The sequence below is a fragment of the Neolamprologus brichardi genome, chromosome 13 (genome assembly GCF_056152115.1).
Source record: "Neolamprologus brichardi isolate AB-2024 chromosome 13, ASM5615211v1, whole genome shotgun sequence".
In the NCBI taxonomy this organism is placed as follows: Eukaryota; Metazoa; Chordata; class Actinopteri; order Cichliformes; family Cichlidae; genus Neolamprologus; species Neolamprologus brichardi.
Window position 1 is genome coordinate 16,859,788 of NC_142116.1, and position 54,668 is coordinate 16,914,455.

The 54,668-nt window shown below is 41.0% G+C and overlaps 3 protein-coding genes across 7 annotated transcripts; 1 reads left to right on the forward strand and 2 right to left on the reverse strand.

The window, feature by feature from the left end:
• Window positions 1-6,031: 6,031 nt before the first annotated feature.
• Window positions 6,032-31,237, reverse strand: ptpn20 (protein tyrosine phosphatase non-receptor type 20). Its single transcript, XM_006807983.2, has 47 exons — window positions 31,173-31,237; window positions 28,913-29,060; window positions 28,536-28,699; window positions 27,740-27,805; window positions 27,469-27,648; window positions 27,235-27,310; window positions 26,760-26,840; window positions 26,458-26,533; window positions 26,068-26,221; window positions 25,730-25,801; window positions 25,368-25,542; window positions 25,028-25,163; window positions 24,774-24,912; window positions 24,525-24,677; window positions 24,076-24,261; window positions 23,799-23,961; window positions 23,185-23,452; window positions 23,015-23,094; window positions 22,497-22,574; window positions 22,275-22,382; window positions 22,019-22,135; window positions 21,687-21,895; window positions 21,028-21,129; window positions 20,684-20,777; window positions 20,079-20,164; window positions 19,417-19,588; window positions 18,800-19,011; window positions 18,231-18,329; window positions 17,656-18,140; window positions 16,909-17,485; window positions 15,493-15,663; window positions 15,224-15,398; window positions 14,925-15,135; window positions 14,808-14,845; window positions 14,467-14,553; window positions 13,715-13,776; window positions 13,258-13,419; window positions 12,921-13,170; window positions 12,030-12,136; window positions 10,854-10,936; window positions 10,308-10,444; window positions 10,045-10,193; window positions 9,740-9,830; window positions 8,785-9,119; window positions 8,479-8,694; window positions 8,095-8,157; window positions 6,032-8,008 (listed from the first exon to the last, which is right to left on the reverse strand). The coding sequence occupies exons 2-47, from the start codon at window positions 29,034-29,036 to the stop codon at window positions 7,898-7,900; spliced, it is 7,080 nt and encodes a 2,359-aa protein (XP_006808046.1). The 5' UTR covers window positions 29,037-29,060; window positions 31,173-31,237; the 3' UTR covers window positions 6,032-7,897.
• Window positions 31,238-33,072: 1,835 nt separating this feature from the next.
• On the forward strand, window positions 33,073-40,356 carry mapk8a (mitogen-activated protein kinase 8a). Of its 4 annotated transcripts, none has more exons than XM_087850246.1 (12): window positions 33,073-33,260; window positions 35,309-35,475; window positions 35,729-35,858; window positions 36,007-36,065; window positions 36,177-36,315; window positions 36,984-37,149; window positions 37,391-37,462; window positions 38,224-38,406; window positions 38,523-38,647; window positions 38,779-38,842; window positions 39,502-39,579; window positions 40,003-40,356. In XM_087850246.1, the coding sequence occupies exons 1-12, from the start codon at window positions 33,252-33,254 to the stop codon at window positions 40,089-40,091; spliced, it is 1,281 nt and encodes a 426-aa protein (XP_087706372.1). In that variant the 5' UTR covers window positions 33,073-33,251; the 3' UTR covers window positions 40,092-40,356. The 4 variants fall into 4 exon arrangements, with proteins under 4 accessions (XP_087706372.1, XP_006808049.1, XP_006808050.1 ...); XM_006807986.3 differs by having other exon boundaries at window positions 40,031-40,356; XM_006807987.3 differs by lacking the exon at window positions 37,391-37,462 and adding an exon at window positions 37,773-37,844 and having other exon boundaries at window positions 40,031-40,356.
• Window positions 40,357-41,253: 897 nt separating this feature from the next.
• arhgap22a (Rho GTPase activating protein 22a) lies at window positions 41,254-52,456 on the reverse strand. Of its 2 annotated transcripts, none has more exons than XM_006807985.2 (10): window positions 52,113-52,456; window positions 48,845-49,041; window positions 48,080-48,167; window positions 44,967-45,092; window positions 44,617-44,827; window positions 44,386-44,518; window positions 44,233-44,306; window positions 43,778-43,899; window positions 42,659-43,646; window positions 41,254-42,535 (listed from the first exon to the last, which is right to left on the reverse strand). In XM_006807985.2, exons 1-10 carry the CDS (start codon window positions 52,144-52,146, stop codon window positions 42,316-42,318), a joined length of 2,193 nt encoding a protein of 730 aa, XP_006808048.2. In that variant the 5' UTR covers window positions 52,147-52,456; the 3' UTR covers window positions 41,254-42,315. The 2 variants fall into 2 exon arrangements, with proteins under 2 accessions (XP_006808048.2, XP_006808047.2); XM_006807984.2 differs by having other exon boundaries at window positions 44,967-45,095.
• Between the last annotated feature and the right edge of the window lie 2,212 nt (window positions 52,457-54,668).

Genomic DNA, 54,668 nt, shown 5'->3' on the forward strand with positions numbered 1-54,668 from the left:
GTCAGAAAATGGGTTTTTCTAGTGACAGGAATTCCTGTGTAAAGACAGGAAAGTTGCAGCCAGCTGTTTAAGTAAACAGTGAAATGTGGACTTTGATTGTAATCACTCCTACTTACACCTTCACATCTGCTCATGTGATAAAAATGTCTATGAAAAGCAAATATGCATATGTGTACATATTATATATTTGAATTGCTTCTTGGAAGTCTCATTCCAGCCACTTGCACTTGACCACTATGGATCTCGAAATTCTGTAAGTACCAAGAATCACTAAATGAGTTAAATGGACCCAACCTTCATGTAGTGGTTCATTTAGGGCCCCCTGTTACATCCCAGAGACCAAACAGCAGTCCACAATTTCAGAGCTAATGACAGAACATCAGCTCTTTGCTCAGCAGCATGCCTGTCCATTATTTTTTTTTTTACATTCCCTGGGATTTTGTGCTGTGAATTCATCCCAAATTTTTATAGCAATTTGGGGAAACAACCCTTTGCTGTGGGCAGTGGCTCATCCACAGAAAATTGAAAAGGCTGGAATTTTCCCTCTTGCACTGTTGTCTCCCGCCTAAAGTGAAATTCAAGTTAAAGGGCTGCCTTTTCTGCAAAGTGTCAGGAATCCAGTACACATCGTGTATGCTAAAGTGCAAGCAGTCAGTGCAAAAATAGCAGTGATTCCAACGGCTGAGGGGCAAAAGGAGATGGACCAACATGTTCAGTAGTTCACCTTATAATAATTGTCAACAAAAAATACCTCTGGCCCCATGTCAGATTTTTTTTTTCTTTGAATTGCATTCATTTTTAAGAAACACTCTAATGCAATGAATTAGACACACTAGAAAGAAAAAATGGACCATAAATGCTGATTATGAAATGGAGTTTACCTTTGCTAACACAGGATTTTTGAGGAGCTTGAGTATATCAAAAAGCAGAAACGGAAAAAAAGCTCAGAAAGACCTTATTGGTTTCCTTCTCTCAAACGGCCATGTTTGACATTTTCATGTCAAACACAAACAGCCTTTGCTCCAACACTGCAACCCACACAGAAGACCCACAAACGCAAACTCACCAGAGACCTGTCAGGTCACTAAAATATGACCTTTGGCATGATACATCGGATAAAGTTCCCCACTTTACATGCTGACAGCCTTTGCTGAAGTAATTTACTGGGCTTCAATAAAGGAGCACTCAGCTCTTTTGCCTCTATTGGCTCAGTGGTTTGTGACAGGCGGGCAAGTGGAAGAGCAGCCCATTCAGTGACCCGCCATGGTTGATGTTCATCACAGTGACACTGACCTACTTAACTGCCATCTCCTCTTGAATGTCAAAGAAATCACTGCTTGACATTTGGAGGAAAGCTTGGTCAGTATTAGCCAGGAAGGACAAATAATAGCCTGCACAACCTCTGATAACGACTACTGGCAGAAAGGAGAAAAGAATGACTTTTTAGTGGGTAGCTGCATTGTTTGCGTGTGATTGGTGTTATATTTCAGAAGCTAGGTTAATTTGCCTGGAAAGTGCGCTCAGAGCATAAACACAGGCTTAGGCAGAGGCCATCACCGCTAACGTCTCAACTCGAATCAGACACAGATTGATGGTGGTGAGGCAAAAAAGGCTCCTCTGCTGCGTATTTAGCAAGCGGCGAATGTGAGAAGCAGTGACCCGAAGCAGAGGTCTCATCAGTGCCTGTCCCTGTCTGAGCTCCCTCTGCCTGTCAAAGTCACATTTTAATCGCAAACATAATTTGAATTTACACTAATGAATACAAATGACTCCCAGGACTCCACAAGCTGAAAGTAATAAATTATTATCGATGCTAACAATCGCATTTCTGAAGCCCTTTTTCAATTAGCCGCCCCTGTGGAGACGATCGTGGAGGGCCCACTCAAATGAAGATAAACGATGCCCCTCGTATCGCCGTGCGCCTGCTTCCCTGATTTAATAGCTTTCTAATTCAGTAACATCTTCGACGTGACGAGGCATGAGGCTCTTTCCCAACCAAAGCTTGATGAGAAAGTCACTTAATTGAAAGCAGGTGTTAATCAACCTTGCTCTGATGTGGCGTGTGATTAAGGAGGGAGTTTGACAAAGAGAACATCGTCCTTGCCACTCATTGACACAGACCATCCAGTTCACAAAGGGCCCTTTTTGCTAGACTTAACAGCTTTTGGAGTATATGCTGCACCATTTAACCAAATATCCCATTATCACTGACTAAGACCTTTAAATGTGACCATTCAAATATTTGCAAACTTTATTTAGTAGATTATAAATTCATTTATTTTTGGCTACACAAGGCCCCTAAAATTGCACTAAATTGTAATGTAATTTTAATTTCTTGTGGCACATATGTACCGTTGTTCCTTCTGGTAAAGCTCATCAACAAAACCAAAGTTTATGTCCACTGACAGGTGCTCGTTTACTCTGGCTGCTTGGAGAGGGCGCATGATAATTAAGGCAAATTATGGTTGTGGAAAAAGGTCTTTGCTGAGCTCTGTTGATGGACTCGGGACTTGCTGCTCCAGAGCATACAAACCAACATCAAGAATGCAAAATTATTCACCTCCTTTAGCCTATAAGGACTGCTATGGCTATGTTGTGGTTTGCTTCTAATGTAGCCGTGTGGCTAAAAGAAAGACACTGGCAGGCGTTCATGCCCATTTCCTAAAATTCAAATCACCTGGACCTTATTCCAGAATTATCCAGCAATTTTACATGGATCAGTGGCCCTTGTGATATTGGAGACTAACTTTCCTTTCTTCACTACATAAAAGAACTGTACATTGTACAATAAGTCTTATAACAGTGTCTTACAGCTTCAAGCCTTTTATAACTATGCTTTTGTGTTGTCTTCTTAACTAGATGTGTCATTTTTCTCAAAAGAAATACATTCTGTAAAGCTGTTAGGAAATTCCCTGCTCATTTTATTAACTGGGCACATGAACCACAAGAAAACGGAGACCAAGCTGTAATTGTATTTAGTTTGTCTTTTGTTGTATGTTTGTTGTTTTCACATTTAACAGGCACAATAGAATGGAGCAGGAAATGAAACAAATTTACTGGATTCCTCAGTGAATTAGATCATTTGCACAAAGCACCATAGGGTGTAATTATAGACCCCACTTGCAAGTCAAAACAGAAAACCTAATTACGAGCCCAGCTTACCCATTACCTAACCAACTTAAAAGGGGTCCCTTAATCATAATCATCTTCCTTTGACAAGTCTGTGGTTTTAGAAAATCTTGAAAGCCACAAAAGTGACAATCTGCTCTGAGAGCGGATGAATGGTTCTCTGTGTCTCTGTCAGTGGGCTGTCATCACAGTGGAGCCTACGGGGTCGACTCGCAAAAGGCATGGTCAACAACAAATCAGAAAATCACATTAGTGCGCATGTATTTAGCCTGAAAATGAATTAAATGCCAGGTTTTGAAGTCCAGAAAGAGCTCAGATTTCTTCTGTGATGGTAGCGTGTGACAGCTGATATCTGTAATGTAGGAAAGCATATTAGGTTGTTTCACTGCATTGATGACATGAGTCATCTGCTGTAGCACACACATAGATAAACATTCGTTATCTGATTCGTTTTCTTTTCAATGCTTTCACTCAGCACGTGGCTATTCAACAGAAACAAGTAAAAGTGACAGTCAGAGAGGAAGTGTCAGGGATGGCCGCAGATGTAACCTAAATTTTTAATATCATCATAGTAACGACTTCCCGGTCCTTTCAACTCGGTAACTCTTTGTGGCATCTTTTTGATGACAAGTGCCGGTGTTAGGTCACTTATCACTTGCAGAGCATTCTTCTTGGGTTCAAAGGGAAGCTGTTTTCAACCAGTTAGATTCAGTATGTTTTCATTATTCAGAGCAGAGGCAGTACAATGAAATTTGCTGCATCAATCAGGGCAGCACAGCACAACAACTAGCATTCAGAAGACAGTCAGACGGCTAACTGCACTACAGTAAAATACCATACAACATGAACAGTTTAAAGATAATATGTCAAATAGGTTTATTATTCGTCTGTTATCATCATTGATAAATTGGTGGTGCGTGTCAGTCATCATATTACTCCATAACATCAAAGACAATACAATATTTTTTTTCCTCCCATTTTCGCTCAGTGCTTGTTTGTTATCAGTTATTCTTCCTTCCAGCATACACAAGGATGTCATTAAGTCTTCCAGAACCACATTCAACCATTGCGTCTCGACTCAAGCTACTCAGGAAAAAAGATAAGGTGAATATGCAAAACCATGCCAATTTTTTTTTTCCATATCATGCAAAAATATCCATCTAGTGTTCTTGAATTTCAGGACAGGACACGGTGAGTGTTATTCCTGTTTTAGGGACACTGTGAAAGCTGAAACTTTCATATCATTTGTTCTGGTCTAGCAGTCAGGGATAGTTACACTCTGATGATTTTCTTCTGCAGTACTGTAACACACCTCATTTCTTCACCTCAGTGTTTACAACAAGTTCCCTGATTTGTGGCTGTGGCTCAGGTGGTGGAGTGGGCAGAGGGTCAGTGGACTGATCCCCTGGCTCCTTCTATCCTTGTGTCAAAGTATCCCTGGTCAAGATAAGAACCCCAGTTATTTCCCTGGCACAGCTATCAGAGTGTGAATATTAGGAAAATGCTCTTGGGCAGAGATAAAAGCACTGTAGGAATGACACCTGCAGTAGGAGGTGCTTTGAGTGTTCAACTTGAGTAAAAAGGTGCTATAGAAGTAATACTGCATTTTCCAAGTAAGATCTTTTGTTTTTTGTAAAAATGCATTAATTCTTTTAAGAGACCACATGTGGTGTATTTAAACGTTTCTGAACAAAAAAAGTTTGAGTTCTTTGTGAGCTGAGCTCTGAATCTAAACGAACACTTAAAAAATCCAGTGGACATCTACATCATTTATAGTAAAAATCATGACTTTACACTTCTACTTAATCTATGTTTGTGTGTAAAATGTTTATTAGATTAAAAAAAATCATGTTACTTAAAGTGATGCATCATCCATTAAATGCCTTGATTTAAGGTTTTCACCCCATGTAATGTGTGAAGAGATACACAGAGGTGAAATATGAGGCGACAGCGAAGCTTTAAAGGAGGATGGTTAAGTGTGTCTGTGTGTATATGTGCTGCAGTACATAACTTATGTTCATTTAAAAAAAAAAAAGCTACACAGGTGGAAAGTGAACCGTCTTGTTTCCGTGTTACACTGTGTGCCTTTTAAACACATTTTCTGACTCATTGCCTCTGTTAAGAATTTACTACAATTTTTGTTCCCAGTTTGAAATGTCTGTATTGTCAAACTCTTAAGAAGTGTTCCATAAAATATATTCCACTTTGATCCTTGGCCCTTTTTCTTGAACTCATCTGTTTTCACAATGACAATAGGACCCAGCAGCTTTATTTTAATGGCAGTGTTGAGTCCTTGAGCCTGTCAGTAATTCCTGCCTTGTGTTGTGGTTTGAATTTGAAACTGACTATTTAGTAAAATGACACACACTGAATTGAGTTGCTGGTGTTTTTGCTATAACTCATAGCAATAAGAAGGTCTGAGCTGGGGAGTGAAAAGAAATAGGAGGAATGGGGGTGGGTGACTGGGGGATTGTATGTGTGTGTGTGTGTGTGTGTGTGAGTGGATCTGGTATAGATATAGTACACAAGAGCAGTGGCTGAGAAAGTGGAGAGAGGGCGAGCAAGTAAATCTGCTCTGTGGCTTCCCCAGCATCAGGTTTAAACGTGCGCAGTGTGTGCAGCGTTTTCCGAGGGATTTCCATGCTGTCACAAAAGACCCCTGTGAGACCAGCTTATTTACCCTGCAGTAAAACCCGAGAGGGAGTAAACCGTGCAGTAAAAGTAGAAAAAGGGGCACAGTGGAATTAGATTTAGGGTTGCCTCCGCCTCTCTGTTCTGTGTGTGCCATCAGGGAAAACCCAATCTGCTGCCCTTGTTCCGTTATTCGAGTTGAATTATGTTGTGTTTGGAGTCAAGGGGTAAAATGTGTTGTATAACACACAAACAAGCTTCAGAATAGCTTTTAATTAAAGAGAGAGGTATTACATTGTTCTCAGTTATTGGTTACATAGTGGCTGGTACAGTGACAAGATATTAATTTAGCATAAATAAGCAGTTGTGCAATCAGAGGTTATTATATTTCACAATGCTACGCATAAGCACTTGCTTAACTGTACAAGATGCATTTTCACAGATGAATGCAAAATGTGCTTTTCTTTTGTTCTTCCAAGAATAACCATTTTCAAATATATCAACGAGTTTCAAATAGAACGTGAACTTGCACATAACAGAGGGTTAGCTATCGTTGGAAATCAACCAACCAACCAGCGTGGAGTGAAAAGATGTTTCATACACAGTACAGAGGCTGATGGCTCTGCATGGCCATCCACATGGCAAAAGTACAGTACTGCATATGTCTAACCAACATGCTCCAAACAGTTTGGAAAATTGGGTAACCGATCCAGACATTCAGTTTCCCTCCTCCTCAGGAGTATTGCTTTGTTACATTCCACATTTTGATCATGTTCAAGTCATTTTGTCAAACTCCAGGCTGTACTGTAAGAGTCTGCATGCAATAAGAGAGCTGGTGTGTGTTTGTTAGCAGCTACAGGAACAAAGCTCACAAGCAGTGACATCCAAAGGTTGAGGTTCAAACCAGCAGCTAGAAATCATTTTAGATTTGACTTTGACCGTTGCTTTGTACAATATCTAAAGTGGCAAAATGGAAAGTTTGTAAACCTGGGAATATTTTTTGCATTTTTGGCTGAGTTTGTATTAAAATAGCCAAAGAATACAGAGAAAGGATGCTATCACGTAACAACTTACATGTAATAGCCCAGCAACTAATAATTTAAATTACATCTAAATCATTTTTGTACATTTTACAAAAAAAAGGGAATATTTAGTGTTCAAATTTTAGCAAAATAGTGAATTGAAAATTTATGAATTTTCAAAAATTTGTTATGTGGGGTCATTCTTTATCTGTATTTGGGATGAGCAAGTTGTGATAATGTTTAATAAAATGTTCTTTGTGATAGATATTGTATAAAATGAGCACACAAATTAAAGAAAATAAAAGATCGGAAGGCAGTGTGTGAACACCACACTGTTTCAGAGTTACAACTTAAACAAAAGGTGAGATGTAATGTTCCTCTGGTTTGAATTAACCAAAGTCCACCTTACAAACAGACCAAAAGCTGCTTGTTCACTCCAACCACTATCAGGTGCTCTCAAATCTGTTTCTTGTCCTCCGTCCCTGACCGCTTCAGACAAGTGGGCTGGGGTCAGTATGGAGCAAGTGATGTGTATCTTTCCAAGGCACTTAATGCTTTTCATTCCCTTAGATGATTAATTAAAGACAATCAATAATGTTCTTTTACTAATACCCTTTTCTGCAGGGTACAAATGCACTTAAATGAAATGATAACACAATCTTGAATCAAATGCTAGTCATCGAGGTTTGAAACAGACACTAACTTTGGTATGATGATCTTACACTTGTGCACTTTGATGACATTACTGCCAAGATGTAAATATTACCGGATTTAAAATAACATGCAACATAAAAATGTAAAGAACATGGAGAAAAAAAATTTGATTTAAAAAAACACTATGTTTGAGACAGAAGGCAAATCACTAAACCTGAAAAGGCAAAACAACCTCAGTGATCTAAAATAACGTGAGATAATCACAGCACCAAGAACACATACACAGACAAAGTCAGTTGAAATCATTGTAGCAAAGCTAAGAAGTACAGATTGCATATTATAGCCAGCTAAACTAAAGGAAGCCAAAGAAAACTGTATCATCAACGTATCGCTCTGCTGGGCGCGACTGCACGCGGTCGAACATTCACAGCTTGTTTCTTACAGGTACGGTGGAAACATTCTCAAACTACTTTGTGGTCTCTTGGGTCTTCTGGTTGCCACTGGCTGCCGTGAAGCTGTAAAATCCCCTGTAAAACCTCCAACCAGACTTTGTAGCAGAAAAGGTATTGCTCCTGAAATAAGGGGGACAAAGGACACGTCTAATTTTGGTCACCATCTATTCCAAAGCCTGAATTTTAACCCTTCTGCTGGCACTGACCTTGGTTTGAATCATCCCGTGCCGCTGAAGTCTCATCTCTTTCACAATGTTGCTTACATTAATCTAAAGGTAAAAAAAGAAAGCTGTTAAGCACAGACAAAAATGCATGCATGTTTTATTTCAAATAACAGTGATTAATGAAGTGGCTATAACCATGTTAGAGCTGCTGGGTCGCACTTTGGCATAGTGGTGGTTTAAGAATAGCCAGTTATAGTAGGATCTGCCCCTGCCGACCTATGTGAAAAATTTCACAGCAGTCTATCCGATAATTGTTTTTTATTTTTCCGGAATGTGATAGATAAGTGGCATCTCTAGACCTGTCCCAGTCGCATGACTAAAACCACTAAATGCCAATGAAAACCCATCAAAGTGGATTCCACTCACAGGCAAATCATTCTCGATGAGGCTAAGGATGATGTCAGTACAAATAAGAACTCCTGTGCGTCCGATGCCAGCGCTGCAGTGCACAGTGACGGGCCCTTTATGGTGCACCGCCCTCAGGTAGCGGATGAAGCGAACCAGCTGCTCGGAGGAGTGCGGCACGCCGTGGTCAGGCCAGTGTGTGAACTTCAGGTGTCGAACAAAATGTGTTTCGGCAGTCTGGAATGGCAATTCATCCAAAATTTGCACAAAACTTGTATTTATTCATTTTTTTACAGTAAGTCAGAAAAGAAAGTGCCCCTCTCTCACCTCACTCTCCACCATACGGATGATCTTGATGTGGAAGTATTCCAGGTACTGTTGGTTCTCGAGGTGAAGCTGGTACCTGCCTACATCCAAAGGCACACCCAGCTTCTCTGGCCAGTATTTGTGACATTTAATCCTTCCCCGCTCTACTTCCTCGGTCATCATGGAAACGACATCGGATTTATTTTCCCAGATCATCTGCCAGAAGGTTTGCACAGTAGAAGGTAAAGGGCCCTGACAGGAGATGTAGAAGAACTCTTCATCGCCAACTTGCATGCGGATGTAGCTGGCATTGATATAGTCCTGGTTCTCTCCAACCACAACACGAGTTTTGTCGTCTAAAGGAAGAAAGAGCAAAAATAACACACAAAAATAGTCTCGGCGTGTTTTTGAGTTTGAGCCACAGCCACTCAGTGGTTAATGAAGCCTTGACTTGAGCATTTTTATCACCAGCATCTCGATGTTTTGAAACCAGACGTGATGAGCGAGCGGTGCATCTGACTTAGAAGTCAAAGACACTGTGAGTTTATGAGGTAGTGATTAATTCTATCACAAATCAGACAGCAAACCTCTGGAATTCATGGCGATAACACAGCTTGTAATATTATTTGTTCCTGATGCTCCTTCATTTATTAAAAATATAAATCCTAGATAATTACAACATCACATACTTGGCAGACTCAGAGAAAATTATAAGTGTGGTACCAGTGAGTTATTGAGAAATAATTTGTTCTGTGTAAATTAAATTGCTTAACTGTTGTACACAAACATCTTCACCCCCTTCTTTTTTAGAGTCAGCTTAAAGTGAGACAATGAAACAATGAAATGCCAAGTCCCTGAGTATTCATTTTTACGAGCTTTAAACCATCAATGAGAAAGACGGAACCCCTAAAAAAGGGAACATAAAAAGTGCAAGGTTTGAATAAATAATAACATTAAATTTTTACACTCAACTTACAGGGTAGGATGTCTCTGTAGCGGTTCTTGTCTCTGTTCTCAGGAGCTTTTCCCACTAGACAGTTGTCAGAAGGCTTCAGATGCTCCAGAGCCTTAAGTATAAACATGGACATAATAACCATAATAACTTAAGATAATGCATTTTATTTATTTTAATAAACGCTGATTTTCTACAGCATGGATGTTTGTCTGCAGCTTCACAGTGGAACCCATATTGTAGTAAGTTACATAATAACTTCCTTTTTATGAATCCAGTGTCAGTGTGGAAGACATAGTTGGCACATTTTACAACTAGTTCACACAAACCATGAACTCTTTGACCAGTTCCTGCTGGTCCAGTTGATGCTGGAGAATCTGGATGAGAGCTTTGACTCTGGAGCCTGAGTACTGGCTGGTTTTTGCAGGGGTAATAAGAGCTAGACTGGCCAGTTCCTCCTCTGATACCATGGGAGGGCCTGAGAAAAATATAGATTAAAAGAAGTGGAGAAAAGGGTCACTTTAACCCTTTAATGCAAACATTTATGTATTTTAACTCAGACTTGTCATTACAGTACTACAGAAACAGGCACCTGTTTGGGATGAGGCCATTTCCTGACCTTTGGTGCTGAATACATCGTCGTCGTCATCTTCACTGCTCCAGCCGTCTGACTTGGGTTTCCGGATGTCTTTGCAGGAGTGGTCCAAAAGTTTGCTCACAATTTGTTTCCTGGGGGAGTCAGGGGGCAGGGCAGGGGTGAGACCAGACCATTTTTAGTCTTCGGTAGGAGGGGATGAAATCATGCAAGGCTGAGCTTCCTTTCCCTGCGCCTTTTCCACCTAAAATACAGTATAAACAAAAGGCTAAAATATATTTTTACTACCGCTGTACCTTTCTTTTTTTAAGCCTGCATGGAATAGTACTATACACTTCCTAGCTGTTACACTAACTGACATTTTCTTCTAATGGGGATCACAGTTCACAAGTATCAACGTTTATCCCACAGTCATCTTTTATTTATTGCTCTTTGCTGCCTCCTTATGGATAATGCTGGTACTCCAGCATACAAAGATGCAGGAGGAGGGGGGTTGAAGAAGAGGACACGAAATATGTAGACAATACAAGAGAGTAGTACTACCTGTCAGAAGCTCCATGCAACATATCAGTGACATTGAGGGATGGGCAGCAAGCTTGATGAGAAGGGGTGCTGTTACAGCTCTCCTGTTGCACAGACAAAAAGCCAGAGGAGGCAACAGAGGGAAGGAGCAAGATGTTAGCAGCAGATGTTAGTAAAGATGTAAAGAAGGGTACGATTTAATTTTAACAGTTAATAATGTTGCAGTTAGTTTATATACAGTACTGTACAAAAGTCTTGGGCTGTCTTTTCTTTTTCTTTTACTAGGAAAATGAGAAATAGGTGTAGTCAGGTATTGAAACATGAGCAACCACACATGGAAAATGCTGCATACAAGACAAAAACAGAGTTTGTACAATTGTAATGAGCTTGAAAGTCAATATTTGGTATCACCACATTTATTCTTTAACACAGCCTGAACTCTCTGTTTTTGGGATAATGGTCATGCTGAAAAAGAAAGCCTTTCCCAATCAGATGCTTTCCAGGTAGCATTAAATGGTAATGAATTGTACGTTTCTGGAATTATAAGTCCATCAATTTTGAGAAGACCCCCCCAACACCCCCAAAGCTGAAATACAGCCACAATGACAGGACCTTTACCACGTTTTACAGTTGTCCGTAAACCTCTGCTGTGCTTCTTTTCTGACCTCCTTTGTACACACTGATAAAATTTTGAATCAAATCTTTCAAATTTGCACTCATCATGTCATAAGACCAGTTGCCACTGATTTTCAGTCCACTTCTTGTGTAATTTCTTATAGCTCTGACTCTTCTCCCTGTTCCCTTTCCTCAAGAATGGGTAAGTGACACTTATTCTTCCTTGAAGACGATTTCTAGGCAAGTTTTACCAAACAGTAGACAGATCAACTGAGATGTATCTCTCATGTTAACCTTGATTAGGTACCTTTTTAAGGTTCACAGGTCAGGGTTAAATGACTTAACATGCAAAAAACATCCTGCTGAACATGATCAGGTACAGGGACTGGAGCAAAAATGAGTAAAAAAGCAGCCAATGTCCAAAGAAATCTCTGATAGGCCTTCAGAAAGCTGGAGAACGATTGCTCAAGACCACTTTAAAAATTACAAGAAAGTCTGGCTACTTTGAAGCAAAGTTTAAAGAAATGAGAAGTTGCTCAAGACTTTTGCACACTTCTGTATGCTTGTTAGTGTCCACATTACCTGTTTACCTGTAGTCTCATCTGTTACAACTGTCAGTAGGTGAGGTGAGGGAGGGGGTGAAGTTAGAACAACATCTGCTTCATTAACCACAGGGTCTGACGTTGCCTCTAAAACAGCAAATGTAGACAAAATGTCAACAAATAACAAGATTAAAATAATCACGTTTTTTTGTTAATGAAATATTACAAATCTCTCTGAGTCTACAGCTTGTTTTAAACATCTGCTTTCTACAAATCCTAATAATAAGAAGGGGCCACACTTTATTTTAGAGTACCCTAATAAGACATAAGAGCTAGAAATAATGTTTTTATTAAGCAAATTTTACAAGCCATACCTTCATTAGGCATTATTCAAGACTTTGCATGAGCTTATTTGACACTACAGTTGTGCTGTAATGTGTTACAAATTACCCTCTAAGAAAGTGTGAGCCTCTAATAATAGGAGATAAAGAGGGATTTGACTCTATGTCTCAATATAGAGTTGTAATGACAGCATAGTAGCTATCATAGCCTGGTATTAGGGGATTGGAAAGTGGCATGATATTTTTAAAAACGTGTGAGAGTAGACTGTCAACAAAGTACCACCTACACGTTGTAAAAGTCTGGACACCATCAAGATTTTGGATGACTGAACATGTGATCCACTATGCTTTAGATTTCTTCTAATGACCAACAAATGATCCAGTAGTAAGGTGAAAGTCAGAGACAATTTGTAAGTATATCTTACGGCACTAAATCTGGTTTTCAAAGCGATCTTAATGTATATGTAAGGCACTATAAACATATTATTTCTAATTCTAGTTATGCCTAATTAGACACAAAATATGGATTTTTACATCTTTTACCATAAAATTTAGCGCAGCTTAGGAAATGTATTTGTCAGAGAGCATACCAGGGGGGCGGTCCACTGGCCTGTTCAGCATGAGGTCAGGTGAAGAGCAATTATCAAGGTTGGACACAAGAGCAGGCTGCTCAGCTAAAATAGCTTCAGTTTGAGCTGACATGTTGGGCGGTGTAGGTGACTCGGAGTAGGTCAGGGGCATGACGTCTCTGCAGATGGTGAGCTGCACAGTCCCTTCAGCTTTACGCAGGATTTCCACCACCTTACTGTGGCTCAGTCCAGACACAATCACACCATTCACCTAGCGTGGGCACAAAGAAAATCAAAGCCTCCCCCCGACTATGGAGGTAAAAAATTTTTTTTTACATTACATACGTTGTGTTGTTACCTCTAACAGAATATCTCCCACTCTCAGGCGACCGTCCTGCTCAGCTACTCCACCTGAGCAAATTTCTCTCACCCTGAGCATGCTGCCATTTGTTCCCCCGACCAATGCAAAACCGAGACCTCCTCCTTCTGGTTTAGTGAACTCCACTTGCATGATGCAATTCTAAGAAGACAAGAATTGAGAAATAAGGAAACAGATTCTCTTATCAGTTTTATAGCTGTGTATTTACAAGGCCAGATTGTATTATACATAAAAAATTGCCACTGTGTCGTGTACATAAATGAAGAGTAAAGAATGCTTGTCAAACACACAGATAGAGAATACATTAGCAGATTGACACTCAGCAGACTCATGTTACAGTGTCCCCTTAGACGGACAATTGTTTAAGCAAAGCAGAAGGTGTACAGGAGAAAAGACCAGGCTAGTGGACAGAAAATACATTTGTTAATAAACTTACATCCTGTTCTTGACCGAGAGAGAGACATCTGAATTGTCCAGCAGTCTGATACACAGCTTCAGCTGAAAAAAAGCCCATTCAGACAAAAAAAAGAGTTAACAAGTACATTATTATGCTTTTAGAAAACATCAAGCAAGTTTAACAAAGGGAACTCCTGGAGTTTGGCTCTAAACCAGCAGTGGAACTTTCCTTCTCTACCGATTTGCATCCATGCCACCTCCTGCATCAAAATAAATTTCAAAACCAGACACTTGGAGAAAAAACAGCAACACACACCAACCTCCCACCTCTTCGGACATTTTGAAAGAGAAGTGTTGAGCGGTGTATTTCTTCTATGACAGCGAAACAAAGCTGATCTTTTCAGACTGACCCTCTCCACTTCATACACCGTCACCAGGCAACTGAGATACCTGCCCTATAGACCACTGGCTGTATGGTTCTGACTCTGTGTGCATGTGTGTGCGACGCCTTTGGCCTTGCAGTCCAATACGCCAGTGGAGGGCCAGAGGCTCGCTAATTATTAATCCTGCTGTGAGAGCCCAGGATCTGTCTGTCAGCATTCAGATCACACACATGTAAACGCACACACAGCTGCAAAGAGAGCTATCTGTCAGCACCAAGCTCATGCTTCACCCTGACAATGGGACAGCCGTCAAAGGGATGAATAGTAACTAGTTACTGTGCTGATGATGAAAAGAGTTTGGAAGAAGCAAAAAGAGAAATAAATGAATGCGAGAAAGAAAAAAACTCACCATCTTCAGTAGGAGAGTCTTTCTCTGGGGATACTGGCTCTTCAAAACGAGCAAAGGACTTCCTGTCCTTTTTCCAGTCAAACAGACCTGTCGAAGAAAACAAAGAGATCAAACACTAAAAAATACCTTTGCATTACACACATGTAATTGTTTTGCTTCCCAGAATTTTAAGGTTTTCTGGTAATGATTGAACCTAAATTATCATTGTTGAGCGCAAACATATTTGGTTTCTAAGCAATGCATCATTGCATATACTGCATAGAAACCAAACTATCCTGTTTAGCTGTCCTTGGAGTCCCGATCAAGTGAAGCCATGCCATAAATTCTTTGGAAGCACTTACCGTTCCACTTACCCCTGGGGGTCACTGGCTGCTCTTCTCTGTAACAGACACAAGAACAGACTCATTCAAAGAAAGAGAGGCAAACACTAAAAACATTATCTCTCGAACCATTAATACCTGATGACTTTTAGTTTCACTTTACGTGGAGCGATCTCACAAGCTTTGACTGCATCCTCTAGTGTCATTCCCAGCGTGCACCTTCCACAGATGTACAGGATCTTGTCACTGGGTTGGACACTACCCTCCTCGCTGGCAGGGGAACCTGGCACCACCTCCAGACAGTAGATGCCCTGCCATTTACTACCAATGCCACCTGTCAGCTTTATTCCTGGAAAGGGCACGCACAGAGATTAATTCAAATAATATATGACTGATGTGCTTCTATGCCGTAAGTCGAAGTTTATATAAAGTCCCACCCAGCTGTCCTGAAGGTGTCTTGTGTAGGACAATATCAGGCAGGCTGTCACAAGAGGGTGGAGCCACCAGGTTGCTCACTGCTCTCCCTATTGTCATACTCAGTCTCCTTGGAGATGACCTGAGAATAGTCATGGCAACGTCATCTGCCACACTGGTAACATCATGGCCATTTACCTGGTAAAAGATGACAGACAAAGAACAGTTGTCATATCAACAGGACACGTTTAATGATTACTTTAAATGTGCAGGCGCAAGTTTTGGCGCATACTGTGACGAGCCTGTCTCCTGCCCTGAGTCGTCCATCTGCCTTGGCTGGATTGTCCAATATTTCCTGTATGTAGTAGCAGTTGTCTAGTTTGCTTCGAGTGATGGTGAACCCAAAGCTTCCACTTCTGGACTTAGTCAGAACCACTGACAGCTCAAATTCTTTAACCAATCCCTGTGAGAATAGAAATTAGAAGGTCATGATTTTAAGAAAAAAACAAGAAAATTTTACATTTGATGGCAGTGGCAAAAGTTTGTGTGGGGGATATAAAAAGCTTCAAAAGTCAGTGGTCCTAAAAAGAAACACCTGGAGGAACATTTGACACTAATAAGGTTCATTAGCACCAGGTCAGTAACATGACTAAGTATATAAAGATAATCTTAGAGATGCAGAGGTTCAGAGAATCTGTGGCGACGCCTTTTATATTTTAATGTTTTTTTTTTTGGAGATTTTTATCACAATTTCTTCTGATAATGAGTAGGTGGCACTCACAGGGATCTTTTTCTTTGGAAGAAGAATCATATGATCCATGCCTTTTAGGTTGGTCAGATGCTGCCAACACCAGCCCTTTGATTTTAACATAGAGGGGAAACCCTGGGTTAACTTAGTCAGTTGATAAACAGCGTGATGTAACTGCTTATCCTGATTGCCAATGTTAGTGAATCCAGAATGGAAAGATACCCGGGGTACATCAAACTGTCTTCATAGTATAGGGCAGAGTAGCACTGCATTAAAAACAGGGCTGACTGTCATTCCTGTTTTTAATGCAGCCTGCTCCATGGGCTCAGGAACGCTTCCAGAAATCATCCTCTGTGAATCCAGAATGTGAGAATGAAGTTCAAGCTTACATATATGAACATGATACAGAAACACCACCATCTCCTCTGGGTGTCCTATGGGGGACCATACAGCTTGTTATCGGCACTGAGTTCAAAAGCCTGCATCTCCGTTGGTTTGGGGTTACATTAGTGCCTATGGAACTGGCACCTTGCATATCTGGAAAGGTACCATTAATGCTGAAAGGTATATACAGATTTTAGAGCAACATACAATCCCATCCAGAACACCTCTTTATTAGGGAAGACCCTGCATACTTCAGCAAGACAATGCTAAACACCATACTGCAGCTATTATAACAGTAGAAGAACCGAGGTGCCGAACCGGCCTGACCTTTCACCAGTTGAAAAAATGAACACATCATGAAATGAAAAATACAACATAAGACATAAAAATACAAAATAAGACTCTGGACTGTTGGGCAGCTAGCTATTAGACAAGAATGAGAAAACATTAATCTCCCAAAAGTCCAGCGATTGGTCTCTTCAAAAAACTTAATGGAAAACTAGCAGGCAAACTAATATTGATGAAAACAGAGCAAAATTTAAGCAGTGGCGTAAAAATAGAACATCATCAACTTGCCTTTCTTCGACTCTCTTCCTCTTCCTCATCATATTCGTCATCATCGTAATCCTTGTATTCCTTTTCTTTCTTTTCTGGTTCTTCTCTAAATTGGACCGGAGCAGCCGGGGGCAGCAGTGTGGGGGGCAGCACTGGGGGAGGTGGACTGGGACAGGGAGCCACAGAGATAATCTGAGCTGTGATAGGGGTCAGTGGTGGAGGTTGAGGTGGGGGCACCATGGGGCGGCTGATCTTGGACATGGCTTTGTAGTGACTTGGAAGAAGCCCCTGCTGGATTGGGTGGTGCTTGGTTTTGGGGGGCTGTGTTGTGAGTGGCTGGGATGGATGTGCCAGGGAACAAGTGGTGGGGGTGTCAGATAAGAGGTTGAGGGCCAAGGTGGTGGGGTTGGGGTGTGGATACTGCAAGCTACTTGATGTTTGAGAGCTAAAGTTGGCTGTTTGAGTGCTAGCAGTGGGAAGCATGTGAGGAGGCTCCAGTGTGGAGCTGATGGTCAGGTACTCTTCATCTGCCATGATAGTGAGTCCATTTCCCATGAGGCAATAGGTGACACTTCCATCTGCCTCCTCTCTGACTCCACTGCCGATTAAAAAAAACATCTTATTTTGTGGTCTACTTAAAATGAAGCCAAATGTTCATGTTCATCCTAACAATAAAACTCTGTCCCGATAAAAGACATCTGCACGAGTTTTGAAAATAACCACACAACATGCACATCAACACATGACAGCTGGCATCTGAAACATTACCTGGTATACACAGAGTTGGAGCCAGTCTTAGGACAGACATCAATAAGCATCACAGTAGAGCTTGAGGTTGTTGCGTCCTCCTCCTCCTCCACATCTTTGCTCTTCTTCTCTGCTTCTGCTTCCTTTTGTTGCTTGAGCTTCCCAGCAGCTAGTTGTGCCTCTGTTGGAGCAGGTGGAGACCCAGAGCCAGGCGAGGTAGGTGAGGCAGGTGATGCTGGCGAGACTGGTGAAGGAGGAGATGTAGGTGATGTTGGTGAAGGAGGTGAGCGAGGGGAAGATGGGGGAGTCTGTTGTGTCTGCACTTCTGCCTTGAGATCCTCCTGGCTCTCTGGGAGTTGTGAAGCTGCAGGAAGTTCTGAGTTTTTCTCTGTTTTGCTGGTCGGCTCCTCCTCCTGGTTGGAGGGCTTTTTGAGGAGCTCGCTGTAGTCCTCCCCCAACCTGATGTCCAGAGACCGCGATCGAGCATCACGGAGGGATGTAAGAGTCTGTAGAGTCAGACAGAAAGTACAATGGTTTGTCTAAAAATGTCTGCCTTGGGACTGAATTTACAGTGATTCATGAGTATATTAGCTCACCAATGAGTTATTATCTCCATCATTCAGTGCTCCTGGTCCAGGTCGGCAGATCAGCAGATGAACCTCAGAAGGAGCACCACGTAGCAAAAGCAAAACCCTCTGAGACAAACAGAAAAGGCTGATGGGCTAAGAAACTTTGAGTTGGTTAAAAAATGAGACAGACTTAAAATGTGCACAGCTATCTGACCAACATATGTGTAAAAGCAACTCTGCTAATACCATTGTAACTTCTTGGCAGTACAGAGAAGATTAAATGACACAAGCACAATGACACAAACTGCTTTCTATTTCAAGTGGTACAAGATTAAAGGATTAGTGAAACAATGAAGTGAATGAGACTTGAGAGAGAACAAGGTCACACTCGGCAGTCCATTCATGATTATCCATTGTGCTTCCACAGGTTTACACAGTTTTAAGGCTACATTGGCTATTTTGCAAACAGGTCTATTTTGCTTTTTAGCTTCTTATGGTCCGAATGGTCCACCCACATTATTGTCCTCTTATAAATATAAGAAATAAAAAACTAACTAAACCAAAAATACACTATCTGATATAAACAGAAATTCTACCTGATAGGGAAGATTCTTGAGAGGCTCTTTGTTGACAGTCAGAATGATGTCTCCTTCCCGCAGCAGGCCACTTTCCTGCGCTGGCTGACCTGGGAACAGACGTTTGATGCGGACCACGCTGCCGCGATCTGGTCCTGAGTGCAGCTGGGAGATATAAAAGCTGAAGCCAAGGCCAGACAAGCTCTTCCTCAGCACCACCTCACGTGTGTTTTCTAGGAACGAGATGAAAGGAAACACTTGATCATGTGAATTATGATCTTTAGCAACGTGCTAAGAACATTTTTCAATTCAGTGTCACAAATGCATGTATATTTCTTTTCTGTTATTATTATTTGGTAATACATTTTTCCCCATTTATTTGACTTTTTTTCCTACTATTACCAGTAAAGAAGGGAAGGCTACGTGCCAGCGAACAGGAAGCTTTAAGGTTTCAGTGGATGCAATCCCAAGGGACTGAGGCGGCATCAGCCCTAGATGACTCTGACAGCAACCACAATGTAGCTGTCAGATGACTCACAGTCACCTCTGGGCCATGTGTGCATGAGTGTGTGTCCCTGACACTGTCTATCTTTTCTTTTTTATTACGAGGGTAAATGCCCCTTCGTCTCCCCTCTCACCATCGGTTACAAAGCTGTAGTCCTTGGCTCGACCACTCAAGGTCGTTTCCATGGAGACTTCAGTCCTGAGGGGCTGTGTGTGTGATGCACTGTGGACCAAGGTAGGGCAGGGCGAGTCAGGTCTAGGCTCCAGAATTACTGTGGGCTCCCTCTCGAGCAGCAGGCTCACCACCTATAGGGAGCAGATGACGCACATACTCCCCCTTAATATGCTTGATAAATTTAATTGAACAAATAGTGTCACAGCGGGCACAGAGAATAATGTGTAGCAGCACTGGTTCCTGCCATTTTTTCACTGCATGCATATTGTCAACTGTGAATAACGCTTCCTTAAAAAAGGTTAAGGTGGAAAGGTCTAAAGAGTCAGGTCAAGTCCTTGTAATAGTGAATTCAATAGTTTGGACTTTAGTGCTTTTGTCATTATGTTAAGTTTAATGGTTTTATATATTATAAGTTAATTTAACTAAAACAGACTCATTAGGGAAGGATCATCATCATGGATCACGAAAAGATGGATTTAAAGAGATGAAGAAAAACGTAACCTCTGTGAAGGACAATCACTTAGTACTGATATTAATGTAATCCTATCAGCAAACGAGAACATTTGTGTGTGTGATTGTGTTTCATTGCATGAGCAAGTGTTCATGCCCGCGTATGTATACCTCCCCAGTCCTCTTCAGGAACTCGACAGCTTGATGGTGAGTCACGCCCCTCAGGTTGGACCTGTCAACCTCCAGCAGTCTGTCACCTGTCATACGCACAAACACAAACCTCATCATCATTAGCAGCATCAGAACCGAAACTGTTTGTGATGTGTGTGCGTGTGTGATGACATATCACCAAACTTTAAAGTCTCTCCTGCTCACTGAGGCACGAAACAAGCCACAGCACAGAGGTTTACAAAATGTAAATAACAGCAACAGCAAATATTTTATAATATAATTTCTCAAATACATTTTTATGCCCTTTGGGGTTTAGACTTTTATCATCTTACTGTTTAATACACAATCACTTATGTAATATGCTGCATATGGAAGCTTAAGAACTTTTGTGTCAGATTCATACTTTATAATGCTGTGATGATGATGATGTTAGGGGGACTGTTATTAAGGATATACTTACAATGTAACAACTGATAAACTTAGAATTTATCCAGAATTTAGAAGTTTGATACGGATCCTGCACATTTTAATCATTTATTTTTTTTATAACCTTTTACCTTTTTCAACACCTGATCATATCTTCTACTTCCAAATTAAAAGATTACCAATTTGAATGCGACCATCCTGCTCAGCAGCACCTCCAGGCACCAGACTCTTGATGTAAATGCCTCCATCATGCACATTAGTGTTAATTCCTCCCTTTGGCAAGACAGAAAAAAAAGGAAATTCATTTGGCTGACAGCAAGTTTTTATATGATTCATATCAATTCAAATTCAATTAGTCAAGATAAAGTATTTGACATCATGTCAAGAACATATTGTATTTTTACAGCTTCCTTATCCAAAATGATTTTTTTTCAAAAATGATTCAGTAAAGAAACCAAACTCTGCTTTCTTTTACAACTAGAGAAAATGAGGAAAGCACTCTTCATTAAAACATTTCACTCACAGCAACACTGATGCCAAGGCTTCCACTGCTTTTCTTCAGCTCCACTACAAACCGCTCGCCTGTTTTAAAGCTCAAGATAGAGGGCGACCGAGAGTAAACGTCCTGAAAAAGACGCAGAACGGAAGATTAATGTCAGATTACAAGAAATGATTTCGTGAAAATTTACATACAGTAACATAAAAATGTATTGTAATGTTTAGAGGTTATTTCTGCAAGTAAAACGTGTAAATTAAAAAAAATTTGATTTAGAGTGTTCGTACTTGTTACTTGATAGTTTTGCAAAATGTGGCAGTTATTCAAAACAATTCTGTAAATGTATGCAAGTTTAAAATAAGTGTCTTTAGCCTATAATATTATAGGTAACAGTGAAAATGTTCCAGTTACAATGACTTTCAAATAATTTAACATCTGTACTGAACTGAAAATAAATAGATCGTAAAGGGTTCCTAAAAAAGAAAGGAATGAATGAGGGCATATCTTTGGGACACTTCTGAATCCTGTGAATGACGACATCTCTTAGTTTTATCCAATTAATGTGAGCACTTAATCTGTTTATCAGTTGGCATTGGACTCTATTATCAGCTTTGACAGCACTGCGTCTTTTAAAAACAGTAAAGTCAATCGTCTCTAACCGCTGTCTTCTGAGCACTGGTTCTAACCTGGGCATCGTGTATTCGCACCACAGGAATGTGAAGCTTCCTGTTGTGTTTTGGAGTTGCCATGCTGGACAATGTGATGACCTCCTCGAGTTCCTCCACTCCGGGACGGTACTCTGTGCCACTCAGGGTAGTCTGTGACCCAAAGTTCCTCTCCAACGCTAATCCAAGAGTACTCTGACTCAAAGATCTTTGTCTGTCCTTCAGTGACTCTGAGAGAAAAACAACCAGGTGGCATTAAAACCATAAAATAACTACTACTCTGAACAGTATGATCTGATAATAATTTATAAATATTTGAAGGATGGACGGAGAAAGCAGTGGGCCAATCTTACGCTTAGGCTGGGACACAATGAGCTCCACCTCATCGGGGCTGCTCTGTAAGATGGCAGCAGCATCGCTGAATGTCACTCCTTCCAAACTAGTCTTATTTAGTGAGATGAGACGTCCACCTGGAAAAATCAGCAAATCACCTTCAAGTCCTTATGACAGGTCACGTCCAGTCTAATTGCATATCTTGCTCTAGATATTTTATTATACATTTTCATCCCGTATCTATATTTTTTAATCTGTATCGTTTGAGCTTCGCACCTGGTTTAATTCGTCCATCTTTCTCTGCAGGACCATCAGGCACAATGGAAGCAATGAAGATCCCAAGGTCAAGTTTGCCTGTATTGTCCTCTCCCACTATCACAAAGCCTGAAACAGGAGCAGAGAATATGAAGACTTTTACTAAAGAATCACTTGTTGTTGCTGTTGTTGTTATGCCAGGAATTTTATCTCTCTCAGCTAAATCTGTGCTAATAAACTCACCAAAGCCCAGTTTGGGATCTTTCTTCAGGGTCACGCAGACGATCTCTCTCTCTGGTGGGGTCCGGGTTGGTGTATCAACTGCAAAACGCATGTTTTTAATATGATAAACGGGCAGCAGTAAACTATTTATATACTTTGTTTGCCTCGTTATTGTGCACTGGGTCACAGGGGCAGGTCAAATGTATGGTGTGGGTTTAGGTCATAAACAGACCAAAACATTAAAACTTGTACGCACTTTAGAAATGCTCAAATCAACAAATCTGGAATTAGATCCAAACACATGAAGAAAACATGTGGACTCCACATAGGAGAGCCCCTACTGAAAAGAAGAAGAACTATTGTTGTGAGGGGACAGTGTCAGCCAGACAACCAGACTGTCACTCTAATTTAACTCTGTGACCATCAAATTTCAAAACCTAATATGACTTAGAGGCTACCAAACAGATGTCAGGTGCTCCATGGTGATTTAGTGTGTTACTCAAAGACTTGTTGTATTTCTATTTTATTTGTCAGCTCACCTCGAATGGAGGATGAGGCATCAGAGTCCTGCTTCTGTAGTGACATACTGGACATCATCCTGGGAAGAAGCTCTGGCGTACTACAACATATGTTCACGGTAGCATTTAGCTAAATCCACCTATATTTTTGTGATAATAACATGAAACTTGTAATCATTATTAAGGGCTACCTCCAACACTGTCGCTCTTTTACATCCCTGAGGTCTCCCGTTTCGCGCAGATCCTTGTTCAGCTCTCTACTCATCTCTCTCCTCATCTCTCTCTGTTGGCGGAGCCGAGCCTCCAATTTGGCAGTCAGGTCGTCACAGGACTTGGACAGGGAGTCTGGTTGACCGGGCGCCAATCCTACATGGTTCAACATGCCCTCTGAGCAGGATATCCGCCTTAAGTTCAGGTTACGACCCCTGTAGGCGGTTATGTACTTTTCCATGTTTTCATCTGGAGAAACAAAGTAGAATCAAGTGCTGCTTGCTCTTTGTTATGCGTGGTTAAAACCTTTTTTTTAATATTAGCACTGCTAAACCCTGAAACAATATTTTTTGCTCACAGTACTCCTTTCTTTGTCCATTTAGGAATAAATATCATCAGTTTTTCCTACCAATCCCATCTCCAGGAGAAATGAGAAAAAAAATCAATCTAAGACAAGTTATCCTATCCAGTGAGAGAAGAAAAAGCAAACACATTTTAAAGTCTTAATTGGGATCAGGCTGGACAAAGAAGAGCTCTTAGTCTGATTTCTCTTTTTTTGTGCAGTTTAAATTTTAAGCAATCAAAATATTCCCACCTGGGATTAAGGTGTGGTTTAGCTGTCGTGACGTCATCTCGCTGTGAAACTTGTGCTGTGCTGAGCAAAGGTTCAGGAGGTATTGTGCTATTTTTGAGCTTTCCGTTACAAAACCATGCTTTTTCCCACTGGGGCCACCACACTCTATAATCAGTTTACGTCGCTGAAAGACATAAATCATTATTTAGTTCCTTTGAGCTTCATAGCAATACTACCTCTGCAAAGTAATGTCTTACACAGCTTAGCAAAGTCTGACTGAAAGGCCATATTTTTTTACCCCAGTGGATATGGAGTCAGTTTCCCTCCAGAGGAAGCGTCTGGTAACAGTCCGGACGTGGTTCTTCATCTCGTACACGATGATTCCTTTGGCACAGACTCCCAAGACCAACTCTCCAACCACCGACCTTTTCTCTCGCCCCACACGGTGGAACATAACTCCATACTCTGGTAGCTGCTGTGCAATCTGATGTGCACATGGTTTTCAGATTTTGTGGGACTCAAAATCTGGGAGTTTAGCTCTTGATCCTAACTCTCATATATATATGTATTTATAAACTAAGCAGGACAGTAAAACTGTCAAATTAAAAAAAATAGTAGTCATAATAAAAAAAGTTCACAGAGACTTATGACTATAGCATACATACAGTAATTAAATGACAATATAAGCTACTTTTTAAACGAGTCTGTGTACATGTGTGGGAATAAATGCATTATTAGTGTGGTTACCTTTAGGTACTCAATTTCTGCCTCTTCTGGTAGCATCTGTGCATGACTTGCATGTAGTCTTGGCAACTCTTCCTTGACGCTGGGCAGGGCAAGCTTCTCAAGCATCCTCTTGGACACATAGTGCTCTGGTTGGTAATAGTTCTTGCCATATAACTAAAAAAGAGACACAAAAAGGATGAGGATACACACTGACTGATAATGCTGCTACTTAAAGACATGCTGCAAACATGATTGTTATGTCCTCTGTACCTCTGACATGTAATCACCAAACTCAGCCTGCAGCGCAAGAGCAGCCAGGAATAAGCCTGTCTCCTCATTACAGTAAAGCCTGTCCTCCAAGATATCCTTACGCAGGTGTAAGTAGTACTGGTGACGAGTCAGTTTGTGCCTAGGAAGGAGGAACAAAAAAAGAAGAAAAAAGGCAACAGTGGGTTTAACTAAATACATTTCTGAAAATGAGCTTCCTGCATATGAGTTAATCGTGAAACCGCTGCAGCACTTACAGAATGAAGGAGATATCATCAACAAAAAATTTGACTCGAAGAAACACCAAAAAAGATGATATCTGCCCTTTTTTCCAACTGTCAGGGGCAACTTTGGAGATTTTTGTTTCATGTTCCAAAAAGAAATATTCATCATCTGCAGAATGCCAAAGAAAAGCTTCTTTAGCCACATTTGTCTGAAGTGACTAAAACATCCAGTTGCGGAAAGACAGATTCAAAGTTATTTCAGCTGGAAAGGTATTCAGATAAATTACATATTCAAATATTTTTTTACTGTCAATCCTTTCTCACAACCAGTGCACTCAAGATAGATCAAGTCCTATTTATTATGGGCTCTTACCATCTAGGAAGGCAAGACCAAAGTAAAAGTGTTCCACCAAGTTTGCGTGCGCGACCACCATGTCAAACACATCTCTTGCTCTGGACTTAATGTCACAGCGAACCACCACGTACTGTCCATTAGGCATCACAACAGTCACTTCTCTCTGAGACGAACATGAACGGCCCTTTCTGGACTGTGGCGTGTACACACAAACACACAGACACACACGTACATGTACATACATATACAAATACTATACATGCAATTATGCAAATAGACACAGTTCAGCATGCGAGAAAGGAAAAGCTAAAAGAATAGGGGCAAACAGAAGTGTAAACCGAAATTGCTTATGGGCAAGTGAGCCGAGATTATTCATTTACCACAATAGATCCAGGAAGCTCAAGAACAATTTGTTGCTCATCTGGCATTCTGACGAATTCGGGACCCAATGCCTGGAAAATAAAATTAATTAAACAAAACAAAAAAAATATGTATATATTATTAGCTGGAATACATCTGACAGGTTGTCATTCCTCACTAAATGATCAACTGTATACAGAGATTTTAGTTCACGTGCACTAACTACTCTACAGTTCACTGTCATTCTAATACAGCTACATGCACACAGATCCACAGCATGCACTTTTACTCCGTGCCCTGCAAAAACATTTCACTTGACTTATGTCACTGATACATACCAGTTAGTTTCTGAGCTTACCTTAGATTTCCTCTGGCTCAGGCTGAGCGAGGAGTCGCTGAATGTGATGGAAGGACTGTGAGATCTGCCTGATGTCTTCGGAGAGATGTCGTGATGGGGACTCCTACCGAGCCAACTGCAGTTGCTGTCCCTGTGACGAACCCCACGAGGGATTCTGAGGGGAGAGAGGTGGGTGGGGAAGGACAGATTGTGTAATAGTTGTTCAGGCGAGTTGGAAAAGTCAAACAACGAGAAAATGTCAGATCCCCTCAAAGTCAGTACAGACAATAAGGACGGGGGAAATGAGGCGCGGAGAGATTTATCTGTGCTGACATGAATGCACAGATAGCATCCTTCTACACTCTTGGTGATTTAGTGATGGTGTGTATATATGCATGCATATATACATGCCTTTCTAAAGAAGATTGGTACAACGATGTTGGAGAGCTTCTCGGTCTTTGTCTCCATGGTCTTTGAGGTAAACTCCCTATAAAACATATTAAAAATGTGTTTTTTTTAAAATAGCACGCATATATATATGTTCTGACTGTAAAATGCATTAAACAAAAATAGATACAAAACATAAAAGCATGCATAATTCAGGGATTACATCCAGACACTAAAGTGATGCATTTTGACATGAAACAAACTTCTTTGAAAGACATCCTGTGACTTCTGTTCAGGATTTGGTTTCAGCCAAACAAAACGCATACCTGACTTTGAGTCAGAGTCCGTTGAATATCTTCTACCTTCAGCACTTCCTTCGCTGAAGTCTGAAAATGGCCCTCTCTTTCCTGTCATCCAGGTAAGAAATGAAAGATGACAGCAATGTTTAATCTGGTTCTTTCTCTCTGCTGCCCTGAGACACTAAGATGTTTGGACAGACCTGCAGGAGGTTTTAGCTTGGAGCATCTCGCTCAGTATCTGATTACTGGCTCTCGCACGATCCTAATCCTGGGCTTGCTTTAGGTTAAGATTTTAATCCTGTTGCCCGGTGTACAGTCTTGAGTCAAACCAACAGTGACTGCAGCTACATCCAGGAAATATGTATGACACCTCTTAAAGGTCAAATTTATGTAGGACGCATTAGGATTATTTAGAAATTAAATGAAATGACTCAGCTTTTTATGTGTGTGTTGTATGGACCTAGTTTAAATCAAACATTTATCTCAACTGTATCATGCTCACCATGAAGTCTTTCTCTGATCATCAGACTTCTGCCGCTCAGAGGGACATTGCTGTCTGGCAGAGATGTCTGATCCATCTGGAGAAAAAAGAACCCCTGCTATTCACAGACACTTTCATTTTTTTTTTCATTAGTGCGCAGTATGGCATTAATTTCACACACAGAATAGGCTGATGAGAACATAAAATAACATCAGACATGACCTTCGTGTAGAAAGTCTTTTTTTTCCAACTCACTGATTCATGAAAAACCTCCTCCACCAGCTGCCTGATGACTTTGGCGGGGGGCAGCAGGATAGAGGCTTTGAGCTGGGATTCGCAGGCTTCCAGGATGGAGTTGAGGTTTACCCGGCGGTGAGACAGGTCCTCACACATGCTGAGGAGGAGGCTGTTTAGATGGTCACTCAACTGAACCGGCTGAAAGTGAGAATTTCAATAATAATTACAACAGCTGAGTTGTGATGGTTAATGAGAAAATAACTGATGATTTTATAAAAGGGGCTACTACCTGATTTTGAGGTAGGTGAAAATCAACTGACCAGTAGAGAGTCATACCCAGTGAATACACCAGCATCTATGCAACAGATAAAACCAGGTTTACTTTTGCATTCCTTCATAATGTGTTATAATAGTGACAATAATTATATATGAATGAGAGTGAAGTTTTTCCAGTAAGAAGCAAGTAAGAGTAAGAACAAGATAGATACAGTAGATCAACGTGAGCTGGTTTGCACAGAGAATCTTTAAAACAATAAAAAGAAATATATTTCAAGCATGATAGATTAAATCGGGATTATGCCATATACTGGATGTATAAAATAGAAATGCAGATTACTGAAGCAAAAGGCAGCAGGCAACAACACATTGTGCTTTTTTTGTAGTTTTAAGGCATATTTCTTGAACATGAATTCTATATAGTGGTTTTCCAAATACGAAATATTGTTATATAAATGTATGGTCATTTTCACATTATAATTTTTTTTTAATAGTTACTTTTTTGGACAATGTTAGTACACACGTAGGGCTCACAAGTGCAGATTTCAGGTCATGATTTTCTTTCTTCAGCCACTAGATGGCGCACTTACACCTTATTCGACCTTCAGCTCCAGACATCCTAAGATTTTCCACTCAATGAAAGAGACACATCAGTTTATGTCTGGATTGATTCTTAACGTCGCGAAGTCACTGCAGAGTTTCAAGTTGCTAATAAGCTGTAAGGCTACAGGGTCTAGTACTCTGCACTATTTGAGAAATCTGCCTGCCACTTTCACGTGAGATACGGGTACGAAAACACACGCACTGACCCTCTCTGTGGCAGGTTTGGTTGAGCTGGCACGGCCCTGCAGCATCTCCGGAGCGGCGAATGTGGAAACCTCATCTGATAGGCCACAGTTCTTAAATGCTAAGGTACCAGTGGCTGACAGCAGCAAGGAGGTGGGGCTTATGATACTGCACATATTGTTGTGACCTGAAAAAAAAGGAAACATTTATGTACTATCGGCTTTACTGTAGTTTTACACTAAAGTCCCACTGAGGGAAGCAAGAATGCACGATATGTTTAAATGGTTTCATAGATTTTCCACTGGCGCAACATGATAGTATGGTCATGGCGTTATAAGGCATGATGTATGTGAGGCTAAAATAACAGGGAGTGAGGTGGGGAGGGTCCTAAATGCTTTACCCTTATAAGAGACATCCACTAAAGACTCTGCAGTGCCCAGCAGCAAGGACCAGACCTCCTCCTCCAGCAGAGGTCCCCCTCGTGCCTCCAGTACTTCAGCTAATGTAACAAACGTGCTGCTCATTCTGCACACACTCCACGTATGCTCCTGAGGGGGAATGCACACGGAGAACATATGCATAATACACACCGTTACATATGCAAATTGCGACTCATTAGAAGCATTTTTGATAGTAATATTCTAAAGAGAGGGTTAATTTTCCTTGCTTTACATGCCAATCAGGTATGTACAAGAGGCTGTATGTGAAAGTAAGAAATGCACACATGACACTTAGTTGTTATTCTTTATGCCAGACTTGTTATATATTTCCCTCAATATTTTTGACTTTAGAGGGAGAGCTGTAAGAGATTCTGGGACATTTCATAAACACAAAAATCCTTTTTACTGGATTCAGATTACTTTAGTGCTTTGGTCTTACTGCCTCTCACTTTCTCTGCCACTCCCATCTTCTAATTGGCTTTTCTCTGACCTGGGGGCAGTCCTGAGGAAGCTTTCATTCTTGCACCAAAGCAAATGTGTCATTATCCCAAGTTAGTTTGTTACATACTATGCAGTTACCACATCTATATACAGCACTTTGAGTGCTGCATATAGATGTATTTTTCTTACTTTGAGCATTATGGTGGTTGCTGAGCAGTTCACTATTTTATATAGATGAACATCCAGTTGGACTGGACCTAAACTTGCCGTTGTTTGGGACGACTGTGATAAAAACAAGTAATGACGCTTATGGGTGGTCTCAAATGGATAAACAGTCCGCTTTCTATGAAAACATGAGGAATAACACTGTGAGTAAAACAGGCATGTTGATTTTCCCAAAGCTAAAGGTTAAACTGAGTTTTCTCAGTGGCCAATGGCAGAATCTGGTTGTTATTGGTGAATGATTAAGTCCAGTATAACCTGATCACCCGGCCTCTTATTCTACCAGATCGATTGGTTTTATTGTGACTCTAAGTTAGTCTAAATCTTTCAAAGCAGTAATATAATAGGCCTGTTTCTACAGATACAAACCAACCTAATTACTTTAGACCTGATTAAATCTCCCTCTTAAACTGAACTTATCCTTGGCTTACAAGATTAAATTCGGTAGCAAAAAAACAAATACTCTAATCAAATTGTAAGACTATGAGGTTTAAAATCTAAAATGATACAACTGTAAAATTACATCGATAAGATCATAGAATCATCCTGCTGCAGATTACAGAAGGATGATTTGAATGAACCTTAAAAGTATGAAATTTGTCTGTACCCCCACCGATCTAGTCTTCAGTAAAAGTTCAGCAACTGTGCTTCTGTAGAGCTATTGGAGTAACTTTTGTAAAGAGGCACACTGCTACTGGAGCCTGAAGAAAAACCTGGTTATTGGATGGTAGTGGTAATGGTAAACAATAGTTTTATGTGTTACTAAATTTGTGAGGAAACTGTAAGCGAATCGTGCTGTACATACAACAACATGGATCTGCTGATGGTCTAGGTCAAGTATGTGAACTCACCATCAACATCAAACTTTCAGTTTCTATTAGAACATCTATATTCCCATGCAGACAATGATAATTACATTATAATTGTAGAACATAGAGACATTCATTTAAATTCATTATAATTGGAGTGTGCAAACACAGTGTTTTGTCCTTCATACATTATGTTTGGACTAAGATACGGAGCATACTATGATTTAATGAACCACTAGATGACTAGCCTTCCTGTTAGTAAAACATTCTTACTTAATCATGAAGCAGACAGACACTTGATGTAGATTCACATCCAAATGCTGTGATATATTCTGGGGAATTTAGGACATTACGCTTCTTCAAGGATCTAGGTCTCATGCAACCTTCTTTCTGGCTACAAGGTGAGAATAAACCCTACCTTCCAGTAATGTGAATCGAAAGTATGATACAGTGGGCGTAAAGCTATCATGGTGAGTGATTGTTTGTTGTGATTACAGCATAAGCAGTCTATAACATACAACCATTTTCACCCAGACCATTTTTGTCCTTACAGGCCTCAACATCACAGCTACACATTTTATAGTTCGTTCTCTTTACAGTCTTGTGGCTGCATCTCTGGGGTTTGTGCCTAAAGCAGATTAGATATCTTCTCAAATCTGTAATCAATAAAATGTAATTAAAATATGAAGACACCAGTATCACACATGTGGCAAACAGCAGTGTAAAATGAATTGATAAAGAGCGTTACCTGGTACCATATGTAACCTGTGTCAGCGGTCTGATCCTTAGTATTATCTTCAATACTCCCAGGGATTCAAAGTAATCCTCGTGATCATCGCATTGTTGTTTTGATGTCCTCGCTTTGAAGGCTGCTCGGTTCTGGCAGGCAATTCATCAATGACATTAACTATACATGGTGCCCCATTCATTTGCACTATTACCACACTCACCACGCTGAAGATCTGAAACTTTTTACTGTAATTGGCGCTATTCTTGGCGTCTCGTCTTTAAACACTTGATTGGATTAGCCCCGCGGTTTGACAACGACGGGTCAGAGCCACCAATAGCCGGTGGGGTGAGATCAGCTACACCGATTTAACTAATCCGTCTGACGCCCAAAGGTGCGGTGGATCCCCGGGGTTGGTGCGCTACAGAGAAGCCCGGGTAGAACGGACGATCTCGGCCACGCCAGTGGGCAGGAGCTTGCTGCTGTGGGGCTGCTCCTCAACAATGATCATAACACTGCGGGCTCTCTTCGAACAGGGGGTAAGAAACCGTAGTAGCCTCGTCTTGCTGCGGGAGTCTGTACTGGGACGTTTATCCATCGCTGTCCAGGTCGTTTTTTTTTTTTTGCGCGCAGCTTGTCTCTGCAGGGTCTGTACCTACGCAGGGACAAAGATGAATAACGACCGTCCAGGGTTGTGAGGTGGGTGCTGGGAGAATTTAAACTACTCAGCGCTAAGTTAACATAATTTTATCTCATGTCCTTACTCAGTCACATGCCTTCGCAGGCTCCGTGCAGCGTACGCTGGTGTAGTGTACGCCGGTGTGGGTGAAGGAAGGAACTGATGGATGGACTGTAGATGGTACCCTTTTTCATAATATGCTGTGGATTTCTGCAGAGCATTCATCCTCTACAAATTACCCAACAGCTTACAGGGGATAATAAATATTGCCTTCGATTAAATATTATATCTTCTGTTCCGCTACATCAGTGACTATTGTGGGAAAATACGAGTCCAACTTTGAAATAATTTTATTGAAACCACTGTAATATAGCATATATATGAGAAATACTGACAGTTTAACTAAGGTAAAATAGAAATTTAAACTAGCATCATTGATGTAAGAAACCCATCATTTACTACGTTGAAAAATGAATAGATAGATAGATAGATAGATAGATAGATAGATAGATAGATAGATAGATAGATAGATAGATAGATAGATAGATAGATAGATAGATTAAAGGAAATATCTTCAGTTCTAGACTATTAAAAATATCCTAATAACCTAACAGACTTGACAAAGGAGGGGAAAACAGTATAAAAAACTCTATGAATTCCCTTTGCTTGAAGCTGTTCCAGAGCTTCACTTCATACCTTCACGTCATACCCCTGTGAAGGATTTTGCAACAAGGTCAGTTTTAGGAAGAGGTTGGGATCAGTTTCCAAAGTGTTTTGTTTTACTTACAGGAAAACAAAAAACGTGGACACTATTCTGTCTGACCTGTGTGTTCAGTGATCCACACAGCCTGGAACTTCCACTGTCTTTATGGCTGTGTGGGTAAATTGTATGACATTCACTTTGATTATTCACCTTTCATTACAAACTAAAAGCTGGAAATTACATTTCTGCATTGCTAAGCTTTGTTGACTAGAAGTATGATCATTATTTTTACGAGGGCTCTGATTAATTTCCCTTAACAACAGAATATTTATTAATTTTCGGAACTGCCACTGTGGGCATAACGAGTATAAAGTATGCAGAATAAATATATTTTTCAAACGGAAGTTGGCCAAAACTATTTTTAAATAGCTGGATACATAAGCGGAAGCAAGGATGGATGTAGGAGGAGGAGGTGGGTGTGTCTCTGTGCACGAGTGACGTCTTGTTGGTGGGACGCATGCCCCGTGCGCACTGCGCGTCCCGGCCTGTCAGTGGCAGTCAGATGGAAACGTAGGCAATAAATTTGGTGAGGTCATGTATTTTTAAGCCGCGCAGCCGAATAAATGATCATTCAGCGGCGGCATAAACAAATAGCCCGCAGCCCCGGAACGTTTCACCGCTGAACGAGCAGCCGGGGGATCGATAGTTTGATGATTTGATGACAGAGGTAAGAGGAGGATTCGCACCTCCGCTCCTCAGACGTGCTTATTGTTTGGTCGTGGGGGGAGGGTCACAAGTGGCTATGTTCACGCCGCTTCACCGAGCGGCTGTTGTGTTACATTGTAGCCTCACTGATTAACAGAATCCCTCTTGTTTGTTTTAAATGTCGTCAAAGTCTAATAGTCCGTGCACGGTTCGCTCACAGATTCAGGGAGAAGCCGACCGGTGTCATCACCGACTGTGTCAAAATCAGGGCCTGGCTGTCATATCGCGATGTGGCTGTTATTATCACCGTCAGCTATCTCTGCCATCGACAGGACAAGGCAGAGGGGTCGTGTGTCCAAGGTTAACACTCTGACATGGGTTGAAGATGAATAATAGCGGTCCTTCACTCGGTCTCTGTTATTAATGTGTATCGCTGAGGCTCAGCGCGGTCATTTTCTTCTTGTAGTCTTTTTCCGTACATTCTCTGCGCGTGTGCGCTGGAAAGCAGGTTGTCTAAACTTTTGATTGAGCATATTTTAAGGTTGCTATATGACAAAAAATATCCACGAGGCAAACTCTAATAAACATGTACATGGCTGACATATCCATTGTGTCTGTTGATGAGTGATGCATGTAAGCTGAGACAATGGGAGATTGTATTCTGTTGTGGTAAATTGCAAATGCTGGTTTTCTTGTGTTAATGTTTATATGCATCCCTAGGAGCTGACTGAATGAAGTATAGACTTTGGAAGCTATTTGTTAAATCAATAGAGTGAAGCAACTTTTTCTTTTTATAGAAAATAAATGGTGAATCATTAGAAGGCAGTGAACTCTGTGAATGACCTGCTGTATTTGTGCTTTTGCAGAAAGCCTGGAGCTGCTCGATGATTCGCAGCACTCTGCATGCCTTTAAATCCGTCCAAACTCCCAGCTTCTTGAGTGCTGCATGAGACTACTAATGTGGCTGCTGCAACCCTTATAAATACTGCAGCTGACACATAACTGCAATCTAGCAGTAAGGCAATTGATTTTAGGGGAATTTGCTGCTGCCACGTGCAGTTCTAGGCATCAATACCGGTTATTTCACATTAGGGACATTGATATTAACACAGTGTGTGACCAAGTATGAATATAGGGCACAAGAAGATATCAAGTGCAATTTCCTCACTGTAATAATCTGGCCCGAATTATCATCACAGATAGCCATTGCTGCAAAAAATAATGGCTTAGATCATTCGTCGTATGTGCAGCTAATAACTATTCATATCACGGCCATCGCTACATACCAACAGCGGTGCCGTTTAAGCCGTCATAACTTGGATGAGCACAATTGTCTTCCGGTCTGGAATATAAAAAGAAGCAGCATGTCTATTTTCATGTTGTGAGGGAGGTGGATGTTATGGACGTCTTTGTGACGTTGGAGGAACAGAAGGAGAGCTGACTCACTTCATTCTGGCAATTATATCCCTCATATGGACTGTGTGTGTCGGAAGAGTGGAAGAATGAGAATGAGAATGGGGAGGGTGATTATGTCACTTACGTAAGAACTGAAGAAAGTGAAAGGAAGCTGCTTAGTTTTTCTCCTTTTTTAGGTTTTAGGCGTTTCAGTTTGATGAACATCGTGCGCACCAGTCGGCATCCATGTGTTGTGTATTATCTGGGCTCGCGGTCTCATGGTGGAACCTGACCCAGTTAACATGTGCCCGTGGAGGACCTGCTTGTAGAACTGAGCTGGATTCCTGGGCTGGGGTCCAAACTCAGCGGAATTATCACCGGGCTTGATTTTCCATGTGATAGAGTCACTCTCTGAGTCGTTTCATATGATGAAGTAGACCTCCCTGCAGCCTGCTGTTCTGCCACCACGGCTGACGATATCAAATCTGCCGTCTTGGTGCGTTTCAGAGTTTGCTGAGATGAGGAATTGCCCGCAATGCTTTTAGTGTGAAATTCAGCACTCTCTTTTCTCCTTTACTCCTAATCTGCTTTCTCTGGAGCAGGGAAGGGCAAGTGGGATATCTATTGTGTAGTTCTGGCTCTGCAAAATATTTAAACGCGTCTCCGTCTCCACAGAGGACATTTTTGGATGCACAGAAGGAAGTAATCAAAGATTTCACCATGAATAAAAACAAGAGAGAAAAGGAGTTCTACAGCGTCGATGTGGGGGACTCAACATTCACCGTGCTGAAGCGATACCAGAATTTAAGACCCATTGGATCAGGAGCACAGGGTATCGTCTGGTGAGTGGTTCAGCCTCATTCTTATTCAGTCAACAGCTGCTTGGAGAAATAGCGGTCACTCTTTCCATTAGTCCACGACAATCTAATTTAATGACACCTTCTGTTACTGATAAAACTAAAATTCAAGCCCACATCAGTTGTAAATTGTGCCACTTTATGTTACAAGCTCAGACCTCGAAGGTGTTGAACTTGAGTATCGTTATTTTTTTTATCATGTCTTACACCCATTTATGCTGATTTATGTGCTCTTCAGCTCTGCTTATGACCAAATCCTTGAAAGAAATGTTGCCATCAAGAAGCTGAGCCGGCCGTTTCAAAATCAGACCCACGCCAAGAGGGCGTACAGAGAGCTAGTCCTAATGAAATGTGTCAATCACAAAAACGTAAGTGGGCAAAGTACTCAGATACTTTTCACCAGTAGGAGACATTGTAATGGTTTCAGTGTGTTCGAGTGTGCATGCGACCCAAGTTGTGTTTTATTTTGAAATGCCACAAAATATAATTTTGATTAATGCAACTTTATACCCGCAGATCATTGGTCTGTTAAATGTATTTACACCACAAAAATCATTCGAAGAATTCCAAGATGTGTAAGTATCAAGTTACACAGGCAGCCTACAATCTAAATATAATAAATCCTGTCACGTGTTTTCTTGAAATGCCTCTTTAGCTTAAACTGTAAATGGTTTCCGCTCTGTCAGATACTTGGTGATGGAGCTGATGGATGCCAACCTGTGCCAGGTCATACAGATGGAGCTAGACCACGAGAGGCTCTCCTATCTGCTCTATCAGATGTTGTGCGGAATAAAACATCTCCATGCTGCGGGCATCATTCACAGGGTAAGCATCAGCTGGCCATGAACACACACACTAATGCCAGGGAGTGTTCTGACCTGTTAAACCTGCTGTGATACTTGACGCTGAGGTGTTAGGGCACACGGTCATCCGGCATGTCTTTAGGTGGTGAATGCAGTCTTTCAATACAGTTTTAATGACTAAACCCCAACAGAAATCGGATTACTTTATAATTATATTGTTATTATAGAGCATATGTTGTTATAGCTACCAAATGACAGAGCAAACATTCCTAATAAAACATCTTTGAACAAAATCCTGATTTTCTATCCGTTCTTGTAAGCTGATACAGACTTCTCACCTCCTCTGACGATGGAAGGTGAATCATTTTCTCATATGGATCAGTGAGAAGCAGGTGTGAAATGAATGGATGCGCTGTGATTTACAAGAGCAACGCATCAGTGCTGCAAGAAACATGCAGCCAAGTGTGCTTGAAATTGTGGCACCGATACCTGACAATTGCCGCTTACTGACACGAGTATTGATCAAACATTGTTCAAGAAAGAAGCATTATTTTCTCCTTAGCATGAAACATCAGCCTGTTGCCATGAGATTTATATGAAAGTGAGGAAAGCATCTCAGTAAACACGTCTGCCTTTTGTTGAAACGGAGAAGGAGGTTCTAAGCCTTTTTGCTTGTTTGCTCCTCTGTAGGACCTCAAGCCCAGTAATATTGTCGTCAAGTCAGACTGCACACTAAAGATTTTAGACTTCGGCTTGGCTCGGACAGCTGCGACGGGCCTCCTGATGACACCGTATGTAGTTACACGGTACTACAGAGCACCAGAGGTTATCCTGGGCATGGGCTACCAAGCCAATGGTGGGTGATTTCCTTTGTGCTGTATCTTATTAGTCTACACCGTCAGCCTTTTTAGATTTTCAGTGTAAAAAAATGAACTTCCGTTGCACCATAGTATGAGGCTTTAATTGATATTCAGAGATAAATCTTGCTTTAAGCTGCATGCTTCTTTACACGAAGGGAAATTGCTTGCTAACTCACCTCTTATATATAACTAACCTGTTGCTGTGCATTCTCCTTACCTTTTATTGGCTTTGTTCAGTGGACATATGGTCTGTGGGCTGCATACTAGCGGAAATGGTTCGGCATAAAATCCTTTTCCCAGGAAGGGACTGTATCCTTGTGTCTTTTAAATTCTTCCTCACCGTTATTTTTAACAGTCTTTTATAAAGTTTCTGTCAGATTTTTCTCTGTTTCATCATCACGTCATTAACTGTCTGTTCAACAATGCTTTCTCCCACTCGAGCTCACCCACATCCGGCTGTCGCGGCTTCACTTCTGTTCTAATTGCCGCTCCTCTTCTGTTCCGTTTTACATTCTTCTCACTTTGTTTTATTTTTGTTCATTTGTGTCCTTTTTTCCCCTTCTCTTCACCATTTTTGTTTGCATGTCCACCTCCCTGCCATCTAAATGTTCACTTCCAGTGGATGTATGGTCAGTGGGATGCATTGTGGCTGAGATGATCAGGGGAAGTGTGTTGTTCCCTGGCACTGATCGTATCCTTCCCCATCATTGATTTATCACTGTGTCATCACTTCATCTAGTGTGAAGAGATCCACCACCATCCCGAGAGTTTTTCACTCCGCCATTCCACCAACATTACCTCTGTCATTCCTTTGCTGCTTCCACATATCGAGATAAAATGCAGGCCAATCTAGATAATAAATGGTGGTAGCCGCCGAGAGAGTACACACTATAGTTATGTATTGGCTGAATAGGACAGAAGTGAATAGCCATGCCACCATAGATCTTGTGTGCAGATACGTGAGTAGAGCTGTTAGTGTTTGCACCTCAAAGAAAGCTAAATGTCATGTTGCCCTTATGGTCTTTTGGAGCGTATGTATGTGGCCTTTTCCCTTAACATTTACACTTCAGACATCGACCAGTGGAACAAGGTAATTGAGCAGCTAGGCACTCCATCTCAGGACTTTCTAATGAAGCTGAACCATTCAGTAAGAACGTACGTAGAAAACAGGCCCCGCTATGCTGGATACAGCTTTGAGAAACTCTTCCCAGATGTTCTCTTCCCTGCCGACTCTGATCACAACAAACTGAAAGGTGGTGTTTCTTGTCATGACTTAAACAACCAATAAATGATTCATCAAATGACATCCTTGTGATCAATAGCATGGGATCTTAATTGCCATCATTTTTTTTTTGTTAATCCCCCACAGCAAGCCAAGCTAGAGATCTCTTATCCAAGATGTTAGTAATTGACGCCTCCAAGCGTATTTCGGTAGACGAGGCCCTGCAGCACCCCTATATTAACGTTTGGTATGATCCAGCTGAAGTGGAAGCGGTAAGTGGGTCGCTGATACTGCGTGATTCTTGAATGTGTTACATGAGATTTTAATCACATCACTTTCAGTGGAAACTTGGCATCACTCTTCTACCACCAATATGCCATTTAAACCATTTTTTCATTCTCAGCCCCCACCAAAAATCCCGGACAAACAGCTGGATGAAAGGGAGCACACCGTGGAAGAGTGGAAAGGTTAGACAGCCTCCTGTGACTGTAAATGTTTGACTCTTAATTTATTATTTACCTGCCAGACAGAAGCCACACAGAAGTGAACCAGAAAGCTATGATGTTTGAAAGTGATACTTAGTATGATGTGCACGCTGTGGCAAAGTACCAGGTGGTCAGAGTTTGTGATATGGATGTTATGAATGGTGATGAAGTGACCTAATCAATTTCTATTAAAATAAAGCACAAAAAAACATGTCCAAGGAGATCCAGTAGAGCAGGATTGACTGTATAAATGCAAAGAAACATCAGATGAAGCTCTGCATCTTTGCCATGGCTGCCAGATGGTGTATTTAGTGACTTTAGACACCTTTTTAAAGCCTCTCAGTTAGTGTTTTCCACTGTGGGGAACCTGACTCTATTGGCCATGAGAGGACTTAAGATTGTGAGTAAATATCACTTTCAGTTATGTAGCAGGATGAGCTCATCCTTATCCCTGCCAGGTGATAATGACCCCTCAATCATTTTTAGAAGGGTCACACCAGCACAGCCAGTCCAAATTAGTAACATGTTGCTATTTGGACCGTACAGTATGCAGTACACTCCAGCTATACGGGAAAGCATATGATGATTCCTCTCTCCCTCCCACCAGATTGAATGAAAACGAATTTCCTTTTTTTTTGCAGAGCTGATTTATAAGGAAGTGAGTGAATGGGAGGAATGGAAAAGGAACGGAGTTATAAGAGGCCAGCCGTCTCCTTTAGGTGAGTGATCTTGAGAACTTAGGGAGATAAGAAGGTGGAAAGGATTCATCTGCAATATTTTTTTTCACATAATGTTTGTTTATCAGATAACAAGACAAGTTGTAGTTTCATAAGATTCAGACACCCACTCTCTGTGCATGACTGAGTAATGCACAAATGGTTTATTAGTAAAGCCAGGGAGACATCAAGATGGACTGCACTGATATATCTTGGCTTTCTAGTCTTACTGACCTCTTAGAGGGCTATACAGTACGAGCTGAAGAGAGTGGGATGACCCACTTAATCTCCCGAGCCAAAGTAAATGATGCACATCCTGCTTGCCCAGTCCCATCCTAATATAAATCATTTGTAGCAGAAAGTAGCTTATTTTCTTGTAAAACACCAGAAAATATCACTGACCTGTGAATTTTTGACGAAACGTAGGCGTTGATGTGTGTTTTTCGCAGCACAGGTGCAGCAGTGATCGACAGCCCTCCTCAGCCCACATCTTCCTCTTCCTCTTCGGCCAATGACATCTCGTCCATGTCCACAGAGCCCACTGACCCAAGCAGTGACCCCACCATGACCTCGGAAACAGACAGCAGCTTAGACGGTCACACCTCTTTGGGCGCGCTGGCCTGCTGCAGATAACGTTAGACACGCAGTGCACATACACACGAACAACGTGGAAATGTCCTTTCTCATCAGCTTGTGTGATGGGAGAGAGTTTATAGGCCAATGAAACTTGTCATGTTAGTTTGTAGAGCCGTGCTTTTTAATGTACAGATTGTCCCCCCCCCCCCCCCCCCCCCCCCGCCCCCCATATAAAGCTGTAAATGACTGTGGTTTGCAATTGTATCATTATTACTGTATTTTTGCTGCAGAGAGTTTTGATGTGAAACTGTGATGTATGTTATGAAAGAGACGGATCTGATTTTTTTTTTCTTTTTTTAGCTAGTACTACAAATTCAGATGCCATACCGTTAGCACTACAATTATGTTGAGTATATTTTTGTATAGTTTTTTCTTTTTGGGTGGGGGGTGGGTTGGGCGGGGCATTTGAATGAACACTAATTCTGTCTAACAGTAAACTATAGCACACTTGATCTTGGATCTTAATGCAAACCGATGATTTTATTTTGATATTGTTCCTCATCTTGTAGAAAGTGCCCCTTGCTGCATCCAAGTTAGCATATTTTTAGCAAACAGTCTAACAGTCAATGCCCTGACACTGTTTCCTTTTTTTGTTACTATAGCGTACTGTAAACTGATTGTATTCTGACTAGTTCTTTTACTTAGATGTAATTTGTAGTTGACGGTCTGTTGGATGAGCAAGAGCTGGATGAAAAGAGAGCAAGTAGAAATGTAGAATGAGTCGATGATTACTGTGAGCGTTGTAACAACCCTACTGGCTAGATTGAGTGCTGTTTTGGGGACATCACCAGACACCAAGTCTAAATTAGTCACTTTATCCTACTGTCTGATATTATCTACAGCTGTCTGATATTTAAGATATTTAATTTAAGTGCCCTTACTCAATTCCATGATTTTTAGTTCTCTTCCGTCGTCGATGCTCCTCTCTTCTGTGGTGCATCTTTCTGAGTTCTACCTCACACATGCACTCATTCAAACATGTTTGTGAAGAAACAGTATCTTGGCACACATCATTTTGAAAGAAATGCAAAAAAGTATATATTTTTTTCTGTATTGTTTTCTGTATTTATTTATTTATTTGTTTATTTCAAGCTAGGATGCATTGTATGTAATGTACATTTAATCCAGAAGCACTATTTATATGCATTTTGTTTTCTGTGCAGTATAGTTCATGGATTAGTAAAGTTAGTGACAGATCTGTACATTTTACTGTAGATTGCACTGTATTTATGCTTTCAGAGAGTCGGGAAACAGACATTTGCTTTTGCCAGGATAACTTTTTGTAAGGCTCAAATTCCCAAAATGTCCTTTTTGCCTGTTTTTTTTTTTCATAGTAGGGCACTCCAGGCAGTAACCCCTAGCATCAGCTCCCAAAATGCACTTTGGGGAATGCGACGCTGTCCTGACCCTTTCTTGGCCATAATTCAATTTTTTTTTTTTTTTTTTTTTTTTTGCTCCTCCTTCATTGTCCTTAGAAATAAAACCAATAGAAGAGACTAAGCAGGATTTTGCCTCTGAGTAAATCTGATATTAGTGCAGGTACATGTGGGGAAAAAAGAGCCATTCAGCACTACTGGTACAATGCATTCTTCTGATTGGCCAAACACTGTCAGCAACGAGTCTTTTGGGAAGGTCACTTGCCTCACTAACAGACCAAATATATACATCAGAAAATGGAAACTGTCAACCTTCAACTCCTGCAAATAAAGAGTTGAATTTTAACGTCTGACATTATTCTTTCTTTTACTGAAAGCTTACATTTCTTTCTAGAATATCAGCATCAACAATAACGTATCTATGTATTATGTACCTCATAATTTTTAGTAAGGCCTTTTCTGGTTTCTTACAAGGAAATTTCAATTGCTAATTAAATGACCTATGGTGTATAACAGCAAGGAATGACAAATAAGAGGTGCTTGGTCCAGAGGAGTTCTTGTTTGGCACCGGCACTGGTCAGTGTAGGCACAAGAGAGCTGTACTAAAAGATGGCAATTAGTACTGCGCTAGAGGTATTTGGTCTTCAAAGCTTTGGGGCTGGTTGGGCGTCCCAGTAACTGAGCTCCTCCTCCACTGATGGACCAGATGAAGGCAGGCTGGTCTGGTCTATTTGGTCCGTGTTGCTCCTGTAGTTAGATCTCCGAGGGTTTTGAAGAATTCCTCCATCTCTTGCTGAAGGAGAATGTTGCGATTTTCTGCATCTTGATGTGCCCGCTCCGAGTTCCTGAGTCGGATCTCCAGCATGTGAAACTTCTTCTTCTCCTGGTCTAGCTCCTCCTCGAGGCGGTTTATCTGGGACTGGTAGTTGGAACAGGACTCTTCCAACCTCAAATGAAATAAATATAATTAATGAAAAATATTACATGTATGAATAATAATGAATAAATAAATAATACATTTTGATTTTGAATGGCTATTATAAACAGAATGGCAAATGACTCATTCGTACTTGCGGATACGGACTTCATAGCTTGCCCTCTGTTTCTTCAGTTCCTGCTTGAGCTGGGCCACCTTGCTTGTGGCATCTTCATTTGTTTCTGCAAGATCATCATCTTCATTGCAGCTTGGACTGTGATCCAAAGTATTTGCACAGTCCTTCAACTGTGTGGGCCTCTCTTGACTCGGTTCTAATTTTGTTGCTTTATCGCTCCCTTCTGGCTCAGACAATGAAATTTCGTAAGACGTCCAGATGGACGAAGTGTCAGCAGGTAGACTTAGACTGGAGGGGGCCACGTTGTCATAAGCAGACAGTCTGTGGGATTGGTGGAGAGCTCTGTGAGACAAGGATGTTCGAGAAGAGTCTTCATCAGAGTCTCTGTGAGAGTCTTTAAGAGTAGTTTCTTTAAGGGAGAGGGTTGAATCCTTTAGCGATAGAGTTGAGTCTTTTAGTCTCTCCCCAGATGAGGTGGTACGTCTGTGGGCTCGGAGGGATGACAGACCATTCATTAACCAGTTGCTCCCCCCGGCAGCTGACACGTCCCCTGCAGATCCCCCTATTTTCCCTCTTGGCCCACCTGAGGTTGCACTGCCCTTGAAGGTGGATCTCCAGGAAGGCAATGCTTTAGCTTGTTTGCTAGGGCTAACAGCTGCATCGCTTCCAACTTTTCCTTCAGTCTTGATGTCTTCCTCTGTCTTGCTTTTGCTCTTCCCTTCAGTCTGACTTTCCTCACCCTTGTCCAGTGTAACAGGGCTCACTGCTGTTACCTTAATGTCTGTAGAAGAAGTGGAAGGTTGGGCTTTTTTATTAGGCATTTTGGAGCTTGTCCCTGAGGGATGTGGGTGGTCAGGGTCTTCTTGTGAAAGCCATTCCACCTTGCACCTTTGGCTCTCCTGGCGCTGTATGGGAACCTTAATCTCTGTTTCTGGCTCCTCACGTTGGTAAAGTCGTGAGTGTTCACTAATCAGCACAGTCATTAGGTGCTGCACCTGCGTACTTCCTGTTTAGAATGCCAAACAAAAATACAACAAATTTCTCAAGTTATCTTGAAACTTTGTACACACTGATTGAAATGCAAGCTTTTGTTCACAAATTTGCATTAAATTAGCAAAGATCGATGTGCTCTCTAACCCTCCATCATGGTGACTGGATCCTCCACTCTGGGCCGAAGGATATTAGGTCCAAACACAGTGGCCAGGTTCTGAACACTCATCTTATTCTCATTGGAGTGAGACTGCACCTCATCCAGAAACCTGAACAGACACAACCAAAAGCAAAACTTATTTTCATATAATCATAAGTGCTAAGCTTTGCTAAAGCTGGCTTTAAAAAATAATCATGATCGAGAGGTCTCATTGTGACTGGTGCGTGGGATTTTTTCCATAATGTAAGGAGTTAGAGAAGATATGCAATTATGCACAGTGATGTCACTTCCCCTGATGAAGACAATGTGGGTGTAATGAATGTCTCTGGTTTGATAGGCTGACAAATCATCAGTTGTGAAGCCGTGAAGGCAGAATAATGAGTCCCATCACAATGACATCAGCACTGATATATATATAGGTGACAAGATACAGTTTACGTACTTGCAGATGTACTCAAGGAGGTTGTAGTTGACCTGAGGAAGTGATTTCACCTGTTTGCCGAGCTCTGTAATACCCTTGGAAAAAAGTAGATGTTTATTGCCAAGAACAGATTTTGAAATGTACCAGTAAAGTCTTAAGTAGACAATTCAATACCATTTCTTTATCCTTGGTAAGAAGCTGTGCGCAAGAGAGAAACTGTGTGTATTTGGAGAATGGGATTATAGGCTCTGGCAGCTCTCGTATGTACAGCTTTAACAGTGATGCCACTGTGTGGACGTCTGTGGAACTGAAAGAGAAAAGGACTGCACAATATAGAGTACTATTCCATACAGATAATGGCTTAGCATACTGTTGTGGATAAAATTCCCCCTCCCACTGCCTCACCTGTCAAACACTGGCTTCTCACCGCGGTCAAAGGCATCCTGCAGTTCTCTAACATGATTGGTCTGTCCGGGGGCCCTGAAAAGGCCCTCCTCCTTCAGTCCATTTTCACGGATGAAGCATACACACTGCTCAACCAGCACAGGGACTAGTCTCTGAGGGCCACATTGGGATTCATACAACATTGTCTCCTCTAGGTGCTGCCCAAAGACACCTTCAGTCACAAAACCAAGAAATTCATGTGACTAATAGCTCAAAATTTTTCTTATGCAAACCCCGTATCCCTTTTTTAAGGCATGCAGACCCTTCTGTGTTCATGTGTGTCTATACAAGGACATTTTAAAGACTCAAACCTCCACCAAGTGGAGCCCATATAGCTCTACGTATGGCTCTGACCCATTCTTCCATGTCGCTCTGGGAGCTGGCCATCAGCAGGAATGATTCATGGCTTATACCAGTTCGATCCTTTTCTCCAGCCCCTGCTGAAAAGAGAGCCATGCTTCAATTTTGTCTCGGTCCCTATGGAATAATGACTAGCACATTTCAAATTCACTATTAATCATATGGAATCAAACACAAAACAGATAGCACCTCTGCAAATTAGATTGCAAGTGACTTTGCATAATTACTTTGTTTACAGATCTCATTTGCAAACAATCTCCACCAGCTGCTAATATCAATATCAGTATTCTCAATAACCTCATTAGCTCAAGCGCCCCTGTAAAGTACAAAGACACAATCATGCAGCTCTGCCTTTTCTTCCTCTGGGTGAACACAGCTTGATGCCACCCGGGATGACATTTCAGTTTGACATTTAGTTCATTTCAGCACAGCTTTGATTACCCTATGTGGAATTCTCTCCCGTCGTACCCCTTTGCCTTTGAAGAGGTGGAAATACTCAGCAGAGATAAAAGCATAAAACTTAACTCACATATTTTAGAAAAAGCAATACAAAACACAGGATTTGAAAAGTGGGTTTAGCAAGGATTGCACATGGCTCATTGTGGAGAATACATATTAGTACCCACATTCATTGCTAAGTCCTGCACTGTGGTGCATAATGTGTTGTGTGTGAGAGACAAACAACCCAGAAAGAGAAGGCTTCCCATGGGACACCAGCAACTGCACCATGCTTTTCACTCTTTTCTCTCTCTGTCCTGGACCTTTCCTCACGTGTGTTTTCACACTGTTTTTTTTTTCCAACTAGACAGTCTTTTCCTACAAGGTCACATGAGACTGAGGGCAGTGTATTTGCATATAATAAACCATTTATTACAAACTCTACATATTTATTGCCAGCCATTTTCCTAAAACAAATGTGTTTTATATATTTCTGGAACAGCTTTCTAAATTGAATGTATGAGGAAAAAAATCCACTTATATTCTAATGGAAATTTGATATTCATGCTTCTGTAAAAAGAAATGAAACAGCTGATTTTATGTAAGGTGGTAAATAAATAAAAGTAAAGTACTCCCTAAAAAGTACTTTTGGATATTAATATTCAAATCCATCGAGCAGCAGGAAGGTGTTCATGGTAAAAAGAAAGTACACCCCCTTTTAAATTGGGATTTAATGTATCTAGATATGATAAAAAATAATCTGCACGTCTTAAAATTATGTAACTACAACCTCAGATGAACTACAAAACTGTGTTGTTATTTATTTAACACGTGCTAAGCCATAATGCAGAGGCAGTGTGTCAAAAACTAAGTGCACCCTTACTACTTTGATAGGAATTAAGGAGGTAAGTAAGAGCCAGGTACTGCTGATCAAATGTATTTAATTTCCTGATCATCAGACAGTGATCATCTAGAAAGTAGATGTTTGGCAGTTTGCTTCTGTGGAGGATTCAGATATTAACCAACACAATGCCTAGGAGGAAATATGTCACTAATGATCTTAGAGATGCAATTGTTGATTTCCAAACAATTTGAAGTCTATCATTTTACAGTTAGAAAGATTATTCCGAAGGGGAAACGTTTAAGACCTTTGCCAGCCTTCCCCAGAAGTCGAAGTCCCAGTAAATTCACCCAATGGTCAGACCATGAAATACTCAGAGAAACTGAAAACAAACAAACAAAAAAACTTAAGAGATAAGACTCTACAGGCCTCAGTTAGCATGTTAAAAGTTAAAGTTCATGACAGTAGAATGACCTGTCCGAACAGTTGCCAATAGAAAGCATCTTATTTCCAAAAAGAGCATTGCAGCTTGGCTTAGGACGGTTAAAAACCTTCTTTGGACAGACAAAATCAAACACAGCATTTAAGCACAAACTGCCCAGCCCAGTGGTGGATTGTGATTTGGGCTTGTTTTGCAGCCAAAGGACCTGAGGTCAAATGTGAGGTCATCAATCTGAAAAATAAAGCTTAGATAAAGCAGCAAATCTACAAGAAAATGGTTGAAAATAAAAAGAATCAAAGTGTGAAATGTCCCAATCAAGGTCGAGACCTCAACCACGAAATACCGTGGAGGGATCTTAAGCATGCTGTGGACAAATGAATGCCCACAAACCTCGATGAGCTGAAGCAATGTTGTAAAGAAGAGTGGGACACAATTCTTCGACAATAATTTAGGACACTGATAAAATCATACAAGAAATAATAACGTGAAGTTATTATTGCTAAAAGTGGTTTTACGAGATCATGTCAATGTGAATCACATAGTTTTTATACACTGCTTTGGCATTTTGGATTAATTTTGGTTAAATAAATAATCATGTAATATGTATGTGTTGTTGTTGTTCACTTCAGGTTGTATTTAAATAGTTTTAGACCTCGTTAAGGATCAGATCATTATTATTTTTATCACATCGTGATATATGAAGCCTTAGAATTAGTAAAAACTGTAATATCTACATAGAGTACAGTGGCTCAAACATACACCTAGTGAATGCATTTAGCACTATCAGTATCAAAAGTAAAAGTGCTCACTGTGTACAAAAATGGCCCCAGTCTGGGCTACATTATATTCTAATTACATTAATTATTAATGCATGCATTACTGGAGGATTTTGCTTTTACGTTTAGTTGCAGTGGGGCACATTTATTTACAGCTGGGTACTTTTATCTGTTAGAATTCATTGCACTTTAAGCTCGCTGTAAGCATGATTTATGTATATCTATATATAGTGACATTTTGAACAATGACATCAGGGAGGCATCTTAATATCCTAAAATCGTCCTTCACTGTGACCATCTAACACTACCAGATGGTACAAGAGATACTTGGATCAGCACAGGTTAAACAGAGGTTTGCTGCATGTATAGTCTGATCACAATCACAGCAACACAGAGAAAAGTACCGCTTGGTAAAACATAAAGTTTGACCTAAAAATCTAAAGGGAGCCAAGTGCGAAGTTTTCTATTTGGCACTCGGTGCTAAACAGATTGTTCAGCATCTCTTGAACAAGGCTTATTTACTTACTTGTTTCCTTATATAACAGAACTGTCACTGTGCCAACTCACCTGGAACAATTTCAAAAAGGTGGCGGCCAGGCTCGTCCTGATTGGCAGGCACCTCATTGACCTGACTACCCTGAAGAGGAATACAACCCTGCCGGAGAAAGGCGAGGAAAGTGTGAGATATCAGAGGTTCTGGACAAGGGCATGTAGTGAATGTTAAATATTATGGAGCGCTGAGTACACGGGACTCTGGGCAATTGTCCAACAGAGGGAGGCAATGATGATGGAGGGAGGAATGACTCAGGGAAACATCTCTTCATCTACTTATCCTACTGGTGCTTCCTGATGTACTAGCATTTTTGATCCTTTCAGCACAGATAGGGTCAAAGGTCAAAAACTAAGTGCTTCAGACACAACAACAGGGTAGGTAGTTACCACATAATCAGTGTATGTGTCAGGGCAGTAACAACACACTATGGATTTAATGGAGACTGTGGGGAGGTCTTAATGGAGCTGATTTTCTGTGTGAAAGATAATGATATTTAGTCAGCCATAGCGCGACACCAAGTATTTCATTTAGCAAGCAGTTTAAAAAAAACAACACGGTCACTTTTATTTCACTTGGCTATTTAAGAGAATGGAAAACACATTTGGTTTTATTTTAGTTGAAAAACACAGTCGAGTGATTCGTTTTGGGTTCTAAATACTAATCGGATCAGTTCAAGAAGTTGGCTCAGACGTTTCAGGGGGAATGCGATGGAATATAACAGAGCAGCCTTGCAACAGGTGACATGATGTCAGTGCCTCATATGTGCTATTTTGCAATACCTGTGCTTTGCTTTCATCCTGATCCTTGTAGAAATACAGAGCTTCGGTCCTCAGGACAAACCAGCGCAGCTGCCAGTTTTTCATGATACTCCGCTGTCTCTTGAGCCAGCCCGCCTTCAGCGCTTTCTCATGATCCAGAGGAGAACAGGGCCTGGAAACCCTTGTCAACTCTCCGAGAACCATGCTTTTGGACCGCGCTGCATGGGTACACACATTGAGATCAGAAAAAGAGTGACAGAGACAGTATTCCACAAAGACACGGGATAAGTAATTTTCTAAATCTTTCTTTGTAGTCTCCCTCAGGTACCGCTAAGCCCACAGCATGGCCCATGCATCAAGATTTCATCTGAATTCAGCCTACAAAGGGAATGCCTCCATTTCACTGCAAAGCCATCTTGTTTTCAGAAACCCGTCTATTTCTGTACATGTTTTAATTTGTTTCAGATATTAACAGGGGCATTCATTATTTCCAGTCTCATTGCTATACATAGACATGTTTTGCTTTGGATCAGACTGTGCTTTGACTGCTACAGCCGGAATTAAAATATGGATTATATATTAGCATCTGTATGCCAAAGGAATGGAGCAAAAACTGTGACAGTAGAGCGATCCCTGGGGAGTCAACCAGCAAGAGAAAAGAGAGAGATAAACACAAGGCACAGGCAGAGGGGAGAAGAGAGAAATCAATGGCATCTTTTTTCCTTGTTAATTGCATTTTGCTTTCTGCTGAGGACAGCAGGGAAGGTATCTTTAAGGGCCTGGACAGAGATCTCTCTTTCCTTTCCCTCTCCTGTTTCTTCTCTTCATCTCTCTCTTCCTCTCCCTCCCTCCCTCTTTCTCTCTCTCTGTTATCAGCTCTGTGTCTGGACTCCTCATTTCTATTCCTCCCCTTGCTGGACATCCTTCCTTTGCAGAGTCATGATTGCTGAGAAGGAAGAAGAATGACTGTGTGAAGCTGTCATTTCCAAAATGACAGCTGAAGCAGGCTCATCAAGGTTTATAAATACAGCAGATATAATGTAACCGTGTCTTATACATCTATATAAAAGCAAAACAAAACCTCAAGAAGGAATGGATTTTTATTATTCTGCCAACTATTAGTTAACAAGGATCATATTGCTTACTTCTCACCTAACCTATAACACAATCACTAATGAGCTATTTTTATAAGCTCACTGGAAATAACCAGTGATGGAAGAAGTTTTCAGGTCTGTTAGTTAACATAGCAACACCTGAATATTTTGAGATTAATGATTAACACAGTAAAAATAGAAAGTAAAGCTTAAAAATTGTATTACTGAAGTAAAGTACAGCATCCTACCCAGTATTTGAGTGAATGTAAGCCTTGAACAGAACTATAGTCATACGTTCTGGTGCAAATATGACAGCTACATCCGCCCACTGTAGTATCAAAAGTAAAAGGGCTCACGCTGGTTAAGATTATTAATGGTGCATTACTGTAGCGTTTTGCTGTTTGGTTTCATGTTTGGTTGCAGTGAAGCTGACTGAAACTATTTTATTCACCGCTGAGTAGTTTACAATTTAAGCCGATTGTAAGTGTTGTAAATGTATATATAAACAGTTTAATCTAAAGTAACAAGGACTCGCTGTGGTGGTAGCGACAGTAGTTTGAATATTTGTATATATTTGAATATATTCTATGAGGTTTTACCTTGTGGATAGCTGCTCCAACCTTTAAATGATTGAAATGTAAATTATTTATGTATTATTGAAATAATTCAGTTATTAATATAAAATGTATTATATGTCATTACCATTTGAATGAGATAAGGGTGCAATAATACATTTATTAGTGATGATGATAAACACAGCTCAGTTCACAATGGTCTTCCTCTCAATTTTGAATCTATGGTATCTCAAAAGGACCACATAATATTTACTAAAGCCCTTATGTTATCCACTCAAATGTTTCAGTAATCATCCAACTATACAGATAATAGAGGAACTTCATCCACATCATTCACAGTTTTGTAAATGTCTTCCAGTATAACAGAGTAGGATCCAGACCCAGCTCTGAGATGCTGTTTGAATTTGCCCTAAAAGATGCTGCATAAAAGGGTCAGTGGAGAGCAGAGCTGGGAATCTAATCAAAGGAGGATACCATTACAGCAAATGAGAGATGGCAAGCGCACAAGACATGGCAAGCAACTACAGCTACTGCACTCTCTGACTGTATCCGTGAAGGAGAAAGCGGAGGCACTTCTCCACCCCATCATCTTTTATGATCCGATTTTTACGGCTGGTCTAGAACAAGTGATCAGCTGCCAGGAGAGAAACGAAGGAACATCTTCGCCTAAAGACACAGAAATATGAGGCTTCACGAAGAAGATGTATCGGAACAGCAACTACAATAATAATCATTTTTTTCTCAAATTAAGGTGGCAGCTGTCACAACTGCCCGTGGCACCTGCAACAGTGTGTCAAACGGTGTGTTATCTAGCAACCACTTGCTATGAAGAGCACAGGAAGTATTTATACACTGCATCATGATGATCTCGGTGGCAGGAGCTGTTCCTCTGATTTATTGCTTCCATATTAATCTTTACAATATCATGTGAGAGGAACATATATTTGGTGTCAACTTCTGTGGTCACAAATGGATTTTACCCAGCATTAGAGGAACTATGTTTGAGAGTCAGCTGTTGGGATTTACAGGGGCAGAGAGTCACGCATTCCTCCCAATTGGATCTCTGTCACCTGCCAAAAACCCACAGCCGAATAGCTGGGGAAACCTTGAACAGAGATACAGTCATGCGTTCAGGTGCACACGTCAGAATACAGGTGATTTTGAGACGGATAATTATCTTCCCAGCACCGATGCTTACTACAACGTGCCTCATCTCCATCAGAATTAAATCTTCTAGGAATAAGGGTAGTGTAATCACCTGAGGAAGACATGTCGGATTACATCACCCTATAGTAGAGCCTGTTAACACTCAGTGAGCTCTCCACAGAACAGCTGAAGCCACTACACTCAGGATCATGCAAGAAAATAAATCAAATTGCTAGTAAAATGCTCACTAGGATGCAAGGACACACTGCTCTGCATGTCATTATCAGTGAAAGCACTAATGACAATATTGATTATAGACAATGAAAAAGACAGCAGACTAAGCTCTGCAGCAGCAGCAAGTTAAATAAAAAAAGGAAAAGAAAAAAGAAGCAGAAAGCAGCAAGACAGGAAGGCAAGACAGAAAAATGAAGCCTGGATGAAGGATGGAGGAAAGGGAGGAGGGACTGTGCTTACCCCGGCGTGCCTGTTTTATCTTGGGGCTCAGCATGGTTACCGTTGCTATACTGCTCCTTCTCACAGAGACATGACCGCATCCCTCTGTTCACACACTATTCCTCACATACACGCTCTACCGGCTCCTCTCGCTGTTGCCTCGCCCTGTTACTCCTCATCCTCCTCGAGCATCTCTCTCCCTGGCTCACAGTCTTGCACTCTGTCTGATTTTACACTCACACACACATACACACACACACACACACTTAACCTCACACTCTCCTCTGGATCCCCTCTTTCCTTTACGTCTGACTCCCCCTCTCTGTCCCACTGGCCCAGTACGCTGTTGTTCTCACATACCTAGAGCCCTGCCTACTCTCTCCCTCTCTTTCTCTTTGGTCTGTCTCTTTATCAGTCACTCTGCCTTCTGCTGCACACTCTCAGTATCAATTTCTCACCATCTATAAATACGTCTGGCTTGGTGTCCTCTGTCTTGTCATCCTTTTCTGTGTTTTTAGCTTTGCTATTGCTCCACAGTCTTCACAATCCCCACAGCTGGTTGTGGAGATTTGATTATGGGCTCATGTGAACCCTGATGTACAACCTCAGATCAATATATTTGATTCCACTGACATCAGTCTCACCACTAAGTGTTATGATGCAGTGAAAGTAGATGTGACACCGCGATGTCGACGTATAGCTGTAAATCTCGGAAGTTTTGCTGATATCTTTAAGTGGAATTAAATACATTCAACCCCTGTGACAAGCAGGCATTTAGAAATGTAACATTTCTTCAGCTGTTTTAAGACTTTAGAATAGACATATAAAAAAACTGCAATGTATGTGAAAATGTCTGGATATCCTTCTAGTTCTAAATTCATCAACATCAACTTTGTTTCCTAAGGACATCTTCAGAACTTCACGATTTTTCTATTTCTTCAGACCTGAAGAAGCACCTACCGCTGACTCCCCTGAGGTCCGGAGTCAGCCGAGCACCTGGTGAGGATCTAAAAATGAAGCTTATTGATGCACAACAATCAGAAACAAGTTATAAAAAGGTTTCAATTTCCTCTGTCTGAAAATGTCATTAAAAATGTCACTTAGAGGAAGTCAAGACAAGAACTAGAAATCCATTAATAACCTTTAGAAAAAACTGTCTGCTTGGGAGGAGAGATGGTCCATCATCCACAGCCACAAGTCAGTGTATGAAGTTTGTAAGGCAACATGTTGATCTGACAGCTATTATCAGATAAAGTAAAATTAAGTCACAATCACTCGGACTTTGGAGAAAAGTCCAATAGACAGTGGATCCACATAAAGTGGAAAACACTGAAATCCACTTAGAAAGCTTTTCCCCTGTCAGGAGATTAAACTTGCTGGGAGGCAACATCCCCAACCACTGGACCGCCCTAACATTAACATTTTAAAAGAATGTCTTTTTAAATCTCTGTGTTTTTTTGTGTGTTTTTTTTTTAAGTATGTAAGCTTTGGCCATATAATCCATCGCAGACATTTGGCAGAACAGATTTTGGGTGGACATATGTTCAAATCAAACAAAACTGTATTGTAAACACTCATGTTAAGCATCCTTTCTCACTCAGGGTGAGATTTACAGTCAGACAGTAAATGCCAAAGTACCTCAATCACTCAGTAATTTGTGTGGTAAAAACCAAAAGTCTCGAGGGTGTGATGTTCTTGTTCCTGTTCAGCTTGTTCAAAGGTTGTAGTCTGTTAAAAAGCCTCCAACTCATGAAATCAAGAGGGTGGATGAGACCAATATGCAGTACAGAGACACTGTAAGAAGAAAGAGCTGACTGAAATTTCTGTAACAGTCCGTTATTTACAAATGACACCAAACGTTAGGACTTTATGAAAGAGAAGCATTTGTAATAACATAACTTTGGCCATAGAAACAGCTTAAACTCTCACAGGCAGTACAAGGATCACACAGATGGATACAGAAACACTGATGAAAAAGACAAAACAAAATTACTGCTTAACTTCATTTGAGAGCTCAGATGAAGTTAAGCTTAAAATAAATAATCAGCTTGTATTATATGGTGACATTCAACACAAAACAAGTTAAAAACTGAGCTTTACCTGCTAGTTCCTTTGCTTTGTCACTGATATATGGAGTCCTGTTAGGATTCATGGCATTGAACTTGTGTGCACCATAGGTATCCTTCTCCACCGGGGCCATCTCTAGAGCCATAACACAAGCAAGCAAGCACATTCAGGCTCTAAACAATGACAATACTGAAGTCTCAGTCCTCTGCTTAATAGCCAATCTCCAAGAAACAAATCAAATGACATTCACATGCTCACAGAAAAGGGACCACTATAGTTGCTATCAGTAACGCCTCTGACTTGTCTCTTAGGAATGCTGATGTGAACAGACGTTGATAGAGGGAAGGAAATAGAGACTGTCATGCGAGCATTACTTGCCATGTCGTCTTGGATGGATAGACCGGACGACTCTCTCTCTCTCTGGTGCCAGACTCTCCGTGCAGCAAAAAAAAAGTCAGACTGTCTGAGGCATCTGCAGTGATAGGTACTGCTTTATAGGGAAATAACACA

Bases quoted from the DNA above. Each gene is read 5' to 3' on its own strand.
- ptpn20 (XM_006807983.2), bottom strand. From the start codon at position 29,036: ATGAGCAGCACGTTTGTTACATTAGCTGAAGTACTGGAGGCACGAGGG. The intron at 24,262-24,524 runs GTAACCACACTA...TGTGCACATCAG, and splicing joins CAGAAATTGAGTACCTAAAG to ATTGCACAGCAGCTACCAGA. The intron at 13,420-13,714 runs GTAAGTTTATTA...TTGTCTTCTTAG, and splicing joins CTCTCGGTCAAGAACAGGAT to AATTGCATCATGCAAGTGGA.
- mapk8a (XM_006807986.3), top strand. The intron at 35,859-36,006 runs GTAAGTGGGCAA...TTATACCCGCAG, and splicing joins AATGTGTCAATCACAAAAAC to ATCATTGGTCTGTTAAATGT. The intron at 37,150-37,390 runs GTGGGTGATTTC...GGCTTTGTTCAG, and splicing joins CATGGGCTACCAAGCCAATG to TGGACATATGGTCTGTGGGC.
- arhgap22a (XM_006807984.2), bottom strand. From the start codon at position 52,146: ATGCTGAGCCCCAAGATAAAACAGGCACGCCGGG. The intron at 48,168-48,844 runs GTATTGCAAAAT...TTTCTCCGGCAG, and splicing joins AGGATGAAAGCAAAGCACAG to GGTTGTATTCCTCTTCAGGG. The intron at 44,828-44,966 runs GTTTGAGTCTTT...TTGTGACTGAAG, and splicing joins ATGGGCTCCACTTGGTGGAG to GTGTCTTTGGGCAGCACCTA.